We start from the raw sequence: 68544 nt of genomic DNA on the forward strand, positions 1-68544 counted from the left end.
GGTACTGAACTGGCCAGCCTGCAGTCCAGATCTTTCACCCATAGAAAACATTTGGTGCATCATAAAACGGAAGATACGACAAAAAAGACCTAAGACAGTTGAGCAACTAGAATCCTACATTAGACAAGAATGGGTTAACATTCCTATCCCTAAACTTGAGCAACTTGTCTCCTCAGTCCCCAGACGTTTACAGACTGTTGTAAAGAGAAAAGGGGATGTCTCACAGTGGTAAACATGGCCTTGTCCCAACTTTTTTGAGATGTGTTGTTGTCATGAAATTTAAAATCACCTAATTTTTCTCTTTAAATGATACATTTTCTCAGTTTAAACATTTGATATGTCCTCTATGTTCTATTCTGAATAAAATATGGAATTTTGAAACTTCCACATCGTTGCATTCCGTTTTTATTTACAATTTGTACTTTGTCCCAACTTTTTTGGAATCGGGGTTGTATGTTAAATCAACATTCCACTCAGATAATGTTGAAACAACATTGAAATCAAAATAAAAAAATCAGTGGGTTTTCACTGGTATCATAACCAATTTTAAACCATAGTGATTGACTATGATATTGACAGATATTGCAATATATTGTGAAAATCATATCCAGCTTTACTGACAGCCAGGATCTTTTTTTTTTTTTTTTTTTATTAAAGCCCACCTCTGGCTTTATGTTTATTAATTAAAAATTGAAAATGGAAAGTTGATTGATTGTAAACTAAAAATGCTCAATTTCCATATATTGAATGGATCAATTCATACACCTTCTTTTCCTCAAAGATAATAGCATGTCTATAATAGTCTTTTCAAAATATGAGAAATTTTCTCAGAATTATGACTTGGTATCTCCCATTCTCCCCTGGGTTGTGTGCAATATATTTCTCCCAAAGCAGTCTCCAAATCCAATGATCTCCAAAAGGTACGTACCATAGTTTTAAGCTTTGCTGATTTGGTTATATTGCAGTGTATGATAAAGTCTACTCTCACCACATGGCACAAAGAAGCAGGATCAATGATCTGCTTATTTTTGGTATTAAGGGTCAAGGTTACAAGATAAATAAATCAATCTCTGCACCAGGAAGCCTCAGTCCACATCATGGAAGCAATATTCTGTCAAAATGGCACAGAGACACCAGAAGCAATCAGAGCAGAGGTGTCAGGTAAGTGTAAAATAATTCAATTGACCTTTTTTTCAGAGATGTAATTTCAGATAACAAGCAGTGAAAAGCTCTGAGGGTGCATGGGTGCAGATTCACCGTTGTATCTATACTGAGGGTTTTTCATGCAACTCTTTTATTTGTCTCAGATTTCATTGCGCAAAGTGTACAGTACTTACTTTTATGAGTATCAGAGGTAGACTGCTCTATAATTAACCAGAATTACATACAGTTAGGTCCATAAATATTTGGACAGAGACAACATTTTTCTAATTTTGGTTCTGTACATTACCACAAAGAATTTTGAACAAAACAATTCAGATGCAGTTGAAGTTCAGACTTTCAGCTTTAATTCAGTGGGTTGAACAAAATGATTGCATACAAATGTGAGGAACTAAAGCATTTTTTAAACACAATCCCTTCATTTCAGGGGCTCAAAAGTAATTGGACAAATTAAATCATTGTAAATAAAATGTTCATTTCTAATACTTGGTTGAAAACCCTTTGTTGGCAATGACTGCCTGAAGTCTTGAACTCATGGACATCACCAGACGCTGTGTTTCCTCCTTTTTAATGCTCTGCCAGGCCTTTACTTCAGCGGTTTTCAGTTGTTGTTTGTTTGTGGGCCTTTCTGTCTGAAGTTTAGTCTTTAACAAGTGAAATGCATGCTCAATTGGGTTGAGATCAGGTGACTGACTTGGCCATTCAAGAATATTCCACTTCTTTGCTTTAACAAACTCCTGGGTTGCTTTGGCTTTATGTTTTGGGTCATTGTCCATCTGTATTATGAAACGCCAACCAATCAGTTTGGCTGCATTTGGCTGGATTTGAGCACACAGTATGTCTCTGAATACCTCAGAATTCATCCGGCTGCTTCTGTCCTGTGTCACATCATCAATAAACACTAGTGACCCAGTGCCACTGGCAGCCATGCATGCCCAAGCCATCACACTGCCTCTGCCGTGTTTTACAGATGATGTGGTATGCTTTGGATCATGAGCTGTACCATGCCTTCGCCATACTTTTTTCTTTCCATCATTCTGGTAGAGGTTGATCTTGGTTTCATCTGTCCAAAGAATGTTCTTCCAGAACTGTGCTGGCTTTTTTAGATGTTTTTTAGCAAAGTCCAATCTAGCCTTTTTATTCTTGAGGCTTATGAGTGGCTTGCACCGTGCAGTGAACCCTCTGTATTTACTTTCATGCAGTCTTCTCTTTATGGTAGATTTGGATATTGATACGCCTACCTCCTGGAGAGTGTTGTTCACTTGGTTGGCTGTTGTGAAGGGGTTTCTCTTCACCATGGAAATTATTCTGCGATCATCCACCACTGTTGTCGTCTGTGGGTGTCCAGGTCTTTTTGCATTGATGAGTTCACCAGTGCTTTCTTTCTTTCTTTCTTTCTTTCTCAGGATGTACCAAACTGTAGATTTTGCCACTCCTAATATTGTAGCAATTTCTTGGATGGGTTTTTCTGTTTTCGCAGCTTAAGGATGGCTTGTTTCACTTGCATGGAGAGCTCCTTTGACCGCATGTTTTCTTCACAGCAAAATCTTCCAAATGCAAGCACCACACCTCAAATAAACTCCAGGCCTTTTATCTGCTTAATTGAGAATGACATAACGAAGGAATTGCCCACACCTGCCCATGAAATAGCCTTTGAGTCAATTGTCCAATTACTTTTGGTCCCTTTAAAAACAGGGTGGCACATGTTAAGGAGCTGAAACTCCTAAATCTTTCATCCAATTTTAATGTGGATACCCTCAAATGAAAGCTGAAAGTCTGGACTTTATGTCCATGTCCATTATATAACTATAACTTGAATATGTTTCAGTAAACAGGTAAAAAAACAAAATTTGTGTCAGTGTCCAAATATATATGGACCTAACTGTATTTGAGCAAACATAAGATATTGATATACACTCTGAAACATAAGTTTGTTGCATTTCCTCTCAGGGTGTTGTGGATAAGGTGCCATATCATAAATCCAGGGACCTGGGTTCAATTCTGATCTGAAGTCATTTCCTGTCTCTACACTGTCCTATCCAGTGAAAAAATCTTTAAAAAAGAAATGTGTTTCCTCTCATTTTTACTATTTTTGAATAATAATGAAGCCATTGACAAGTTTCAGAAATAAGCAGCTTTTACATTAAAATTAAATAATTTTCCCAAACAAGGAATTGTTTTTTTTTTTTTTGTTAGGAAATGCAGGTGACAGACAGATGGATGTAAAATCAGTCAAGCATTTTAAAGACAAACAAATCCAAAATGACAGGCATAGGAGTCTTGAGTGCAAACAAGTGCCAATGTGACAGTTTTGATGTAGAACTTGTATATGTAGGAGCCTCTTGGGTGAAGTTCCACCATAAAACTGGATGAGAAGATGCAGAGTGTGTGCATCATCAGGAATGTGTTAAGAATTTTATATATAAAATGGTTTTCATTGAATGCTTTTCTTAGTCACTGTAGAATTTCATACGAGTTATTTCATAGTGATAATATCTTCACTATGAGTCTACAATAGTAAAACTATGTGTGAGGAGTTGGTTTTTCAGTCTTATGGACTAGTCCTTTGTATTCATGAAGGTGCAATCCCGCTGTGGCTTCAGGGGACACTTCTACGCAATGGACCTGGCCTTTTCTCCATTGGGAATACGTCCTATAATCACTGGTTTGATGGAATGTCTCTCATTCACAGTTTCACTTTTAAGCATGGTAGGTTAATCCCCAAATAAATTTTTTGTGTTGTGGTATCTAGTACCCAGGGGCGTATCAAGCTTTCCAAAAGTGGGGGTGTTCTGGAATGGGGAAGCCATATCATTAGAAATCGGTTTATGGCTATATACACGCCTGGCGTGTACACTGTGATGTACTGTCAATGACCGATATGGGACTTTTTCATGTCCATGGATGCAAATGAAAGGGAGGACAGCAGAAAGCCTATAAATCCAGTTGACTCCAGCCAAGTTCTGCATTTCATGCAGAGATCTTTCATGTTGGGTTTTGGTGTTGTTACTGCCAGGGCTATGTAATTATTCAGTAAGTGAAGGCAAAAAGTATTGAGTGATCATTCTAGGTAACAGGATAATGTTCTATAACAGAGATGTCAGTATTGCTGCCTACACTGGTATACACTGATATAAACAAAACCAAAAACTTCACATAGCCCAAGAAGTCATACACAGTGTATAGATCATACACCATAATGCATAACAGTTTGGACTGGGATCGCTTTGTGTGAGCAGGAGGCATGGCTAATCAGTTCATGTTGGAGAAGCACAGCATCCTGGAAGGACCTCTTTAGTATAGCATTCAAATAAGATGGGGCAGTTCCTGCTTTTAATGTCTTTAATTATTCAAACTCGTGTACAAAACTTGTTTGCATCATGCATTACATCAGGCTTAATGCATAAAATTTGAAAATGATGCAATAGACTACACATACAGCAAACACTTAACATTACTGTACAACAATTTATTGAACATTCATTCGATTTGAAATGCCTTTAAATCTCAATTGAAAAACTCTTCTAAAAAGCGATAAGCAGTTATAATGCATGAAAAGTAGACTTGGTACAAACACACACACTCGTAATAAAAAACTTGCCTCAACTGACTTTACAACTAGTAACTACTATTAACACAATCTTTTAGGGCATGGCGCCTGGGACAACTGTTTGAACTGTCTGCAGCTCTACAGACAGATACTGTATTACTGAGCGCTTTCGGCACGCTACACAAACTGGCTATTATATTCACGCAACTGCTGATTGGTCGGGTGAGAAAAACTGTTTTGAGTCCGTTGCGTGGCTGTTTTTTGTCTAACGTTATGGCAATAGTTTACTTCCTTGTTACACATTTTATAGTAGCTGTATAATTTTCATAATGATGTCATTTTAATCTGACAAAAGTGCGGGGGATGAAATTGTGTTTCAACAAAAGTGGGGGGGATGAAACGTACGCATCCCCCGCGGGTGATAGAGTACAGTGGAGGAAAAAGCCCCCCTTAAGGAAAATTCAGTTTTTCTCCAAGTTGAAATGAACCATGTGTTTAGTTTTAATCATAGTTTTTGACAACAGTGACATGAACAATAATGCCACCTAAAGTTTGCCTAAAGTTAATACTTAATTTTTTTTTTTAACAAAAACAAACATTGTGCCAAGGGGGCCTTTTACCCCCCCAGTGGGGTAAAAGGCCCCCTGAGGTGGGGCAATAGGCCCCCTCACTCAAAAAAAGCTGTTTGGATAGCAAAAGTGTTTACTTAAGCCTATAATGTGAAAGAAACAAGAAAATATCCCTGAATTAATGAATAGATGCATTATTTTATTATATTTTGCATTTTCATTTCAATTTTTTTAAATTTCAATTATTTTTAATATTAAGTTCAAATTACTTGCTTTACTCAACCAGGTAAGTGAGATGTTATTAAAAACTATGTATCTGCTATTCAGAAATGTATGAAATACAGTAATTATGATAAAAGGAAACGATGCCCCCTGGGGGCCATTTACCCCGCCATTAAGGGGGCGTTTTACCCCACAGACTACACTTTTACAAAAAAGGGTCTTACTTTCAAAATGTGATTCAACTTTTTATACCTAATGTATTTTTTTTTAACGTACTGACTTGTCTACTCATACCACACACACAGCTGTGATATCTGACGAAATAGCAGCTATCTAAATACAGTTTTACTGATATCTGAAAATTATATCACTTACCATGAAATTTGATTTCTCTCCACTGCGTTGCTGATATGCGATCCACAGTGGATATTTGTATATCCCCATTGTCAAGCCAGTCCATAGCAACAATAGAAATGTAACTTTGCGCCATCTGATGGTTATTTTGGGTAAAACAGGCTGGGGGCGTATTACCCCACGGGGGCGTATTACCCCACTCTACTCTACGCCCCTGCTAGTAATACAGTGTGGTTTCATGCTGAAAGAAAGAAACTCATATGGCAACCTATTCTGGACATTCAGACTAGTTATGTGGGTCCTGTTTTTTTTTTTTTTGCCAGGTGATGTATATTACAGAAGCAAATTCCTCAGGAGTGATACTTACAAGAAAAACATTACTGCCAACAGGATCGTGGTGTCAGAATTTGGGACAATGGCCTACCCTGATCCTTGCAAGAATATATTCTCAAAGTAATTAAACCCATACTGAGTCATTTCTTTTTCTTGCCGAAAAAAGAAAAAAAAGGATTTGTCTTAATAATTCTTAACACCTTTTTTCAGAGCCTTCAACTACATGCTCAACATCATTCCAGATTTCACAGATAATAACATTGTGAACATTATAAGATATGGGGATGATTACTACACATCATCAGAAATAAACTACATCAACCAAATCAACCCAGTGACTCTTGACACTATAGGAAGAGTAAGTGCAAATGTTATAATTTCCATCCATCCATCCATTATCTATAGACACTTATCCTACGGGGTCGCAGGCAAGCTGGAGCCTATCCCAGCTGACTACGTATGGGCGAGAGGCGGGGATATTACAATTTCTTGAATTTTTTTTTTGAGCATCAGCTCAAGTTTGGATCTGATTTGTGTTTTAAACTGTTTCAGGTCAATTACAGAAACTATATTGCCTTGAATCTGGCAACAGCACACCCTCATTATGATGATGAGGGAAATACCTATAACATGGGCACTGCTATCATGGCACTGAGTGGACCTAGTTATGTCATTTTCAAGGTGCCTGCGATGACATCAGATATAAAGGACGACAAACGTATGTAATTAATTGGCTCTAATTATTTGACTGACCTAAATGAATTTACAATAATATCCATTTTGTGCCATAGTGCTATTGACCTTGATTCTGATTGGTTGGAAGGTGTTTTATGTAACAGTAGTTCTGGCTGTAAGGCAAATCACAGGTTAAAATTTGTTTAAAGGTATTAAAAGTTTAGAGGTAGGGATTGCAATCATGCCTCTTTTAAATAACTATTTATGTTTAATATTTAAAACTAAAATATCTATTGAATGTTGACTTTATTATGCAAATAATCATGCAGACATACAGTACATAGATATTTATTATAATTATACACAATTATAACTATATTATTATTATTATTATTATTATTAAACCCTGAATCATTTTATTTATAATGAATTAATTTATATATTATCTTAATTTATATATTATAGAAAAAAATCTTGCACTGGAGAACCTGCAAAAGATTTGCTCCATTCCTTTCTCCTCAAAACTCTACCCAAGCTACTTCCACAGCTTTGGGATGACGGAAAATTACTTTATCTTTGTTGAGCAGCCCTTGAAGCTGGACATCATCCGACTGGCCACAGCTTACTTCAGAGGAATCACCTGGGGCAAGTGCCTCAATTATGACCAGCATGGTGTTGTAAGCAAAGTTTTATATATTTCATATAAGTTTTATATAATTCATCAATTTCCTCGTGATTGACATATAGAGATATATGTCACAGTTTTGGTTCTCTATGTCTCCAGCTGCAGCTCGTATGAAAAATACAAGTGGTGTATTTCCCAGTAAAACACTTGTGTCCATTTTTCAAGTTTTCAAGAAACTTTCAAAGTGATATATATATATATATATATATATATATATATATATATATATATATATATATATATATATATATATATACACACACACACACACATTACTAATACTATTTAGAGTTGTTATTATTCAATGATATAGTACCTAGTACCTGAAACAGAAATGGACTTAATTGGGACTATGTGCTGACAGAGGCATATACCAGAAGACTTGCAGCAGACCATTGGTGAACAGCAATTTTCAATTCTTGCCCCAAATTCTTAATCAAGTGGAGGTCTGGCATTTGAATTGGCTCTTCTAGAATATTAAATGTCTTGGTGTCTCTTCAGTGTAGCTTTATCAGTAGCAGTAGCAGATCATCTTTGTAAGGTGAACCTCTCTTGCAGACTATTGAGTTGCATTGTATTTAGATCCATCCATCTTGCTCTCAATTCTGACCAATTTCCTTGTCCCTAATGATGAAAAGCATCCCTATAGCACAATGATACCACCACCATGCTTCACTGTAGGTATAGTGTTCTAAGAATGATGAGCAGGGTTGGGTTTCTTCCAAATGTACAGCAAGGCCAAAATGTATTGACAAAGAAAGGAATGTTTGTCGCAATTAAAAATGGCATCACTAAATGTTAGATATATCGTGTGGTGTAAATGGTAAAAACAATACATGGTAAAAACCCAGATTATATCCACTTCAATTTCACACTGTAACATTACTAAATTTGAAAAGGTTCATGGTGGTGTAGTGGTTCAGTGTTCACGGGTGGCACGGTGGTGTAGTGATTAGCACTGTTGCCTCACAGCAAGAAGGCTCTGGGTTTGAGCCCAGCGGCTGATGATGACCTTGAGCAAGGGCACCTAACCCACAACTACTCCCTGGGTGCTGCAGCATACCCACATGCCCACTGCTCTGGGTGTGTGTGGGTGTGTGTGTGTGTGTGCTCATTCCTCACTTGTGTGTTCACTGCTTCAGATGGATTAAATGCAGAGGTTAAATTTCACTGTGCTTAAGTCTGTGCTTGAGTGTACATGTGACAAATAAAGGCTTCTTGGTTTTTTCTTCTTCACTGGGGATAAATGGGAAAGCTGTGGCCCTCATGGTTAGAGAAGCATGGGACCAAAAGGTCACCAGTTTGATTTCCTAAACCAGCAAGAATGGCTGAAGTGCCCTTGAGCAAGGCACCTAACCCCCAACTGCTCATACTCAGACTGCTCTGAGTATATTATATGTCGCTCTGGATAAGCACGTCTGCTAAATGCCATTAATGTAATGTAAATACTGATACACTTTTTTTTGTTTGCTTCCTTACAGACTCTGTTCCACATAATCAACAGGAAGACAGGGGTTGTGGTGAAAACTAAGTTCTATGGGGATGCATTTGTGGTTTTCCATCACATCAATGCCTACGAGGAGGATGGCCATGTGGTGTTTGACCTGATCACATATAAAGACAGCAGTCTCTATGACCTTTTCTACATTGATAACATGAAGCAGGATGCAGAGACATTCACCAAGATGAGTAAGGATTTTTCTCCACCAGTCTGTCAGAGATTTGTCATCCCTGTCAGTGCTGACCTCAAGGTAATTATCATCCATAATAATATACCCCTGGTCATTTTTTAAGACTTATCTCAAGTGTTCTTGTCTTGGCATTATAGGAAAATCCACTGGACAAGAACATTGTGACACTAGAGGACACATCAGCTACAGCAGTGTTACAGAAAGACGGTTCCTTGTACTGTACTCCAGAAACACTGTTTCATGGTAAGAATCACAGTGTTTGATTTGCTTGATTTATTTTAAGTAGCTTCACTGGTCAAGCAGTTTGAATATCATTGCAATAACGCTGTATTAAAATATGCTGATGTTTGGATATCAGATGTGCAGTGCAGTTTGTCTGGCTTCTCTACAGGTTTAGAGTTACCTGGCATCAACTACCACTACAATGGGAAGAAGTACAGATATTTCTATGGCTCTATGATGGAGTGGTCACCTCAGGCAAATAAGGTAATATGCACATAAATTCTGTACATCTTAAACTTTGTGTAGATATAGTTCACTTGACATAAATTGACATTTATCAATGTATGTTGTAAATCTGGCAGGAATTTTTAGTTCATTTTTGCCTATAAAAACATTTATGCATAATGTTCCTAAGTTGGTAATAAATGAGGCCTCATATCTGGTCAGTGGTTGCCCTATGGCACCTTTCCATTGATGGTGTAGATAGGCACTGACTTGTTATGTACAGGCTACTATCATTAATTGTATGACAGTTAGGTCGATCCAAATGATAAAATGGCCAGTGAAGGTAGGCCACTCACATCCTTGTCATTTTGAGACTGGACTATTGCAAGTTGCTCCTAGCAAGTCAACAACTGAGCACCATTCAACCTCTGCAACTGATCCAAAATCAACTGCAAATGCAACTGATCCAGAATCCAAGCTGCATGACTTGTTTTCAACCTTCCTCCCACATTACCCCATTGGTACATTCCTTCCATTGGTAACTGCCCACATCAGATTTGAAACAATGATGCTTGCCTACAAAGCCAAAAACGGACCAGCATCCACCTACCTTACAGCACTTTTCACGCCTCACACTGCAAACACTCCCTTTAATATCCTCTAGCACTGCTTGACTGGTTCCACCATCTCTGGTACAAGGAAGGCATGGATCAAGACTCTTCTCTGTTCTGGCACCTAGGTGGTGGAATGAATTTCCCCTCAATGTCTGAACAGATGAGTCACTGGTTTGAAACTTTCTTCAAATGACATCTGAAAACCTACCTCTTCCTGAAGTACTTGTATCAGGATGCATTTACTGATACACCTCTGTCAAATGCCATAAATGCAAATTGAGTATAATCAATATAACCTAGAAAAGATGGTCAAAGTCAAAATCCCTCCTGCGTCAAGACCTGGTCTTCCCAGGCAGTCTCCCATGGCAGTACTAACCAGTCTTTTAAGGCGCATTGGGTGGCAGCGATCTTGGTTTCTTTAGCTCTTCGGCCTCTCGCCTGTTACATAGCTAGGGTTACAGTGGGGGGCTTGTCCTCTGGTAACCGTGGGAGTTTGACTTCCTACTTGCATCTGTATTGCAGCATGCCTTGCCAGGTGGCAGTAGGTACCATTTTTATGATGGTCTTTGGTATGACCAGGTCATATCACAATCTCCCAGGCAAGAGGCTGACACACTAACCACTAGGCCAACTCACAGTAGAAAATATTGTACTGAGTGTATTTATTTACTGCTCCAAATATCAGTATCTGTATTCAATTTAAAACTGAAGTTGTGTGTGGTCAGTGATTTCTGGCTTTGACTGTTCCTCAACCTCAGTTCATAATTGGTCTCAACTAGAGATGTGCACTAAACCTCCTTGCTATATTTTCTAAAGAATTTACAGTGGTGCTTGAAAGTTTGTGAACCCTTTAGAATTTTCTATATTTCCGCATAAATATGACCTAAAACATCATCAGATTTTCACACAAGTCCTAAAAGTAGATAAAGAGAACCCAGTTAAACAAATGAGACAAAAATATTATACTTGGTCATTTATTTATTGAGGAAAATGATCCAATATTACATATCTGTGAATGGCAAAAGTATGTGAACCTCTAGGATTAGCAGTTAATTGGAAGGTGAAATTACAGTCAAGTGTTTCCAATCAATGGGATGACAATCAGGTGTGAGTGGGCACCCTGTTTTATTTAAAGAACAGGGATCTATCAAAGTCTGATCTTCACAACACATGTTTGTGGAAGTGTATCATGGCACAAACAAAGGAGATTTCTGAGGACCTCAGAAAAAGCGTTGTTGATGCTCATCAGGCTGGAAAAGGTTACAAAACCATTTCTAAAGAGTTTGGACTCCACCAATCCACAGTCAGACAGATTGTGTACAAATGGAGGAAATTCAAGACCATTGTTACCCTCCCCAGGAGTGGTTGACCAACAAAGATCACTCCAAGAGCAAGGCGTGTAATAGTCGGCGAGGTCACAAAGGACCCCAGGGTAACTTCTAAGCAACTGAAGGCCTCTCCCACATTGGCTAATGTTAATGTTCATGAGTCCACCATCAGGAGAACACTTGGCAACAATGGTGTACATGGCAGGGTTGCAAGGAGAAAGCCACTGCTCTCCAAAAAGAACATTGCTGCTCGTCTGCAGTTTGCTAAAGATCACATGGACAAGCCAGAAGGCAATTGGATACCATTTGGATACAAAATGTTTTGTGGACGGATGAGACCAAAATAGAACTTTTTGGTTTAAATGAGAAGCATTATGTTTGGAGAAAGGAAAACACTGCATTCCAGCATAAGAACCTTATCCCATCTGTGAAACATGGTGGTGGTAGTATCATGGTTTGGGCCTGTTTTGCCGCATCTGGGCCAGGACAGCTTGCCATCATTGATGGACCAATGAATTCTGAATTATACCAGTGAATTCCAAAGGAAAATGTCAGGACATCTGTCCATGAACTGAATCTCAAGAGAAGGTGGGTCATGCAGCAAGACAATGACCCTAAGCACACAAGTTGTTCTACCAAAGAATGGTTAAAGAAGAATAAAGTTAATGTTTTGGAATGGCCAAGTGTTAAGGGTGGCAATATGTGGTGAGTTAGGATCCAATAGCAGAACACAAACCAGAAAATCCAATGAATAAAAAATGATTTAATTAAAGTCCAAAAAAAAGAGTCAACAAACAAAAATTGCAAAAATAATCCAGACAACAATGAGGTAGACAAAAACAAAGTGTTAATATGAAAAAACATGAAAAATAGTTCAGACAACAACCATAGTGCAAAAAACAAGAAAAAAAGACAAACGTGAGCACAAAAAACTGTGGCTAAGGCTAGGCAAAACAGAGAGCAAAAATCAGGAAGCAAAAACTGGCACATAGCCAACATGAGAAACAGACAAGACGTTCTGGCAAAGTCCCCTTCTGAGAACAGCCTATTTATACACAGCAGAGCAGACCAGGAAGTGAATGCCGGCAAGATGGAAGTCCCATCCCGGATCCGGATTGCACTGAACTGGGAAATAGTAAATCTCCAGAGTGGAAGTCCAGGGCGGATCATGACACCAAGTCAGAAGTCCTGACCTTAATCCAATTGAAATGTTGTGGAAGGACCTGAAGTGAGCAGTTCATGTGAGGAAACCCACCAACATCCCAGAGTTGAAGCTGTTCTGTATGGAGGAATGGGCTAAAATTCCTCCAAGCCGGTGTGCAGGACTGATCAACAGTTACCGGAAACGTTTAGTTGCAGTTATTGCTGCACAAGGGGGTCATACCAGATACTGAAAGCAAAGGTTCACATACTTTTGCCACTGACAGATATGTAATATTGGATCATTTTCCTCAATAAATAAATGACCAAGTATAATATTTTTGTCTCATTTGTTTAACTGGTTTCTCTTTATTTACTTTTAGGACTTGTGTCAAAATCTGATGTTTTAGGTCATATTTATGCAGAAATATAGAAAATTCTAAAGGGTTCTGTGGCAGTGGGGGCATGGCCAAGCGTTGGTCTGTGAATGGAGGGCAGAGTCAGGGAAGGTAAGTGGTGGAATCACTGCACTTGATGGGAATTAACCTGTGTTTGTGTGTCTTCCCCAGTGACCGCGCCCTTGTCAGATACTACAGGTTCACAAACTTTCAAGCACCACTGTAGCTGGTTCTAACTTCCAAAATATCAACAAACTAATAGCCAAATTTAAACCACTGCAACCCTGACCAGGCAGTAACTAAGGATGAATGAATGAACACTGTAAATCAAGTAGGACCATCATAACATGTTAATGGTCATGTTAATGAACAGTTCATATTGATATCTGACATCTTGCTCACACCGACAATGTACAAAGCTCTTGCCTGTGTGATGTTTCTGTTCCACTCCAGTCCTAATCTATAACTCTAATTTGAGCCTTTATTAAACACTTTGGTTAAATAAATAAATAAATAAATAAATAAATAAATAAATACCAATAGTGTGCCTCCAATTCATATCTGTATCTGTTTAGAACAGATTATCTGCTCATTCCAAATAATGTATTCGTATTCATTTAAATTCCTAATATTGATAATAGTAATTTAATCTTGATGGTAAATCCTTGAGCAGATCGCAAAAGTGGACACAAGTACCAAAACACACCTAGAATGGACAGAAGAAGATTACTACCCATCAGAACCAAAGTTTGTGGCATCACCAGGTGCTGTGGATGAGGATGACGGTAAACATATGGAATACATTGCAAATTATAACATTATATTATAAAGCAAATATCTATGAATTCCAGTTCCAGTTGGGTAATTAAGGGCAATACTTGGTTTCTTTCTCTTTAGGTGTTATCTTGTCATCCGTGATCTCAGTCAATCCGGAAAAGCCATCCTTCATGTTGGTGCTGGATGCAAAGACCTTCCAGGAGATCGCTCGTGCCTCAATTAACGGTTCTGTTCACCTGGACTTGCATGGACTTTTCATCCCTCAGGAATCTGAACTGAAATAAAATCAAATAACATTTCTGGAAACATGCTTATTTAATCATGCTGTTTACTTTATCAACCTGTGGCATAGATGTCAAAGATCACAGTTCACCACTTTCTTTTGCGCAATAAACACATGGTGTTAAATCTTGCATGCAGCTTTTGATAAACATCTACTTTGACACTGTAATACAGTCCATGCTTGTAAGTGAAAAACATTCTAGAATACTTTTAGTGCATGTTCCCATTTGTTTATGAAACAGAGCAGTTTTAATATCTTTCTTGCAAAATTCATTCTGTGTGTGTGTGTGTGTGTGTATGTGTGTGTGTGTTGACCTAGCCTTGACTTTGATATGAACAAGTACAAAGTACAGAGAAACACCAAAAATGACTGTCTGAGGTACAAGTCAGAACTACTCTAAAGTAAAAGTAACCAGCTGTTAAATATCATAAATAGTTTAAAGATTTTTAGAGATTATCTTTTAATTTGACAGCAGTTTGCCTTAAATCAGATCTCCTACAGAGAAAAAAAAAACATTAAGCACTTTAGCGGCTGACTTTAAGGCACCTCATGCTATCAAAACAGAGCAGAGGAGGAAATAAGAAGATAAAATGCATATACAAGGTTAGTCAAAAGTATGTTCACACTAATGGATTATTTTTCTCCTGCAGATAGACGTACGCCATGGGTGACAGATTAAATGGTACTGTTGCTCGCTGGTTTGTGTGTGTTGAACATGATGGCAAACAGGTTGAGACCATCTTGTAAATCATCTTGTACATATGATGTATGCTTTGTGAATAAATGGTTTCTACCATTTAAGTGTTAACATAATTTTGACTCATCCTGTATTAATGCAAAAAGACGCTGTTGACATACTTTCACCTGATATACCCTCATATTAAATGGATAAAGTACAGGAGCATACACCAGAGAAATTTGCTAGCCATGTTAGCATGCTAAATAAAACAAACCAGAGAATTAAGGGTTCAGGTATTCCCAAACTCGGTGGGGTCATTAGATTTACAAATGGTGTTTGTAAAAGTGTAAAAGAAACACACAATCTCTTCTTTTGTTTCATTCATTTAATTTAAAATTAATATTAGAAATACTTAAAGGTCATAGGCAATGGTTGGAGGTGAAACGTAGAATATCAACTTTATTGTCTAGAAGAACAACTCAAAAAGCGAATTCAGTCTTCCTAGTGTCTAATTTGCACCCTAAAATTGAATAAAATGGTTAAAATATACTGTTTTGCCCAATTTCCGAAGGTTTGTTTACATCTCACTTATGCGCACTTTCACCGCCAGGGGACCGTCGTCGTGATGTCATTCAAGCCAAACAGACCGGGAGCAGCTCTGTGTTTACTTGTGAACTGAGCACACGTGTACGGACTTTGGTCATGAGAGGTTGTGTAAAATGTCTGAAAGCGATAGCGATTTTGAAGTCAGAACTCTCTAAATTGAATATCGAGAGGTGAAACCATATATGTATGAACCTATGGCCGTTGCAAAGCAATCGGTGAATGTGGCTCACTGGTTTGACCGTGCAGCCTCGGAATCGGACAGCGACTCGGCCGACTCTGATCGCAGTGACCCCGGACCTCAACAAGACTCGCGCCCAAATGATTTATCCTGGTAGTTATGATAAATTCCTACTTTCGTCGTAATACTAAATAAGAGCCCTTTTGAAGAATAATTAAATCGCCCTCCCAAGTGGATATAGGTACCGATTACTTGACAGTGCGCCTGTAGGCCACATTAGCCTGCCATCCGTGGCATTATACTATTTATAGCCTACTCTAAGCGAGGAAATATCCCTTTTGTCTCATTTCCACAATGATTGTACAGGATCCCTCAGGATTCTTGACTTGTCAATTGCAAGCAAAAGTAAAAATGTTTACCTCCAATCTTCTCCTTTTTGCTTGAGCGTTGCTGGTCCGTTTCTTCTTTGACTGCTTGATTTTATTTCACAAGCACAATCCACTCTCTCCGCCTCTTCTCCTCTTCCGGAAAAAAACGACCCTCTGGCTTTACGCGCACAGTCCACTCTCTCTGCCTCGTCTCCTCTTCCAGAAAATGCAGAGCAGGAATTTTGCTGTACTTGAGTGTACATGTGACAAATAAAGGCTTCTTCTTCTTCTTTTTAAAAAAGTGACAAAAGTTTCTAAATAGTGTTGTGTCATGAATCACATACTATTGTAGACTGTTATTGTGTACTAATACTAAGTGGTTTCTCTGTTACAATAAAAAACAAACAAACAAACAAAAAAACCTCTCTGTTGTCGCCTTCAAACCAACCAAGAGGTCTGTTTAGGGTACCAGCATTCTGTATTTTCTAGATTAGTAAGTATGTTTTATAAGAAACATCTTGAACATTATCAGAATGTCTGATGTCTTTGACTACTTAGTCCTAATTGCAGAAAATTGCTTTATTCTATTTTTGGAGTTACACAATGCCTTTAATACTGTTGGATATGAATTTATTTTCATTTACTTTCTGCTCTTTAGAGCAGGGACAAGGTTTGCAATGGGAGTGACAAGGTTGGACAGGATAAGGAACGAGCACACCAGGGGGACAGCACATGAATGAATGAACCCTTTATTATCACTGTACCAGTGAAATTGACCATCAACCTGTCCTTACATACATGCATACACATAATTGACAGAGGGGGAGTAGACAGGACAGGAAGACAGGGAAAAAAGAAAATTACAGAGAACAAAAGGAAAGGAGAGGAGAAAAAAAAGCACCCCCACCCTATGCTCCTGTGAGGAGTACAGTGTGGGAGCATTAAAAAAAACCTCAGCACATAAGCACAAAAAAAAACCACAAGTACACTTTACAACATGAAAACCACATAAGCACAAAATAACACAAGGACACATTACAACATGAAAACACGGGACTTGGGGGGGAAGGGGGGGGGAAAAGGGGGGCGATCAGGGGTGGTAAGGGGGGGTAGGGGGGGAGGGGAGGAGGTAGAGGTAACCCAGCGCAAGCAAGCAGCTGTCCGCTCCTGCAGCCATGAGGGTGCTAGTTACGCACCTGCTTGTCACACTGGGGGTGAGAGCAGTGACCACAGGAAGTGGGGGAAGGAATACGAGAGAGTCTAAAAGCAGTGTTCTCCAGGGGAACTATTGTCCCAGCAATGACCTTGGCCAAGGCCAGTGCTGGCTAGGGAGCCAAAATAGATAAGATTGGAATTTGTTTGGTCTTAGCGAGCAGATGCATTCTTCTGCAAGCCTACGCCACATGTCCACTATGTCCATCTTGGTCTCCAAAACGATCTAATTTCCATTGCAAAGCCGAAAGCTTCTCCAAGATATTATCCATGTTGTGGTTCAAGTTCTGAATAGCCACAGTCTGAGTGCCGACAGCTCTGCCCACCACTTCAATCATGTCAGGCAGCTTTATGGGGCTTTGAACAGCTGTCACCATTTTCTGATTTCCTCGATAAACCAGGGCAATGCCTAATCCAATCAGCAAAAGTCCTGTAATCATGGTTCCAAATAGGTAGATGTCTTCAATGTCCTCCACAGAAAGAACCGCCAGGCACACGACCCGCCACTTCTCCCATGCATCCATCATGTAGCCAGCTGCGAACATTCCAGCAGGACAAGCTGGTTCCCCCGAACCCAGGCTTCTCATTGAGAAGATTGTGTCAATTGCGTGAAGAGACCAGTTTATCAATTCCATGGTTTTTAATTCGGAGAGCAATGCGGAGAGAGTCTCTCAGAAATATAGACACTAGACAGACGAGACAGCAGAAGCAGGAAAGATAAGGGAAGGGAGAGGGAGAGAATGTGACCGCCTTCCGCGAGAGCACAGAGAGAAAACATGTGGAGAGCTTGGGAATTAAGCTAAGAGAGATGAGACTGAGATGGTATGGGCACATCCTGAGAAGAGATGCAGAGCATGTTGGAAGGAGAATGTTGAGGATGGAGCTGCCAGGCACACGAAAACAAGGAAGACCAAAGAGGAGATACATGGATGTGGTGAGAGAGGACATGAAAGTGGCAGGTGTGGTAGAGAAGGATGTGGAAGACAGGGAGAAATGGAGACAAAAGATCTGCTATGGTGACCCCTAATCGGGAGCAGGCAAAAGAAGAAGAAGAGGAAGTCAATCAATTGGTAGTCTCTCAGGGACTGAGGACGATGACTCATCGTGCAGTCATTTATGAAGCGTGTGGCTTCACCACCCAAAGGCTGAAGCACAGAGATGGTTGCAGATGGGGCATGGAAAACCAGTAGCTGAAGCAGGGACAAGGGCAGCTCTGTGGTGACAGTCACGGGCCGCTGCAAAGTTGTGACGTGGGTTGTCTTCAAAAGTTGTGGTGGCCTTCCTGGTCAGGGCACGCCAGCCAATCCTATCTGAGGCAGCACACTCGAGCTGTTTGGGGGTCGAGAGCTGTTAGGAGGCCTGTGAACAGAGACAGAGTCTCTCAGCATTGGAAGCCTGGATCCAGTGGCATGAAGAATCATTACACCTGGAGACTTCTTCAGCTGCATTGGATGGCTGTGTTGTCCTTCGTGCTCTGACACATCCTACGCACTCCACAGTGTGCTGTTGCATTGCCTTCACAGCCACTGAATCTAGAAGATTCCCTCCGCCTGATCCACCGAAGCAGTCTTCACATGCTGGGTGAGCAAAGCCCTGTCTCACTGATGATTTGAGACCTGTCTGCTACCTTCACCTGGTTTAGCCAGTCTGTCAAAGTCGTTGCCTGGGGCATGGCCGCTGTGCATGCTACAGCTTCTAGGAGCCATGGGTGAGAGCTGGGTGACAGGTGGGGACCAAAGGTGGATGAGGTACCTTGAAAAGGCACAACATACCCCCCCACCAGAGGTGCTACCCCTCCCTGAACACCCCATACACCCGTTTGCAACTATAATATTGATAAAATTCCACTTAGGTTATCAGCCTTCGATAAACAGGCACTTTTGTCTAGATAACTATTCTAAAAACACAATATCTTTCTTCACACATACATGGATCAATAAAGATATCTTATATCAAGAGATGTCATTGTATATTGGTTGGATGGAGTTGGGAAAAAATGAGATGAAATATCTAGGAGGTGAGGTTAATATCTTTAACCTCCCCTCCGAGAACTGCCACCTTATTGTGGTGGAGGGGTTTGTGTGCTTGAATGATCCTAGGAGCTATGTTGTCAGGGGCATTACGCCCCTGTTAGGGTCTCCCAAGGCAGACAGGCCCTAGGTGACAGGCCAGACCAAGAGCAGTTCACCAAAACCCTTATGGATAAAATAAAATCAAGGACCGTGACGTCGCCCGGTATGGCGCAGCTGGGGCCCCACCCTGGAGCCAGGCCCGGGGTTGGGGCTCATATGCAAGTGCTTGGTGGCTGGGCCTTTGCCCACAGGGCCCGGCTGGGCTCAGCCCGAAGTGGTGATGTGGGCCCGACCTCCTGTGGGTTCACCACCCACAGAGGTAGCCGTAGGGGGCTGGTGCAGTGTGGATTAGGTGGCAGTCGAAGGCAGGGGCCTCGACAACCTGATCCCCAAACACAGAGGCTAGCTGTTGGGACATGGAATGTCACTTCACTGGGGGGGAAAGAGCCTGAGCTTGTACGGGAGGTTGAGAGGTACCGGCTAGAGATAGTCGGGCTCGCCTCCATGCACAGCTTGGGCTCCGGAACCCAGCTCCTTGAGAGGGACTGGACTCTCCACTTCTCTGGAGTCGCCCATGATGAGTGGCGGCGGGCTGGTGTGGGCTTGCTTATAGCTCCCCAGCTCAGCCACCATGTGTTGGAGTTTACCCCAGAGAACAAGAGGGTCGCCTCTCTGTGCCTTCGGTTTGGGGAGAGGGCTCTTGCTGTTGTTTGTGCCTACGGGCCGAATAGCAGTATAGAGTATCCGGCCTTCTTGGAGTCCCTGGGAGAGGTACTGAGAGGTGCTCAGACTGGGGACTCCATTGTTCTACTGGGGGACTTCAACGCTCATGTGGGCGACGACAGTGATACCTGGAGGGGCGTGATTGGGAGGAACGGCCTCCCCGATCTGAACCCGAGTGGTGTTTTGTTATTGGACTTCTGTGCTAGTCACGGTTTGTCCATAACAAACACCATGTTTGAGCATAGGGGTGTCCATAAGTGCACGTGGCACCAGGACACCTTAGGTCGGAGGTCGATGGTCAACTTTGTTGTCGTTTCATCAGATCTCCGGCCCTATGTCTTGGACACTCAGGTGAAGAGAGGGGCTGAGCTGTCAACTGATCACCACCTGGTGGTGAGTTGGATCCGCTGGCGGAGGAGGAAGCCGGACAGACCTGGCAGGCCCAAATGTATGGTGAGGGTCTGCTGGGAACATCTGGCCAAGCACTCTGTCAGGGAGGTCTTTAACTCCCACCTCCGGGAGAGCTTCTCCCAGCTTCCGAGGGAGGCAGGGGACATTGAGTCTGAGTGGACCATGTTCTCTACCTCCATTGTAGACGCAGCTGTTCAGAGCTGTGGCTGCAAGGTCTCTGGTGCCTGTCGTGGCAGCAATCCCCAAACCCGGTGGTGGACACAGGAAGTAAGGGACACCGTCAAGCTGAAGAAGGAGTCCTATGGGGCCATGTTGGCCTCCGGGACTCCGGAGGCAGCTGACGGGTATCAGCAGGCCAGGCGTGCCACAGCTCGGGCAGTTGCAGAGGCAAAATCTCAGAACTGGGAGGAGTTTGGTGAGACCATGGAGAAGGACTATCGGTCGGCCTCGAAGAAATTCTGGCAAACCGTCCGGCACCTCAGGAGGGGGAAGCAGTACTCTGCCAACACTGTTTACAGTGCGGGTGGGGAGCTGTTGACCTCGACTGGGGACATTGTTGGGCAGTGGAAGGAATACTTCGAGGATCTCCTCAATCCCACCGTCACGTCTTCCATTGAGGAAGCAGAGGCTGATGACTCAGAGGTGGACTCGTCCATTACCCAAGCCAAAGTCACTGAGGTAGTTTTCAAGCTCCTTGGTGGCAGGGCACTGGGGGTGGATGAGATCTGCCCTGAGTATCTCAAGTCTCTGGATGTTGTGGAGCTGTCTTGGCTGACACGCCTCTGCAACATCGCGTGGCGGTCGGGGACAGTGCCTTTGGAGTGCCAGACTGGGGTGGTGGTCCCTCTTTTTAAGAAAGGGGACTGGAGAGTGTGCTCCAATTATAGGGGAATCACACTTCTCAGCCTCCCCGGGAAGGTTTACTCCAGGGTACTGGAGAGGAGAATTCGACCGATAGTCGAACCTCGGATCCAGGAGGAACAATGCGGTTTTCATCCTGGTCACAGAACACTGGACCAGCTCTATACCCTTCATAGGGTGCTAGAGGGTTCATGGGAGTTTGCCCAACCAGTCCACATGTGCTTTGTGGATCTGGAGAAGGCATTCGACCGTGTCCCTCGTGGTATTCTGTGGGGGGTGCTTCGGGAGTATGGGGTTTGGGGCTCTTTGCTAAGGGCTGTCCGGTCCCTGTACGAACAGAGCAGGAGTCTGGTTCGCATTGCCGGCAGTAAGTCAGACCTGTTCCCAGTGCATGTTGGACTCCGGCAGGGCTGCCCTTTTTCACCGGTTCTGTTCATCATTTTTATGGACAGAATTTCTAGGCGCAGCCAGGGGCCAGAAGGAATCCTGTTTGGGAACCACAGGATTTCATCTCTGCTTTTTGTGGATGATGTTGTCCTGTTGGCTTCTTCAAACCAGGACCTTCAGCATGCACTGGGGCGGTTTGCAGTCGAGTGTGAAGCGGCTGGGATGAGAATCGGCACCTCCAAGTCCGAGGCCATGGTTCTTGACCGGAAAAGGGTGGCTTGCCCTCTCCAGGTTGGTGGAGAAGTCCTGCCCCGAGTGGAGGAGTTTAAGTATCTCGGGATCTTGTTCATGAGTGAGGGAAGGATGGAGCGTGAGATTGACAGGTGGATCGGTGCAGTCTCTGCAGTGATGCGGTCGCTTTACCGGTCCGTCATGGTGAAGAAGGAGCTGAGCCAAAAGGTGAAGCTCTCAATTTACTGGTCGATCTACGTTCCGACTCTCACCTATGGTCATGAGCTTTGGGTAATGACTGAAAGAACAAGATCGCGGATACAAGCGGCTGAAATGAGTTTCCTTCACAGGGTGGCTGGGCGCTCCCTTAGAGATAGGGCGAGAAGCACAGTCACTCTGGAGGAGCTCGGAGTAGAGCCGCTGCTCCTCCACATCGAGAGGAATCAGCTGAGGTGGCTCGGGCATCTCTTTCGGATGCCTCCTGGACACCTCCCTGGGGAGGTGTTCCAGGCATGTCTCTCCAGGAGGAGGCCCCGGGGAAGACCCAGGACACGCTGGAGGGACTATGTCTCTCGGCTGGCCTGGGAACGCCTCAGTGTTCTTCCCGAGGAGCTGGCCGAGGTGTCTGGGGAAAGGGAAGTTTGGGCTTCCATGCTCAGACTGCTGCCTCCGCGACCCAGCCCCGGATAAAGTGGAAGAAGACGAGACGAGACGAGATATCTTTAACCTAGATGCATGTAAACTTTTGAGGTCAACTGTTTGTGTATGGTGAACTCATTAACATTTATCAGTGGTGAACCATTACTATTAGAGCTGGGACTTGAGTTCAGCTGAAGCTTAGCCAGACAAACCAAAAAAGCAACAGGGCAAAGGATTTTGCAAGGGATTAGTGACAGGGTGCCAGGTAGCTCTGTTGCGTGTTGCTGCCAATGTAAAGGCTCACTCATAACCTGCCGTACGTGCTACTATGGGCGGTCTATGGTAAAAAATTTGGCATAACTGTGCTTGAGACTTGCACGACACTTGTGTGTGTTCAGCACTATAGAAGGTCACAGACTGGCCATGGAGACTTTTGGTCCTGCACATGCAAATTCTACGGGTCTTGCAAAAAAATCAAGAATGCATACACTATGTATGGGACCCGTACTCCTTTTGTACGCCTGAATCAAGTCAGCAACACAGCTAGTAGGGGCTTTGCAATGATAGTAAGATGCATGAGTGACACATGGTCATTGTACGAGTGATGTGCCTCAGAAGTACTACACAAGTACTCCACACTTGCTATTTGTGCGGCCCCCAAGACAGAAGTACATCTCACTTTCTACCCCTATGTGTGGCATGCACGCAGCACATGCGACCCACATGCGACACGAGGGGCAAGACTCTGGGTATATATATTGGGGAGGAACCAAGGAACCGATCATGTAACATGTAGCATTGTAGAAGGGAAGAAGATGGCTGTCGCCATACTGCCGCAACGACTGAGGGAGTTGGACCCTTATAGGCAGATGATAGAAGCTGAGGAGCAACACGAAGCAATATTATTCTTCAGCCGAAAGACAGATGCAGAATGCTGCAGACATGCTGATTGTCACGTGCTAATCACATGTGTCACACATGCTTCACAAGTGCGGCCTGTACTCCTAGCGCAGGAAACTGGTAAAATGCAAGTCACACGCACTCCACACTCACTGAACATGCATTGATCACGTGCGTCAAAAATACGCTTTCCACAGGCTAAGGGCACAATTTTTCCCATGCCTCGAGGAAGTCAGGCGTGCAACCTGTACTTGACAAGTACTTTGCCCGTACTCCTCCCCCAAACTTTACCCCGGGTTCACCGTGACCCTGCGGCATGGCTGCAAACTACCAAACCCTGCGACCCGTGCGTGTCCAAAACACTTACGGCAGGTTGTGAGTGTGGCATAACTTACACAGGGAAATCAATACTTAAGTCTGAGTGAAAAATACTGTAGTGAGTGTGCATGGAAGAAGAGTCTGGAGAAAGAAATCTTAGTTTCTCAGTCGTTAGCCTGTGCTACTTGCTCTCAATCACACTGGCTTGACCGCTTTTTTAGCATTAGCTAAAACTACTGATGAACACTACACCGGCTGGAAGGTGACTTCACTGCTGTGCTGACGGTATCCACTCATGGTTAAGCTCGCATTGGCCTTCGAGAAGGCCTAGGGTGATGAATTCTTGGTCCCTCCCACTATAAATCAAAATCTGATTGGTTAATTCATCTGTCACTTCCTACACTGCCATGGCCTTCTGTCCTGGCAATTAAGTCCTAACCAATGAGTGAGCCAGCTTGAAAGTCTTCTCAGCCTGGAGACAAAAAACAAAAAAAAATCTCACTGGATAACTCGATTTTAATGTTTTCAAGACCCTTTCATTTCTGAAGGAAATGTGATAGAAAATGAGGCCAAATTAAAATTAGAAGAGAATAATTATAATAAATTATGAATTAAATTAAAGAACAAAAGAAATTAAATATAACATTTGAAATGCTGATATGTTTGGGCCTTCTCTGAAGGCCAAGAAGGCCCTGACAGTTCCCCTCTGACATTTATTCCATACTGAATCAAAACAAAAGATTAACTTGATGTCCATAATAATAAAGAGCTGTGGTATGTGATAGAAACCTTGGCCAGATTGTACCTTCACACTGATAATCTCCAGCTAGAACAACTGATAAGTTTGGGTTTGAGATTGTGATATAGACTCTGAATTAGGGCAGAGTGCACTCTGAATCAAAGTATATGCAGAGCACATGTGTGCAGAGCACATATACAATCTGTCAACTGAGTCTCGTCCAAGGAGCAAGAATCCAGTCAGAAGAGGAAGCGATGGAGTATGACTTTGGAAAAAACAAGAAGGAGCATCCTGATCCTGTAAAAGCAGAAGTCAAAGGTAAGTCAAAAGAAACTCATGATAATGTTTGTCTCCTGAAAGTTTATAATATAGATTATTTTGCTTTGTCTGTTATTTTTTTTCTTCAAAGCCTCCAAAGCAGGCATGCATGTTGAGGAAGTACCGATTTTTTTGCAGGCTCTCTTCCTGAATGGCTGCAAGGCACCCTTGTGCGAAATGGCCCAGGTCTCTTCTCAGTCGGAGAGACTTCTTATAGTCACTGGTTTGATGGAATGGCACTCTTGCACAATTTCACAATCAAACATGGTAATTACTTCATCCCTTAATTTTCATTTGAATAAACAGATGGATCCAAGGGTTAGAAATTCCTTTGCATTTTATAAGATTAGACTTATTTTTTACTTTTTGTAAAGTTTTCACCAAACCTGGAGGGCCAATTGAATAGCCTTGATCTTGAGACCAGTTAAAACTTCATCATCATCATCATAAACATATAATTCACTGTCAGCTTGGCAAGATGCCATTTTGGAATAGCATATTATTTTGGATTGGCTTGATAGCCCTGGATTTTTAATTTTGGCTTTCTTTTTGCAGGAGAGGTTACATACAGAAGTAAATATCTCAGAAGTGACACGTACAACAGCAACATGGAAGCCAACAGAATCGTAGTTTCAGAAATGGGGACCATGGCATATCCACATCCATCCAAAAACATGCTCACCAAGTAGGCATTGTAGTCCGTTTTAAAACACCAGTACACCTTGCTAGCCTGGCTTGAGCTGACAGGAGGGCTACATCACTCTTTACAACCATGGTGAGCATAAAAGCATCTCGGAAAGAACAGCATAACAAACAGAAAACTGTTGCCTGCAGTGGCTTCACGGGGTACGAACAACACCAGGTGACACCAAAATGTCTTTTATGCAGTGTTTCCAGTGGCGGCTCCAGAGATTTTTCCTTAGGGTGGCAAAGGAGGGGCATAGGTTCCAGGAGGGGGGCATAGGTTGTCGATGCAGCAGTTTATGCAAATCGTAGAAATCATTTTTACTTACGCTCAAGAAAGACTCACAATCAAGTCATCTTGTCAAATATGTATTGAGCTATTGTACCATCAAGTAAAATGGATTCAACCATCTAAACCATCTTTTCTGAAAGTATATTCACAAACAATGAATGGAACTATTCTGACCTAGCGATGTATCAAAAAATAGACAGATAGTGAACGGTTTAGATTGTGGATCTTTACTGAAGACTTCAAACTTATACAGATGTGTTCATCCTCGATTTCCGGAAAACTAAAAGAAACAAATTCAGTATATCACTAAACTGAATAGCACACAGGCGAAAATGCGAGCTAGGCTGACCTGCTAGTAATGCTAACACACAACACACAAGTTGTTTACTTTCTAAAGCCTATCACTTTACAAAACTATTAGCTTTCATTTTGTTGCCTAGCATACACAGAAAGTAAAACATAACTTACAGGTATAGCTACTACTGGAACCTAGCGAGACAGCACTCCATACGTCCAACCAATGACTGTATAGCCTACTGCATCCAACAAAAAACTAACATTTTAGAAAAACTAACGTCTCTGATTGTAATAAAAATATTGATAATAAAGATAGCTGGGCTAAAAGAATAATTGAGTACCAAAATGCATTTAACATAAAAAGGACAAGACTGTCAAGTCAAGTCAAGTTTGTTTGTATAGCGCTTTTAACAATAAACATTGTCACAAAGCAGCTTTACAGAATTTGAACGACTTAAAACATGAGCTAATTTTGTCCCTAATCTATCCCCAATGAGCAAGCCTGTGGTGACGGTGGCAAGGAAAAACTCCCTCAGATGACATGAGGAAGAAACCTCGAGAGGAACCAGACTCAAAAGGGAACCCATCCTCATTTGGGCAACAACAGACAGCATGACTATAACATTAACAGTTTTAACATGAAGACAGTTTCGTTGATGTTGTAACTCTTCACTGATGGAAACTTGAGTGCAAAACTGTTCACGACAACTGCAGTCCTAAAGTTAGCAAGTCAACTGTAGTCCTCAGCCATAAAAGCATTACTGTAAGAGTCCAGAGCGTCCTCCAGGTGTAACTTTCAACTGTCCTCATGGGGCCGTCCTCCACAGGAGTGATGCGATAAAACTCCAACCAGACACAGGGCATCAGGATGGATCAGGCAGGTCCGAGGGGCAGAAGAGGTCAGCATCTCAATCTCAGGACCAACATGTAACTCAGAGGGACAGATGGGGTGGGGGGGTGGGGAAGAGAAAACAATGTGTTTTATGCAGTACACAGTAGAAGACTGTGTTCTATCAGGTGAAAACAATTTGATCAACGTCTTTGCTCCAGCACGTTGCCTCATCAGAAGTCGAGCATTCAGAAGAATCATAACAGAAGAACGTCTCTCTCTGGGTGAAACCATTTCAAAATTCCGGGGGTGGGGTGTGAAATAACGTAAATAACGGTAGGTAGAGATGAGATGAGGGCTTAGTATCTCTGTAGATAGATAACTGAATTTCAAAAATGTGTTTTAATAAATAATTCTTTTTAAAATAGGGGGGCAACTGTGGTGGCAAGACATATTTTTACAGTGGCAACTGGCACCTTTTACCACCCCTTAAAACCGTGCCTGAGTGTTTCAGCAGAATTATTATTTTTTTTTTAAATAAAAATATCCCTGTAGTTAGTTATAACAACAAAACCATTTTTGTAAGCTCAGCGTAGATGTATCAATATCTCAACAAAGCTAAAACCCAAAGCTAAAATGTTAATTTACTTTTTGAACCCTCTAATGTGCTCCTGTCAGAGCTGTCATCATTACCCATTATTTCGTTGTTGCTGGTATTTAAGCTATATGAATAAGAATTCTGTACATTCTAGTACAGAAGGAAGTCCATGGGAGGGAGGATGACACCATGCATTACCTCACTGAGGTAACCAACCCTAGTGACACCACTGGTTGCCTGTTTTTTTCCAGGCTTCAAAAGTCCAGTTTTGGTGAGTCTGTGTCCACTGTAGCCTCAAATTCCTGCAGGCTGACAGGAATAGAATCCGATGTGGTGTTCTGCTGTAGTAGCCTGTCCACCTCAAGGTTTGATGTGTATTCTGAGATGCTTTTCTACTCAGCACAGTAGTAAAGAGTGATTATTAGCTCATCAGGCCGACAGGTGATGAGCTTATGCCATTGTGTGTTGTCTGTTGTCTGTCTGACATCATCCACATTTCACAAAAATCGCTTCTTCTCTCTCAATTCTTCACCAATTTTTATTCTTTTTGGCAGGAAGGTAGGTCTGCCTGGGGCCCATATAGCTTCTACTCAAATTTGCGTAATTGCAATTAATCATGAAGATATAGAGTAATTAAGTCCTAATGAGCAGTTTCCACATAAATCGGTTCTTCTCCCTCAGTTCTTCACCGATTTTGATTCTTTCTGGCATGAAGGTAGGGGTACCTAGGGTCCATATAACTTCTACCCAGATTTGCTTAATTACAATTATTAATGAAGTTATGGACTAATTAAGCCTTAATGAGCAGTTCAACAAAAATTGCTTCTTCTTGGTCAATTCCTCACCGTTTTGGATTCTTTCTGGCAGATAGGTAGCTATTCCTAGGGTGTATATAGCTTCTATATATAGCTTGTATAAAGTGTATATAGCTTGCAACATTTATTGCGCAAGGTGGCCCACTTTAGATCATTCCTTCTGGACTAGACGGGGACGGAGTGAGCTACGCTGTCATCGATGGTCTCGTTTGAGTTACCATAGCCTTCCTGTCAGTTTAAACCAGATTGGCCATTCTCCTGACCTCTCTCATCAACAAGGCATTTGCGCCTTCAGAACCGAGAGCCGCAATTTTTGAAAAACTCAAACCAGCCTGTCTGGGACCAACAACCATGCCATGTTCCAAGTGACTGAAATCACATTTTTCTTGATTCTTGTGTTTGATGTGAACATTAGCTGAAGCTCTTGACTTGTATCTGAGTGATTATAAGCACTGTGCTGCTGCCACATGGTTGGCTGAATGAACAAACAGGTGTACAGGTGTTCCTAATTGTGGAAAGTGGTCTGTGAATTCAATTGAATCTTTTTAGTTCAATTCAGTATGGTTAAGAACCTATGAGGAAACACTGATAAACCAATGTTTTTTCCCCCCCAGGGTGATCACCTTTCTCAATCACACTGTTCCAGATTTCACAGACAATTGTGCTGGTAACATAATAAAATACGGAAATGATTACTATGCTACATCTGAAACCAATTATATTCGCAAAATTGATCCAGTGACCTTGGAAACTCAAAACAAGGTAAAGCGGTTACTTCTCACCAGGGGTCTCATGGACTTACTTTTTTTTTTCTTTTAGCTCTATGATATTTGATAGCAATTTATTGAAACAAACTTCTGTGAAGTTGGTACCCCATATGATGAGAACATGAATAAAAGTATTTTAGTTTGTCTGGGCATCATTTGTGCATGTTTGTGCATGCAAAAAAAAAAATTTGCTCAAACAGTTTTAGAGAAATTCACTGTTAAATGTTATAATGATGTTTAAATGACCCAGGAACCCATTAACACCCAAATGGCTCCAAACATGTCTGATTCATTTGTACATCACTTGTACATACAGTATTTGTACACACAGACATATGTGCTTCATTATTTCTTAAGTTATTAAACATTATTTTCTTGACGGACATGTGACATCATTCAGGAACCTCTTTAATGAAGAACATATGTTTATTTTGTGTGCATAAATTAATAGAAATACTTTTCTTCACACTCGTTATATGGGGTGCCGAATTCAGAGGTAACAAACATAACAATTTAGTGACTAAAAGCCTGTGGAACAATTGACCATAATCTTGTAATGGACAGAATTAAAATACAGTCAGGTTAGATTATTATTTTCTGCCTGGATTAGAATTTATTTGAGGTTATTTTCAAACAAAGATTGGATGAGTAAAAATATACTTCTTCCAAACACAGATGTTGGGTACCAAGTCAAAAAAAAAAAAAAGACTACTTTTCTTTAAAACCAAGAGCTCCAGTTAAAGACCTTGGTGTAACCCTGGATTCTGGTTTATCATTTGATTCCTATGTAATTAACATCTCTATACTGCTTATTATGAGCTGAGAAACATGGCCCCAAAATAAGAAATGCCCTAACCCTACATGGCACAGTTTTGGAATGCGGCACAGTCTGGTTTTTTTTTTAAATATCTTTGAATTGCATTTTCCATACCAGAGAGGGCAAAATTCCAAAATTGTACATGCAGCAGCTTTAAGTCCTTAAAACGAATGTTAACTCCAAATCCTTCCCTTGCAAAACGTAATGTTGGTTTTCCTGAATGTAATATGTTCTCTACACATTAAAACTCATCTGCTGCTATTATCTAAGACAAAGCAAAAAACTACAATCAAGATAAAGAACTGGTGATCATGCTCAGAGGTGGACAGTAATGAAGTACATTTACTTGAGTACTGCACTTAAAGCATATACACAGAACCATGGCCTCACTTTCGTTTATAAATGCCTTGAGAACTCAAGAATGGCACAGGAATAGTTTTAAGCATTAACAATAAATCTAATATAGTAATTTTTACGATTAAAGTGATTTATATAGGTAGCCGTCTGAGTGAATGAAGAACTGACATCCGTGACGTCACAGCAAGAAGTCTATCGGTCTCATCACCATTTCCGCTATACTAAAACACAGAGCTGACTGCAACTCCGAGCCTCCATTTTGAGCTAATTTATCGTCATGCCACGTAGATGTGTTGCTGCACCTGCCAGCAACATGACAGGAGGTGGATTTATGTTGCATTCATGGCCCAAGAATATTCAAACTGCAAAGATTTGGAAGCGTTTTGCGAGAAGTTTATGGGCACATTGGGCGCCTATGAAGTGGTCTCTCCTCTGCTCTGCACATTTTACTGAGGACTCGTACGAAACCTCTGATCTGTTGAGGAACGTTGGCTATAAGCCCGTATTGAAAGAGGGTGCAGTACCAACAGTTAAAGAAAAAGAAAACTACAAGAAAAGAAAAGTATTTATTTATTTTATTATTTTTTTTAAAAAAGGAAAGTTCAGTGGGACCAGTTCTCCCGGAGTGAGCCGAGAGTTGTTGCTAAAACCCAGGATGGAACGGGATGTGACATATCGCTTGGGCAGTGACCTCCCTGCGGTTGTTGGTAAAACCGGTGACGTCCCGTTCCGTCCCGGGTTTTAGCAATTGCCTGACCAGAGCATTAATGGCGGAGTACTCCGTATGGACAAAATAGAGAATGAGTGGCCCAGCCGTAAAATTTCTAAACTGGATATTGCTGCCATCTCACCCTTACGTGGAAGAAGCAAATGAACGGAGAACTGAACAAGCAACTTAGTCAGATTGTTTCAAAACAATCGGCCACCAGATCGGCCTTCAAGAAGTGAGAACACAGATGGGTAAGCGCCGACTCTCATTTGGATATAAAATAACAAAAACAGCACGTTGTTTACCTGCATTTAGATTAATACATGTAACTTGTATTGTGTGTTTAAGTTAGCGGTATAAGATTATTTAATTTGCTTCAGAATGTGATTGTCTCAATTCATCTGATTATTTAATTAGCCTTTTACATTTTATCAGTGAAAATGCATGCATGTACATGTATGTTGCGTAAGTTATAACACCTATCCTGTTTTAATGAGAGTCAACCCACAATCAATGAAGTCAAATCAGTCTTAGTTGAGCAAGTCGGTAACAGTATTTCTTATTTTTACCATAAATGTTTATTGATATGACTTTGGTCTATAGCTGCAAAAGGCCTCGCCCTTAAAACTGGTTCCTGCTGTGACGTGACGCACTCAGGCATGGCTAGCTCAGCGGGGCAGCTCGAATGCCAACTTTGCGGTCGATTTTAACTCTCAAAAATATATATATTTTTTAATTCCCATTTATGCACCATACAAGAGTCAAGGATGGAGATACTATCCACTCAGAAACTTATTTAAAAATAAAGGTTCTGCGTATCTGCTTTAAGTACACGTTTTGAGTATCTGTACTTTACTTGAGTATTATTTTTTTGGCAACTTATGACTTTAACTTCACTACATTTGAAAGACAAATATCATACTTTTCACTCCACTACATTTCTATCAAGGTCCTCGTTACTCGTTACTATGAAGCAGCTTTGAAAGTGGATGTTTTTTTTCTTTTCTTAAACGTGATTGTTTTTTTCGCAGGTGATACTGAGACAGCCGATCAGTAATCACTAGGTGTTAGGGTTTTGCTGGGATTCGAACCTGGTTCGTTGGTGTGATGATCCAGCAAACCCCCACTAGGCCACCAGGGGAATGACTCAAATGCAGAGGCGTGAGGCGGAAGTAGAAAAAGTAACAAAAGGTTTATTTATACTATGTACACTATATACAATCCAGGGCAAAACAAAAACAAAGAGTATAATTCAAAAAGAAAAAGGCAAAAATGCAAAAGCTCAGAAGATCCACAAAACACAGTACAAAGGAAACTGGAGATAAACATAACAGCACAAAGACTCCGTGACAAGAGGACTGAACTCAGGGGTATAAATACACAAACTAATTAAGGACACAGGTGAAGATAATTAGGACTAACAGGCAATTAACAAAAAAAAAAACACAAAACACAGGAACAGTGGCGGCCTCTAGAGGCCAAAATAAATATGACACGAAAAGGAAATAACAGCGGCCTCTAGAGGCCAAAACAGTCCAAGTCCTAACACTAGGGTCATGTCACATCCATAGACTGTATAAAATCAAGTTCAGTGATTTCTCCGCAGCATTATTTGAACATGATCAGTTGATGGCAGAATGGAAGGAGGCGGTTCTTCTGGGGAATGCACACACTCATGGCCATACCTAGAACCCATGTTTCAGTTTTCTCAAAGGAATAAAGAGTCGTTTTGTTTTAAATGTTTGCTTTGCTTGCCTAAAACGGAGCACATTACGGCCTTCAAAAACTCGCCGTACAACCTGTGGAAGCATATTGAGGTATATAAATGTTTTATTCCAAGAGAAAGCTTGCAATGAAGTTGCCTGTGCTTTTAGAGCTAGCAATAATGTTGCAATAGCTATGCAGTCTGGTTAGTAAAATGACTTTGTATGGATTTGCCTGCCAAGTTGCCATCGCCTTGTCCACGGCTAACATTAACACATAGCTAGTTAACTTGGACACTGTTAGTTAGCATGTAAAAACAGAGTTACGTTAACATGAATAATGTTAACTTATCTGAAGTCCTTTCAGAAATGTTTTAGCATAATCTTGCCAAATAAACAAAATGTAGAAATCTTTCTTTTTTGAGTAATGTTAGCTACCCAATATGATTTTGAGTTTGAAAAGAGTTTGCTTGCACGACAGATGGAGCTTCACTCACTAGCTAGCTTAATATTAAACCACCATGATTCTACAGGCAGATTCATATGTCAATGAATGCATACATATGTGTGCGCATGCATGCGCGCACACACACACACACACACACACACACACACACACACAAGAGAGACCTGTGAGATGGACAGTATTGTACTAGTCAGTCACAACAAATTGTTGGAATGTTTTGCTTTGATGTCAGATGATGGTCTTGCATTTTTTTTGTCTTGCTTAAAGCAGTGTTGCTGTTGGGCAGTTATTAAGCTCGAGGTATGGACCTGGGTTTTAATCAGGTTGGATTGTCATTTTTATTTTCTGACCAAGCTGCATTTACAGCTATTCCACTGTCTTCATGATTTGCATACAGTGGTGCTTGAAAGTTTGTGAACCCTTTAGAATTTTCTATATTTCTGCATAAATATGACCTAAAACATCATCAGATTTTCACACAAGTCCTAAAAGTAGATAAAGAGAACCCAGTTAAACAAATGAGACAAAAATATTATACTTGCTCATTTATTTATTGAGGAAAATGATCCAATATTACATATCTGTGAATGGCAAAAGTATGTGAACCTCGAGGATTAGCAGTTAATTTGAAGCTGAAATTAGAGTCAGGTGTTTTCAATCAATGGGATGACAATCAGGTGCAAGTGGGCACCCTGTTTTATTTAAAGAATAGGGCTCTATCAAAGTCTGATCTTCACAACGCATGTTTGTGGAAGTGTATCATGGCACAAACAAAGGAGATTTCTGAGGACCTCAGAAAAAGCGTTGTTGATGCTCATCAGGCTGGAAAAGGTTACAAATCCATCTCTAAAGAGTTTGGATTCCACCAATCCACAGTCAGACAGGTTGCGTACAAATGGAGGAAATTCAAGACCATCATTACCCTCCCCAGGAGTGGTCGACCAACAATGATCACTCCAAGAGCAAGCTGTGTAATAGTCGGCGAAGTCACAAAGGGCCCCAGAGTAACTTCTAAGCAACTGAAGGCCTCTATCACATTGGCTAATGTTAATGTTCATGAGTCCACCATCAGGAGAACACAGAACAACAATGGTGTGCATGGCAGGGTTGCAAGGAGAAAGCCACTGCTCTCCAAAAAGAACATTGCTGCTCGTCTACAGTTTGCTAAAGATCATGTGGACAAGCCAGAAGGCTATTGGAAAAATGTTTTGTGGATGGATGAGACCAAAATAGAACTTTTTGATTTAAATGAGAAGCGTTATGTTTGGAGAAAGGAAAGCACTGCATTCCAGCATAAGAACCTTATCCCATCTGTGAAACATGGTGGTGGTAGTATCATGGTTTGGGCCTGTTTTGCTGCATTTGGACCAGGACAGCTTGCCATCATTGATGGAACAATGAATTCTGAATTATACCAGCGAATTCTTAAGGAAAATGCCAGGAAATCCATCCATGAACTGAATCTCAAGAGAAGGTGGGTCACACAGCAAGACAACGACCCTAAGCACACAAGTCGTTCTACCAAAGAATGGTTAAAGAAGAATAAAGTTAATGTTTTGGAATGGCCAAGTCAAAGTCCTGACCTTAATCCAATCGAAATGTTGTGGAAGGACCTGAAGCAAGCAGTTCATGTGAGGAAACCCACCAACATCCCAGAGTTGAAGCTGTTCTGTACGGAGGAATGGGCTAAAATTCCTCCAAGCCAGTGTGAAGCACTGATCAACAGTTACCAGAAACATTTAGTTGCAGTTATTGCTGCACAAGGGGGTCACACCAGATACTGAAAGCAAAGGTTCACATACTTTTGCCACTCACAGATATGTAATATTGGATCATTTTCCTCAATAAATAAATGACCAAGTATAATATTTTTGTCCCATTTGTTTAACTGGGTTCTCTTTATCTACTTTTAGTACTTGTGTGAAAATCTGATGATGTTTTAGGTCATATTTAGGCAGAAATATAGAAAATTCTGAAGGGTTCACAAACTTTCAAGCGCCACTGTACATACAGACCCAAGCTGTGTCAGAACACTACCATGCTGCTTTGTGGGGGTGGGGGAGGAGTGTTGCAAAATTTTAAAAATAAAAATAAAAATGACAGCGGCTCTATTTTTTGTCAATTCAGTTGTGTTTCATTTTGTAACATTCTACCAGGCATTTATTCTACAGGTTCTACAAGCTAGTCAGTAAATCCAGTTGGTTGCTTCAGAGACATTAGGTTTTGTAAGTGTTGTGGCAATAATACAAAAATGCGTTGACAGTAAATGTACTTTTAATACTTAAGTATTTTTAAAAGCAAGTACTTCAGTACTTTAACTTCAGTAAAAATTTGACTGTACAACTTTCACTTGTATCAGAGTAACATTTGACCAGTGGGATCAATGCTTTGACTTAAGTAATGAAGTTGGGTACTTTGTCCACCTCTGATCATGCTAGACTTGAGTTAATCTTTACCATTTGTACATGTTAGTCTGCTTCCTCATAAGTGTTTTTGACCATTTAAATAACATGGATATTCTTTTTATGCAGACTCTCAAACATGTTATTATTCCTTTTGTTCAGGTGGACTATAAGAGATACATTGCTGTAAACCTTGTTCTATCTCACCCACACTATGATAAAGAAGGAAACAGCTACAACATGGGAACATCAATTGCAGACAAGGGCAAGACTAAATTTGTGATATTTAAAGTTCCTTCCTTGCAACAAGGCAAAATTCAAGGTGCTCATCGTTATCTGATGTTTATCTGTTTATTGTTTGCCACCTATATAACCCACTGTCCTTGTACTTTTTTTTATCAGGTACTTATTGGACTCCAGCCTTGAAGAATGTTGAGATCATAGCCACAGTTCCTTGCTGCTCCCTCCTCACCCCGAATTATTATCATAGCTTTGGCATGACAGACAACTATTTCGTATTTATTGAACAACCCTTAAAGCTGGACATTGTCAAAATGGCCACTGCTTACATGAGGGGGGTGAGCTGGGCTAGCTGCATGAAATTCCAGACTGAGGAAGTAAGTGTTACTTCAGATGCTTGTTAATGGGTGAATATTTTTGGGCCTTATACAGAGTTGAGTTACATGGACAGCACGGTGGTGCAGTGGTTAGCACTGTTGCCTCACAGCAAGAAAGGTCTGGGTTTGAGCCTAGTGGCTGGCGGGGACCTTTCTATGTGGAGTTTGCATGTTCTCCCTGTGTCTGTGTGGGTTTCCTCCAGGTGCTCTGGTTTCCCCCACAGTTCAAAGACATGCAGGTTAGGCTAATTGGTGACTCTAAATTGACTGTGGGTGTGAATGGTTGTTTGTCTCTATGTGTCGGCCCTGCGATGACCTGGCGACTTGTCCAGGGTGTACCCCACCTCTCGCCCATAGTCAGCTGGGATAGGCTCCAGTTTGCCCGCAACCCTGTACAGGATAAGCGATTACGGATAATGGATGGATGGTTCAGAGTTGAGTTACATGTACAGAGTGATGACTTAATAAGTTGGTATTCAGACCTCAGATGTAAGTACAGACTTAACCTTTTAAGCCCTAAGGTGTAGAGGTGTGGCTCACCTAGACAGACACACCCAAAATTAATCAAAAATAGTGCCACAATTATCAGGTCAATATACATTATTTTGGTCTGTTTGGATATGTAAGAGCTGAGAGAATATATTTCCAGTGTCAGTAACATTGGGACTGTTAGTGTACCTGAGTAAACTGTGATAAACCAAAGGATAACATCATGATAGCAATGGGCCCATGGAGAGAGATGGCACTTTTTTCATTCAGCAACACAGTGACTACAGCTGGACCAAAAAAACCCCCCCCAAAATCCACAAAAAACAAAACAGACAAAAAAAACCATATAAATACCATAAAGTATGTACATACATACAACCAAATTTTTATTGAACTTACGAAAACAGGGTGGCACGGTGGTGTAGTGGTTAGCACTGTCACCTCACAGCAAGAAGGTTCTGGGTTTGAGCCCAGTGGCCGACAGGGGCCTTTCTGTGTGGAGTTTGCATGTTCTCCCCGTATCTGCATGGGTTTCCTCCGGGTGCTCCAGTTTCCCCCTGTGGCAGTTCGTGTAAATGGGTGGAGCACAGAAGGATGGCAGGACAGAACTGAGCATACAAAAACTCTCTTTATTCAGCTTTTCAGCTGTAAATACACACACACAGACACACGCACACACATTAGCTGTCTGGTTATGGAGAGAGTCCCTCTGCTCTCACTCTCTCTCCTTAAGAAGGGCACGGTCACTGGGAAGACACACAAACATCAATTAACAACAGGTGAAATGATTCTGCCACTTAACTTCCCTGACTCCGCCCTCCTGTCACAGACCGATGCTAGACCACGCCCCCGCTGCCACATACCCCCACCGCCCGACTCAGGCCGGGCAGCCGTCCGGCCCGCAGCCGACTCCCCCCCCCCCCTTGACGGGAGAGGAAGTCCGCCACGACCATCTGCGCCCCCGGCCTGTGGATCACCTTGAAGTTAAAGGGTTGGAGTGCCAGATACCAACGGGTGATCCGCGCATTGGCATCCTTCATGCGGTGGAGCCACTGGAGGGGCACGTGGTCCGAACAGAGGGTGAAAGGGCGTCCCAGCAGGTAGTACCGGAGGGCGAGGACCGCCCACCTGATTGCCAGGCACTCCTTTTCGATGGTACTGTAGCGCCCCTCACGCACCGACAGCTTGCGGCTAATGTACAAGACAGGGCGATCCTCCCCCTCCACCTGCTGGGACAAAACGGCCCCCAGCCCTCTGTCCGACGCATCCGTCTGCAACATAAAAGGGAGAGAAAAGTCAGGGGAGTGTAAAAGTGGCCCCCCACACAGTGCAGCCTTAACCTTAGAAAAAGCCCGCTGGCATTGCTCCGTCCACTGGACCGGATCTGGTGCCCCCTTTTTAGTCAGATCAGTCAGCGGGCTGGTAACGTCTGAATAATTAGGTATAAACCTACGATAATAGCCAGCCAGCCCCAGGAACTGTCTCACCCCCTTTTTGGTCTTGGGCCTCGGGCAGGCCGCAATTGCTGCAGTCTTGTTAATTTGGGGACGCACCTGCCCGTTGCCCAAGTGGAAGCCCAGATACCGTACTTCCACCCGCCCAATCGCACACTTCTTCGGGTTGGCCGTGAGACCCGCCCGCCTCAGCGACCTAAGGACGGCCCTCAGGTGTTGTAGGTGCCGCGGCCAGTCATTACTATAAATAATGATATCATCCAAGTACGCGGCCGCATAGGTGGCGTGGGGGCGGAGGACCCTGTCCATCAGCCGCTGAAACGTAGCAGGCGCCCCAAACAGCCCAAAAGGAAGTGTGACGAATTGGTGTAAGCCGAACGGTGTGGAAAAGGCCGTTTTTTCACGGGATAATGGGGTCAAGGGGATCTGCCAATAACCCTTTGTTAAATCCAGTGTCGAGTAAAAACGAGCCGTGCCTAGCCGATCGAGCAACTCATCAATACGAGGCATTGGGTACGCATCGAATTTAGACACCGCGTTGACTTTTCTATAGTCCACACAGAACCGGACCGACCCGTCGGCCTTGGGTACCAAGACCACCGGGCTGCTCCAGTCACTGTGGGACTCCTCGACGATGCCCATTTCGAGCATGGCCTCGAGTTCTTCCCGAACCACCTTTTTCTTGTGTTCGGGTAACCTGTAAGGGCGGCTACGCACTACCACCCCCGGGGGCGTCTCAATGTGGTGCTCTATGAGGTTAGTGCGGCCGGGCAGGGGTGAGAACACGTCCGAAAACTCGGTCTGCAACTGGGCAACCTCCGCGAGTTGGGTCGGGGAGAGGTGGTCTCCACAGGGGACCGGAGAGGGACGTGATGCTAATGTTCCTTTTTGAACCTCCGGCCCCAGCTCCGCCTTCTCTGGAACCACCGACACCAACACCACGGGGACCTCCTCGTTCCAGAGTTTGAGTAGGTTGAGGTAGTAAATCTGTAGCGCCCCACCCCTGTCCGTTCGTTTCACCTCATAGTCGACGTCCCCGACTCGCCGTGTGACCTCAGAGGGTCCTTGCCACTTGGCGACTAATTTAGAGCTCGATGTGGGCAACAGTACGAGTACTTTCTCTCCCGGTGCAAACTCTCTAAGGCGCGTACCCTTGTCGTACAGGCGGGTTTGCCGTTCTTGGGCCTGCCGCAAATTCTCCTGGGTTAGTTGTGTGAGTGTGTGGAGTTTTGCGCGCAGGTCAATAACGTATTGAATTTCATTTTTGCTTGGTGAAATCCCTCCTCCCAATTTTCTCGCAGCACATCTAAAATGCCGCGCGGCTTACGCCCATATAATAATTCAAACGGGGAGAACCCCGTGGAGGCTTGGGGAACTTCTCGCACTGCAAAGAGCAAGGGTTCGAGCCATTTATCCCAGTTACGCGCGTCCTCGCTTACAAATTTCTTAATTATGTTTTTAAGGGTGCGATTAAACCGTTCCACTAAGCCGTCCGTTTGTGGGTGATAAACGCTGGTGCGGATCGGCTTAATACCTAATAACCCATACAGTTCCTTCAGTGTTCGTGACATAAACGAGGTGCCTTGATCAGTCAGAATCTCTTTCTGTTGCGCCAGCACCAGGGCCTCGAACCGTTGTTCTTGCTCCTTTCGGAGGGCGAGCAGCCCCTGGTGCTGGCTCTGTTGGGCCGTGGCGAAGGCGTGGATCAGGTCGGCGAAGGTGGAGGACTCCATGGGGCTGTTGTCTTCTGTGCTCATTCCCGGGTTTCGGCACCACTGTGGCAGTTCGTGTAAATGGGTGGAGCACAGAAGGACGGCAGGACAGAACTGAGCATACAAAAACTCTCTTTATTCAGCTTTTCAGCTGTAAATACACACACACAGACACGCACACACATTAGCTGTCTGGTTATGGAGAGAGTCCCTCTGCTCTCACTCTCTCTCCTTAAGAAGGGCACGGTCACTGGGAAGACACACAAACATCAATTAACAACAGGTGAAATGATTCTGCCACTTAACTTCCCCGACTCCGCCCTCCTGTCACAGACCGATGCTAGACCATGCCCCCGCTGCCACACCCCCATAGTTGAAAGACATGCAGGTTAGGTTAAGTGGTGGCTCCAAATTGACTGTGAGTGTGAATGGTTGTTTGTCTCTATGTGTCAGCCCTGCGATGACCTGGCAACTTGTCCAGGGTGTACCCTGCCTCTCGCCCATAGTCAGCTAGGACTCCAGCTCGCCCGCAACCCTGCACAGGATAAGCGGTTACAGATAATGGAAACAGCATATTTTAAAACTTCTTACCAAAAGTCAATTATAGTAGCATTCTATTGGACCCGGTATCAGGTCCGTTGGGTTGAAAGAAATTTTAAGAGTTATTCAGACAGTTGTACAAGAGTTAAGCACATGGGGTGAATTTGTTTTGCCAAAACCAGATGTGTCCCATTTACTCAAGACTCTAATTTGAACTTAAGCTGAAGTATCCATCCAGCCATCCATTATCTGTAGCTGCTTATCCTGTACAGGGTACAACCAAGCTGGAGCCTATCCCAGCTGACTATGGGCGAGAAGCAGGGTACACTCTTGACAAGTTGCCAGGTCATCGCAGGACTAACACAGAGATAAACAACCATTCACACCTATGGTCAATTTAGAGCCACCAATTAACCTAACCTGCATGTCTTTGGACTGTAGGGGAAACCGGACCACCCGGAGGAAACCCACCCAGACACAGGGAGAACATGCAAACTCCACACAGAAAGGTCCAGCTGGGCTCGAACCCAGGACCTTCTTGCTGTGAGGTGACAGTGCTAACCACTCCACCACCGTGCCACCCCTTAAGCTGAAGTATTTGCATGATAGTGACTCAAGCCAGTAGCAGTATTAAGTCCAGCACCAGTTCCTGACAGTTTGCTGTAACCACAATATTAATCTGAAATGTATGTTTTAGACTGTTAATCCATTCATCCATCCAATAATTTGTACATACAGTGACCAGATTTCAAAAAAATCTCCTGACTGTGTAATGATCTAGATGCTACTGAAAAACCTGTCTCAGATGGTTCTGCTCAGGAAAAATCTGACAACCTCACAGGTGATTGGTAAAATCTGAATGGTGCACCCATTAAAACAAAACAAAAAACATTCAGCTGCATAACCTGTCTCTAAATGCATATATCTTGATGTTGAACTGTTGGACTTAAGTTGCCGACTCTGAATATTATCCTCAGTGCATTTTCATTTCTGCAGCAGGCCCTAATTCACCTCATTGACCGACACACAAAGAAAGAAGTTGACGTGAAATACTACACAGACACAATGGTGGTATACCATCACGTCAACGCTTTTGAAGAGGATGGACATGTGATAGTTGATGTGATTGCTTATGATGATAACAGCCTATATGACACATTCTACCTGGACAAGCTGAAAGAACAACCTGCAAGCAGTACTACTATCATGCCAAAGTACAAACGGTTTGTGCTGCCAATTAATGACAAGGTACTTTAGTTTTGGCACTCCTGTTTTCTTCATCTTGCATATCAATATTCATAATCAAGTCATAGTTATTGACACACTGATGTATTTTTACTTTGGTTAACAGTTTGGATAGTGATATCAGTGTTATTGAGCCTTTGCTTCGTCTCTACAGAGCGCATCTTAAGAAAGCAATGCAGCAGTGCTGCAGCCCTTTAGTTTTAGTCTGTCCAGTTTCTTCCCTCAGTATCTGTATGCTCTGTTAGAACAGATCAACTTCTAAAGCTTTCATGCTAACACTGTACTGTTATTTTACCCTCATCTCATAAAGCACTAACTTAGTCGAGTCACTGCTGTAAGTCGGTGCAATTGCAACATATAGCTGCATTTCATTCTGAATTCAACTTTGAATCCAACATTTGCACAAATATTTATTCTATTTAAAGAGGTACTGAACACTTAAATGTGTTTCTTGAGCTGTAAACTAAATTATATGAATGTGCTGTGATGAAACATCAAAGTTGGTGTTAATAATAACAAAATACAATTTTTACCAAAATCTGCAATTTATGAGTTGAAAATTGCTCAGAACGCCATCTACTAGTTACAATCTTCTTGAATCTTGCAAGGCCAATGCTGACATAGAATCAACTGTTTGGTACTTCTCTATGTCATGAAAAAAAAAAAAAAAAAAAATATATATATATATATATATATATATATATATATATATATATATATATATATATATATATATATACACAGTGGTGCTTGAAAGTTTGTGAACCCTTTAGAATTTTCTATATTTCTGCATAAATATGACCTGAAACATCATCAGATTTTCACACAAGTCGTAAAAATAGATAAAGAGAACCCAGTTAAAAAAATGAGACAAAAATATTATACTTGGTCATTTATTTATTGGGGGCGGCACGGTGGTGTAGTGGTTAGCGCTGCCGCCTCACAGCAAGAAGGTCCGCGTGGGTTTCCTCCGGGTGCTCCAGTTTCCCCCACAGTCCAAAGACATGCAGGTTAGGTTAACTGGTGACTCTAAATTGACCGTAGGTGTGAATGTGAGTGTGAATGGTTGTCTGTGTCTATGTGTCAGCCCTGTGATGACCTGGCGACTTGTCCAGGGTGTACCCCGCCTTTCGCCCGTAGTCAGCTGGGATAGGCTCCAGCTTGCCTGCAACCCTGTCAAATGATAAAGCGGCTAGAGATAATGAGATGAGATGAGATTTATTTATTGAGGAAAATGATCCAATATTACATATCTGTGAATGGCAAAAGTATGTGAACCTTTGCTTTCAGTATCTGGTGTGACCCCCTTGTGCAGCAATAACTGCAACTAATTGTTTCCTGTAACTGTTGATCAGTCCTGCACACCGGCTTGGAGGAATTTTAGCCCATTCCTCCACACAGAACAGCTTCAACTCTGGGATGTTGGTGGGTTTCCTCACATGAACTGCTCACTTCAGGTCCTTCCACAACATTTCGATTGGATTAAGGTCAGGACTTTGTCTTGGCCATTCCAAAACATTAACATTATTCTTCTTTAACCATTCTTTGGTAGAAGGACTTGTGTGCTTAGGGCCGTTGTCTTGCTGCATGACCCACCTTCTCTTGAGATTCAGTTCATGGACAGATGTCCTGACATTTTCCTTTAGAATTTGCTAGTATAATTCAGAATTCATTGTTTCATCAATGATGGCAAGCCGTCCTGGCCAAGATGCAGCAAAACAGGCCCAATCCATGATACTACCACCACCATGTTTCACAGATGGGATAAGGTTCTTATGCTGGAATGCAATGTTTTCCTTTCTCCAAACATAACGCTTTTCATTTAAACCAAAAAGTTCTATTTTGGTCTCATTCGTCCACAAAACATTTTTCCAATAGCCTTCTGGCTTGTCCACGTGATCTTTAGCGAACTGCAGGTGAGCAGCAATGTTCTTTTTGGAGAGCAGTGGCTTTCTCCTTGCAACCCTGCCATGCACGCCATTGTTGTTCAGTGTTCTCCTGATGGTGGACTCATGAACATTAACATTAGCCAATGTGAGTGAGGCCTTCAGTTGCTTAGAAGTTACCCTGGGGTCCTTTGTGACCTTGCCGACTATTACACGCCTTGCTCTTGGAGTGATCTTTGTTGGTCGACCACTCCTGGGGAGGGTAACAATGGTCTTGAATTTCCTCCATTTGTACACAACCTGTCTGACTGTGGATTGGTGGAGTCCAAACTCTTTAGAGATGCTTTTGTAACATTTTCCAGCCCGATGAGCATCAGCAGTGCTTTTTCTGAGGTTCTCAGAAATCTCCTTTGTTTGTGCCATCAGACACTTCCACAAACATGTGTTGTGAAGATCAGACTTTGATAGATCCCTGTTCTTTAAATAAATTTGGGTGCCCACTCACACCTGATTGTCATCCCATTGATTGAAAACACCTGACTCTAATTTCACCTTCAAATTAACTGCTAATCCTAGAGGTTCACATACTTTTGCCACTCACAGATATGTAATATTGGATCTCATCTCATCTCATTATCTCTAGCCGCTTTATCCTTCTACAGGGTCGCAGGCAAGCTGGAGCCTCTCCCAGCTGACTACGGGCGAAAGGCGGGGTACACCCTGGACAAGTCGCCAGGTCATCACAGGGCTGACACATAGACACAGACAACCATTCACACTCACATTCACACCTACGGTCAATTTAGAGTCACCAGTTAACCTAACCTGCATGTCTTTGGACTGTGGGGGAAACCGGAGCACCCGGAGGAAACCCACGCGGACACGGGGAGAACATGCAAACTCCACACAGAAAGGCCCTCGCCGGACCCGGGGTTCGAACCCAGGACCTTCTTGCTGTGAGGCGACAGCGCTAACCACTACACCACCGTGCCGCCTAATATTGGATCATTTTCTTCAATAAATAAATGACCAAGTATCATATTTTTGTCTCATTTGTTTAACTGAGTTCTCTTTATCTACTTTTAGGACTTGTGTGAAAATCTGATTATGTTTTATGTCATATTTATGCAGAAATATAGAAAATTCTAAAGGGTTCACAAACTTTCAAGCACCACTGTATATACTCCCGCCTCTTGATCGGGAGATCGGGAGTTCTACTCACAGTCAGGTCATACCGAAGACCATCAAAAAAAATGGTGCCTACTGCCATCTGGCAAGGCACGCTGCAATACAGATGCAAGTGGGGAGTCAAACTCTCACGGTTACCAGTGGATTAGCCCCCCACTGTAACCTTAGCTATGTAATATATAGGCGAGAGGCCGAGGGCTACGAAACGGAGATCGGCACTGCCAAACGCGCCATCTATGGTGCGGGAAGGACTTTGACTTTTTTATATATATATATATATAAAACACCCCGATTCCAAAAAAGTTGGGACAAAGTACAAATTGTAAATAAAAACTGAATGCAATAATTTACAAATCTCAAAAACTGATATTGTATTCACAATAGAACATAGACAACATATCAAATGTCAAAAGTGAGACATTTTGAAATTTCATGCCAAATATTGGCTAATTTGAAATTTCATGACAACAACACATCTCAAAAAAGTTGGGACAGGGGCAATAAGAGGCTGGAAAAGTTATAGGCACAAAAAAGGAACAGCTGGAGGACCAAATTGCAACTCATTAGGTCAATTGGCAATAGGTCATTAACATGACTGGGTATAAAAAGAGCATCTTGGAGTAGCAGCAGCTCTCAGAAGTAAAGATGGGAAGAGGATCACCAATCCCCCTAATTCTGCGCCGACAAATAGTGGAGCAATATCAGAAAGGAGTTCGACAGTGTAAAATTGCAAAGAGTTTGAACATATCATCATCTATAGTGCATAACATCATCAAAAGATTCAGAGAATCTGGAAGAATCTCTGTGCGTAAGGGTCAAGGCCGGAAAAACATACTGGGTGCCCGTCATCTTCAGGCCCTTAGACGGCACTGCATCACATACAGGCATGCTTCTGTATTGGAAATCACAAAATGGGCTCAGGAATATTTCCAGAGAACATTATCTGTGAACACAATTCACCATGCCATCCGCTGTTGCCAGCTAAAACTCTATAGTTCAAAGAAGAAGCCGTATCTAAACATGATCCAGAAGCGCAGACGTCTTCTCTGGGCCAAGGCTTATTTAAAATGGACTGTGGCAAAGTGGAAAACTGTTCTGTGGTCAGACGAATCAAAATTTGAAGTTCTTTATGGAAATCAGGGACGCCGTGTCATTTGGACTAAAGAGGAGAAGGACGACCCAAGTTGTTATCAGCGCTCAGTTCAGAAGTCTGCATCTCTGATGGTATGGGGTTGCATTAGTGCGTGTGGCATGGGCAGCTTACATATCTGGAAAGACACCATCAATGCTGAAAGGTATATCCAGGTTCTAGAGCAACATACTGTATGCTCCCATCCAGACGACGTCTCTTTCAGGGAAGGCCTTACATTTTCCAACATGACAATGCCAAACCACATACTGCATCAATTACAGCATCATGGCTGCGTAGAAGAAGGGTCCGGGTACTGAACTGGCCAGCCTGCAGTCCAGATCTTTCACCCATAGAAAACATTTGGTGCATCATAAAACGGAAGATACGACAAAAAAGACCTAAGACAGTTGAGCAACTAGAATCCTACATTAGACAAGAATGGGTTAACATTCCTATCCCTAAACTTGCGCAACTTGTCTCCTCAGTCCCCAGACGTTTACAGACTGTTGTAAAGAGAAAAGGGGATGTCTCACAGTGGTAAACATGGCCTTGTCCCAACTTTTTTGAGATGTGTTTTTGTCATGAAATTTAAAATCACCTAATTTTTCTCTTTAAATGATACATTTTCTCAGTTTAAACATTTAATATGTCATCTATGTTCTATTCTGAATAAAATATGGAATTTTGAAACTTCCACATCATTGTATTCCGTTTTTATTTACAATTTGTACTTTGTCCCAACTTTTTTGGAATCGGGGTTGTATATAAACACACACAGTTGTAAGCAGCTACAGACAATGGATGGATATATACAGTTGTGGTCAGAAGTTTACATACAGTGACATGAATGTCATCTTGGATATGAATGTCATGAATGTCAGTGGACACTGGTAGTGAAGGAAGCCGTCAAGCTGAAGAAAGAGGCCTTTTGGGCTTGGTTGGCCTAGGGGTCCCTTGAGGCACCAGGCAGGTACCGAGAGGCCAGAAGGGCTGCAGCTTCAGCAGTTGCTGAAGCAAAAACCCAGGTAGGGGAGGAGTTTGGAGAGGCCATGGAGAAGGATTTTCAGTTGGTCTCAAGGAAGTTTTGGCAAACCTTTCTGCGACTCAGGAAAGGGAAGCAGGGCTTGCCTCAGGCTGTATGCAGCCGGGGAGGAGAACTGCTGACCCGAACTGGGGATATTGTCGGGTGGTGGAAGGAGCACTTTGAGGAACTCCTGAACCTGTCCTACACGTCCTCCATGGAGGAGATGGAGTCTGAGGACTCAGAGGAAGCTTCATCCATATCTCTGACAGAGGTCACTGAGGCAGTCAAGAAGCTCCTCAGTGGCAAGGCGCCAGGGGTGGATGAGATTCGCCCTGAGATGCTGAAGGCTCCGGACATTGTTGAGCTGTCTTGGATGACATGCCTCTTCAATGTTGCATGGAGGTCAGGTCAGGTACAGTGCTTGTGGAGTGGCAGACCAGGGTGGTGGTTCCTCTTTTCAAAAAGGGTGACCGGAGAGTGTGCTCCAATTATAGGGGTATCACACTGCTCAGCCTCCCTGGGAAAGTTTATTCCAGGGTGCTGGAAAGGAAGCTCCAACAATTGTTGAACCTCAAATTCAGGAGAAGCAATGCAGATTCCGTCCTGGCCATGGAACAGTGGACCAGCTCTTTACCCTGGCAGGGTTGTTGGGGGGTTCATGGGAGTATGAGCAGCCAGTCTACATGTGTTTTGTAGATTTGGAAAAGGCTTACAATTATGTACCCTGGGGACTCTTGTGGGGGGCACTGCGGGAGTATGGGGCATCGGGGCCCTACGAGCCATCCGATCCTTGTACAACCAAAGTAAGAGCTGCGTCCGAATTTTCGGCACAAAGTCAAACAAGTTTCCAGTGGGCGTTGGACTCTGCCAAGGCTGTCCCTTGTCACCGATCCTGTTTGTGATATTCATGGATGGGATCTCAAGGCACAGCCGGGGTGAGGAGGGCGTCTGGTTTGGGAACCTCAGAATTGCATCTCTGCTTTTTGCAGATGATGTGGTTCTGTTGGCTTCTTCAAAGCAAGACATTCAGCAAGCACTGGAACAGTTTGCAGCCGAGAGTGAAGCAGCTGGGATGAGAGTCAGCACCTCCAAGTCTGAGGCCATAGTTCTCTGCCGGAAAACAGTGGAGTGCTCCCTCCAGGTTGGGAGTGAGTTGCTGCCCCAAGTGAAGGAGCTCAAGTATCTCAGGGTTTTGTTCATGAGTGATTTTATTTATATAATTCAAAGTTATGCCATGGGTGAAGTTAGACTCAGAGGTGTGGGTGAAGTTACACTTTAAATATTTTTTAGGAGATAAGTGAAGCCACACTGGCAAGTGGCCTAGTGGTTAGTATGTCTGCCTCTCGATTGAGAGATCGTGAGTTCTACTCACAGTCAGGTCATACCAAAGACCATCCAAAAAATGGTGCCTGCTGCCATCTGGCAAGGCACGCTGCAATACAGATGAGATAAGTGAAGCCTGAGAATTTCCTTTACATTTAAAGGAGATACGCAAAACCTTTATTTTTAAATACATTTCCGAGTGGATAGTATCTCCATCCTTGACTCTTGTATGCTGCATAATTGGGAATAAAAAATATATTTTTGAGAGTTAAAATCATCCAAGAAATCTGACAACTGGTCCACTCATTCTCCATTTTCTCCATACTGAGTACTCCGCCATTACTGCTCGGCTCACACTCCGGGAGAACTGGTGCAACTGAACTTTCTTTCCTTTTCTTGTACTTTTCTTTTCCTTTAATTGTTGGTACTGCACCCTCTTTCAATACAGGCTTATAGCCAACACTCCTCAATAGATCAAAGGTTTTGTACGAGTCCTCAGTAAAATGTGCAGAGCAGAGGAGAGACCACTTCGTAGGTGCCCAATCCGTGACTTTCTCACAAAACGCATCCAAATCTTTGCAGTTTGAACATTCTTGGGCCATGAATGCAACATAAATCCACCTTCTGTCATGTTGCTGCACTGGCCAGCAACACATCTACGTGGCATGGCAATAAATTAGCTCAAAATGGAGGATCGGAGTTGCAGTCAACTCTGTGTTTTCGTATAGCGGAAATGGCGATGAGACCGATAGCCTTCCCGCTGTGACGTCACAGATGTCAAAATCATTCACTCAGACCGCTACCTATATGAATCACTTTAATCATAAAAATTACCACATTAGATTAATGCTTAAAACTATTCCTGTGCCATTCTTGAGGTCTTAAGGCATTTATAAACAAAAAGTGAGGCCATGGTTCTGCGTATCTCCTTTAAGATTGTTCACATTTTTGTCTCCTATTAAGCTCCATTGTAATTGTGCTAGCAATGCGCCCCTTTTTATCTTTCAACATAAACATATTTAGTGTTTCAGGGTGGAGTTTTCTTTTAACACTGAAGCTGTAACATTGATCCATTTTATCCAAAGTGTGCTGAAAAAGGAGAAAACCTGATCAAGTTGAAATACACAACAGCGACTGCTGTGAAAGAAAAAGAAGGAAAGCTATTCTGCCAGCCAGAGGTTATTAGTGAAGGTAACTCGCCAGTATTATTACAACAATTCATGCAGCTCTGCACTGTAACATTGACTGATTTTGTTTGGAAACCAGGTATTGAAGTTCCCAGAATCAATTACAACTACAATGGACAGAAGCACAGATATGCATATATGACCAAGGCGAGGACTGTATTCACGACAAAGGTGAATATAGACTTTTAATAATGTAATCAAATTTTCATCTCATCTCATCTCATTATCTCTAGCTGCTTTATCCTGTTCTACAGGGTCGCAGGCAAGCTGGAGCCTATCCCAGCTGACTACGGGTGAAAGGCAAATTTATCATTAAAAAATGTCTTTTTGGATTGTATCACTATAAAATATGGTGAAATTGTTGTTTCAGATTATCAAGTTGGATGTTGAAACAAAGCTGCAGGTTGAATGGAGTGCAGAGAACTGCAGGCTTACTGAGCCTGTGTTTGTTCCCCGACCTAGTGCAAGTGAAGAGGATGATGGTGAGCTGTTTAAGAATCCTGACTTTTCATGTTCTTGTTAGTATTCTATGTAGCAGGCATTGAGTAGTTATCATATTGTAAACTTATTGGTCATGAGTTTTAATGACTTGTCCTTGTCTGCTTGTTATGTTTAGGTGTAGTCCTCATGTCAGTCATAAATGGTAATCCTGGTGAGTCTGACTTCCTTCTAGTACTTGATGGGAAGTCATTCCAAGAAATAGCACGGGCTAGCGTGAACGTAGAGCTACATATAGACATGCATGGCTTCTTTATACCACAACAAGATCTGGAACATCCACCTGCTGATGGCACAGCTAAAGAATCTTCAACTGACTGTTGAACATGTACTTTGGATTAGCATGTGATGGTATAACTTTAAAAATGACTAAAATCCAAAGTGGACATGTTAAAAGCATGACATGTACAGTGGCATGCAAAAGTTTTGGCACCCTTGCTGAAAATGTCTGTTACTGTGAATAGTTAAGTGAGTAGAAGAACTGATCACCAAAAGGCATTAAGGTAAAGATGAGGCATTTATTTTCAGTGTTGTATGCAAGATTTGTGTATTATTTTTGTTTTGTACAATTGGAGAGTGAAAAAAGAAAAGGAACACCATGCGAAAGTTTGGGCACCCCAATACATTTGAGTTCTCAGGTAACTTTTACCAAGGTTCCAGACCTTAATTAGCTTATTGAGTTGTGGATTGTTCAAATTCTTCATTAGGAAAGGTCAGATGATACAGATTTCAAAGCTGTATAAATTCTCTGACTCCTCAAACTTGTCCCTCAAATCAACAGCCATGGGCTCCTCTAAGCAACTCCCTCGCATTCTGAATAATAAAATAATTGATACTCTCAAAGCAGGAGAAGGCTACAAGAACGTAGCAAAGTGTTTTCAGGTAGCTGTTTCCTCAGATTGTAATGTTATTAAGAAATGGCAGTTAACAGAAACAGTGGAGATCAAGGTGAGGTCTGGAAGATGAAGAAAACTTTCTGAAAGAACTGCTCATTGGATTGCTAGAAAGGCAAATAAAAACCCGTTTGACTGCAGAAGGCCTTCAGAAAGATTTAACAGACCCTGGAGTGGTGGTGCACTGTTCTACTATGCAGCGACACCTGAACAAATATGACCTTCATGGGAGAGTCATCAGAAGAAAACCTTTCCTGCATCCTAGCCACAAAATTCAGCGTCTGAAGTTTGCAAATGAACATCTAAGCAAGCCTGATGCATTTTGGAAACAAGTCCTGTGGACTGATCAGTGGCAGCTGCTGGTTTTTAAAACAGGGGAAGCCCATTTTACGCATTCATCGTAAAACCTGTAGGCCGGATATCAAAGCATAGAAAGGTGTGCCCCATTAGCATAGTGAACTAGACAACCCTACCTAGTGGCAGAAAGTATTTTTGCTTGTACATTTCATGTTATAGTCTGGCTTGCCAGGCTAGTGCCTCATATCCTTAATCAAAAATATCAAACATCCAAAAATCACTGGCTATTCAATGAAGAGCCTTGAACATCATACCCTGATATGCAACACAGAGTCTTTAACACAACACCCAGCTGTGCAACACATCCTTGAACATCTTCTGCAACACAGTCTGGAAATTCATAACCAGGTAGGCTATGCAACACACAGAACCTTGAATATTATACCCAGGTATAACCTATAACACAGAGCCCACCATTCTCTTAACATTACTGAACAATATACACACTTCAGATTCATGAACATTATATGATGCACACTATTTATACACAAATTCTGCCCTCCGCTCCTTTTCCAGAAAATGGTCTGTGACCCTGTCATACTAGCTGGTTGTGCTTTCCAGAGACTTCACCAATTTCTGTTAGCAGCTAGTACTGCAGATCCCAATAAGGCTCAAGCTAGCCTACAACCAGATTGAACTACAAATGAAATAAACGAGTGAATTCACGAATGATCAAACTGATAGAATGAATGAAAATTAACGGAACACAACGAGTAATATTTACATTTATTTACAGAGTAATGTACAGAGACATCAATGAGAAGAAACGTTTATATGAAAAGAAATTCGGACAGCACTTTGGCACACGACTACACTTTCTCGACATCCGCTAGGGACTGATCATACTTCCGTGTTCCTTGCCGAAGTACCGCCCTCCTCATGTCTTTCAAACACTACCTCCAATAATCCTTCATCAGCCCGGCTTCTTGTCCCGCCCACTGTCTCGTTTAGTCCCAGAGAAGCCCGGCTTCCCTGGAAGTGACGATTTTGTTGATTTTAACCAATAACAACTAGCCGAAATTGGCTGTTCAGAGCCGTCTCGTAGACTGCAACGGATACCTGGCTGCCAGTCAGTGTTGCCAGAAACTGCTGACGTTTTCCATCCCAAAATATGTTCAAAATCCGCCAAAATGCACTTAAAACCGCCCAATCTGGCAACACTGCTGCCGGTCCATAGAGCGCATTGAAATAAGAAAGGTTACAGCCTGGCAGCAAAGGTGATTCTCGTAGCAAACTGCAAGTTCGTCAGACATCACTCAACTAAGTTACAGGATAGTTATGAACATAAATACAATCTTGGGCATATATTATGTTATGCAAGTTATTGTTTTAATGAGAATTCAACGTCATAGACGCCGCAGTTTGGGGAGAGAATTTTAGGGGAAGCTCGGCTTCCCTTGTTGTCTCTGAGAAATCGCCCCTGGGACTGATGAAATAAAAATAGAACTTTTTGGCCACAATGTGCAAAGGTATGTTTGGAGAAAAAAGGGTGCCAAATTCCAGGAAAAGAACACCTCTCCAACTCTGAAGCATGGGTATGGGTCAATCATGCTTTGGGGTTGTGTTGCAGCCAGTGGCACAGGGCACATTTCATTGGTCGAGGGACGCAGGGATTCGAATAAATACCAGCAAATTCTGGAAGCAAACCATCTGTAAAAAAGTTGAAGTTAAAAAGAGGATGGGTCCTACAATAAGACGATGATCCAAAACACACCTCAAAATCTACAATGGAATACCTCAAGAGGCACAAGCTGAAGGTTTTGCCCTGGCCCTCACAGTCCCCTCACCTAAACATCATTGAAAATCTGTCGATAGATCTCAAAAGAGCAGTGCATGCAAGACAGCCCAAGAAACTTGCAGAACTGGAAGCCTTTTGCAAGGATGAATGCACGAAAATCCCCCAGGTAAGAACTGAAAGATTATTAGCTGGCTACAAAAAGTGTTTACAAACTGTGATACTTGCCAAAGGGGGTGTTACTAAGTACTGACCATGTCAGGTGCCCAAACTTTTGCTTCAGGTCCTTTTCATTTTTGGGTATTTTATGCCTGTAAATGATGGAAATAAAATGTAATCTTGCAGAAAATATTAAAGAAATGTGTCATTTTTACCTTTATGCCTTTTGGTGATCAGTTCATCTTCTGCTCACTTAACGATTCACAGTAACAGACATTTTCAGCAAGGGTGCCCAAACTTTTGCATGCCACTGTATGTATAAATTGTGATGTGTACAGCTTTTTTTTTTTGGCATTATTAAAGGTAGACTGCCTTTCAGATTTTTCAAGTTTAGGTCATAAAAAGAATTTTCCCGACACCCAATTATTTTTGTTTAGTGGACCGAAAGCTACTGAATTTAAATCACAGACTTCCAATTTTATTCGGTTTTTATTTTTTTAAATAGAACAATTAATGAATTTAGGACCATGTGGCCCTAAATTCTCTGCTATTTTTTCCTGCTTCAACATGATCCAATTCAAGATACTACGTCATGCATCATGTGGTGGGCTTTCCCCATTCACACAAGGCATTGTGGGATACAAATTTGAAACAGAAGAGAAAAATGGAGGATGTGTGTGCGCAAATGAAACGTGAAAGACCGACTACAGTAACAAAGCGAGAAGAAAATACGTTACGTTGCGAAGGAAAGGAAACACAGGACCAAACTAATAAATATCGGTGGTCAGCGAGCACCTTGGTGTGATCAGCTATTCGTTTAGCAACAGAATGATGTAACTGTCAGTGCACGGTCAAAAGTAAACCTGTAGATGGCAGTAATGTAACACTGTGGATGCCAGCTGCCGTAAAACCCAAAAGAAGAAGAAGCACGTAAACCTGTGCATGTGCACACGGACTTCCTCTGTCTGCTTGAAGCGAGCGATTTCATGCACATTATTTGCTCGAGAATCCCTTCAAATTAAATAACTTCCCAGCCACAGAATGGACTGATTTTTTTTTTTTTAGATATTACAGAAACATACATGGGCGGCACGGTGGTGTAGTGGTTAGCGCTGTCGCCTCACAGCAAGAAGGTCCTGGGTTCGAGCCCCGGGGCCGGCGAGGGCCTTTCTGTGTGGAGTTTGCATATTCTCCCCGTGTCCGCGTGGGTTTCCTCCGGGTGCTCCGGTTTCCCCCACAGTCCAAAGACATGCAGGTTAGGTTAACTGGTGGCTCTAAATTGACCGTAGGTGTGAATGGTTGTCTGTGTCTATGTGTCGGCCCTGTGATGACCTGGAGACTTGTCCAGGGTGTACCCCGCCTTTCGCCCGTAGTCAGCTGGGATAGGCTCCAGCTTGCCTGCGACCCTGTAGAAGGATGAAGCGGCTAGAGATGATGAGATGAGATGAGAAACGTACATCACAATGACCAAATTTCAGAGGGAACTAAATCTCACCAGTTTAATGAAATCAAAAGGCCGTTTAGGTTTGAAGATTATATATAAGGCCCCTTTGGATACAGGTACCTGCCAATAAATAAATGGAGCAATATATTAATATAATATCAAAATGCAATTTTTTTTTGTACAAAAAACAGAAGTTTTGTGGTTTCTTGCACTGTATATAAACACACTGGAGCAAACAACAGTGTGAAACGCTATCATTTTAACTCCAGTGATGACACTAGTATATGTGCTGCATGTATGTGAATGTGTGATTTGAAGATGCACTCTGTGTGTAGTTGTGTACATTGTCACTCAAAGCATCAAATCCAAGAAAAATTTCCTTGAGGAGACAATAAAGTTCAACCACAAATCAGAAAAAGTTGGGCCAGTATGTTGAAATTAAAACTGAAAACAATGATTTGTAGATAATCTTGAACCTGTATTGCACTCAAAACAATACAACAGCACATTATTTGATGCTTTACCTCTGAGTTTTATTGTCTTTTTTTTCCAAAATAAACATTTCAAAAAAAAAAGTTTTACCACTTTATAATGTTGCCATTCCTTCTCACAACACTTAAAAGATGTGTAGAGACTGAAGACACCAAGTGATGCTGTTTCAGGTGTTATTTTGTCCCATTCTTCCTGCAACAGTACGGGGTCATGATTGTCATATTTTTCATTTAAAAATTTGCCACACATTCTCTATTAGGGACAGAGGGGACTGGCACCATCGGCGTCGCCAGGGGTATTTTACTGGGGCACGTGCCCCAGTATAGATCTGTAGTGCCCCAGTAAAAAAAATCCAGTGACGAAACGCTCTGAATTTTAAACTTGGGAATAGCTGCAATTTAATTAATTCATAACGTGGGGTAGGCTAACCGATGCGCGAAGAAGACCATCTACAATGCTTTTACATTGGTAGTTTTGGCTGGCCTCGCGCACACTAAGCAATGTGAAAAAAGTGTGCGCGTGACATGAGTAACATCTTGGTTGCTATGGGGACCGCAGACTCCAGCAGCCCTCAGATGCAATGAAATTCAGAGCAGGGGAAACCATCTCTCCGTGTTTTTCAACTGTTTACAGGTTAGTAGACAGTAATTCCACTGTCATTTTTGTAACGCTGTAGAATTAATATGTGTTGGGACATTGTTTTCGTGTTGTCTTGATTTTTTGTTTGAAACGAAGGGATATTGAAAAGTTTGCATTCATTCCGTCGTCTGCAACGTGGCAAGCCGCGAGCCCTCAGTTTGCGTGTTGCCAGATCGCGTTGATAGTTTTGTGATGGACTGTGTGAAGATAGCCACCTAACGTAATGACACACAACTGTTGTTTTGGAGGCTACGTCCAGTTGAGTATACAGGCCGTTTCTAAATATAAATATCAATATATAAATATATATTACATAAAATATAATATATATTACATAAAATGTAATATATATTATATAAAAAATATAAATATAAATATAAATATAGTGCAAAATTTTTAGCTCGCGCGCTTCGCGCGCTCGCATACATTTCCTGTGCCCCTTTTGTGCCCCAGTATGGTCTTGGGTCTAGTGACGCCCCTGACTGGCACCCTCTTCTTCCACAGCTGCCTTTGTAATGTGTGCAGAATGTGGTTTTGCACTGTCTTCTTAAAATACAGTTAGGTCTATATATATTTGGACACTGACACAACTTTTGTGGTTTTTTACCTGTTTACTGAAACATATTCAAGTTATAGTTATATAATGGACATGGACATAAAGTCCAGACTTTCAGCTTTCATTTGAGGGTATCCACATTAAAATTGGATGAAGGGTTTAGGAGTTTCAGCTTCTTAACATGGGGCGGCACGGTGGTGTAGTGGTTAGCGCTGTCGCCTCACAGCAAGAAGGTCCTGGGTTCGAGCCCCGGGGCTGGCGAGGGCCTTTCTGTGTGGAGTTTGCATGTTCTCCCCGTGTCCGCGTGGGTTTCCTCCGGGTGCTCCGGTTTCCCCCACAGTCCAAAGACATGCAGGTTAGGTTAACTGGTGACTCTAAATTGACCGTAGGTGTGAATGGTTGTCTGTGTCTATGTGTCAGCCCTGTGATGACCTGGCGACTTGTCCAGGGTGTACCCTGCCTTTCGCCCGTAGTCAGCTGGGATAGGCTCCAGCTTGCCTGCGACCCTGTAGAAGGATAAAGCGGCTAGAGATAATGAGAATGAGCTTCTTAACATGTGCCACCCTGTTTTTAAAGGGACCAAAAGTAATTGGACAATTGACTCAAAGGCTATTTCATGGGCAGGTGTGGGCAATTCCTTCGTTATGTCATTCTCAATTAAGCAGATAAAAGACCTGGAGTTTATTTGAGGTGTGGTGCTTGCATTTGGAAGATTTTGCTGTGAAGAAAACATGTGGTCAAAGGAGCTCTCCATGCAGGTGAAACAAGCCATCCTTAAGCAGAAAAAACCCACCCGAGAAATTGCTACAATATTAGGAGTGGCAAAATCTACAGTTTGGTACATCCTGAGAAAGAAAGAAAGCACTGGTGAACTCATCAATGCAAAAAGACCTGGACGCCCACAGAAGACAACAGTGGTGGATGATCGCAGAATATTTCCATGGTGAAGAGAAACCCCTTCACAACAGCCAACCAAGTGAACAACATTCTCCAGGAGGTCGGCGTATCAATATCCAAATCTACCATAAAGAGAAGACTGCATGAAAGTAAATACAGAGGGTTCACTGCATGGTGCAAGACATTCATAAGCCTCAAGAATAAAAAGGCTAGATTGGACTTTGCTAAAAAAACATCTAAAAAAGCCAGCACAGTTCTGGAAGAACATTCTTTGGACAGATGAAACCAAGATCAACCTCTACCAGAATGATGGAAAGAAAAAAGTATGGCAAAGGCGTGGTACAGCTCATGATCCAAAGCATACCACATCATCTGTAAAACACGGCGGAGGCAGTGTGATGGCTTGGGCATGCATGGCTGCCAGTGGCACTGGGTCACTAGTGTTTATTGATGATGTGACACAGGACAGAAGCAGCCGGATGAATTCTGAGGTATTCAGAGACATACTGTGTGCTCAAATCCAGCCAAATGCAGCCAAACTGATTGGTCGGCGTTTCATAATACAGATGGGCAGTGACCCAAAACATAAAACCAAAGCAACCCAGGAGTTTATTCAAGCAAAGAAGTGGAATGTTCTTGAATGGTCAAGTCAGTCACCTGATCTCAACCCGATTGAGCATGCATTTCACTTGTTAAAGACTAAACTTCAGACAGAAAGGCCCACAAACAGACAGCAACTGAAAACCGCTGCAGTAAAGGCCTGGCAGAGCATTAAAAAGGAGGAAACACAGTGTCTGGTGATGTCCATGAGTTCAAGACTTCAGGCAGTCATTGCCAACAAAGGGTTTTCAACCAAGAATTAGAAATGAACATTTTATTTACAATTATTTAATTTGTCCAATTACTTTTGAGCCCCTAAAATGAAGGGATTGTGTTTAAAAAATGCTTTAGTTCCTCACATTTTTATGCAATCATTTTGTTCAACCCACTGAATTAAAGCGGAAAGTCTGAACTTCAACTTCAACTGCATCTGAATTGTTTTGTTCAAAATTCATTGTGGTAATGTACAGAACCAAAATTAGAAAAATGTTGTCTCTGTCCAAATATTTATGGACCTAACTGTATCCCTGGAAAAGATGTCGGCTTAAAGGCAGCATATACTGCTCCAAAATCTCAATGTACTTTTCTGCATTAATGCTGCTGTCACAGAAGTGTAAGTTACCTTTGCCAAGGGCAATGACACAACCCCATACCATGATGACAGTCCCTAGCTTTTGGACTTGTTGCTTGTAACAGTCTGGATGGTCCTTTTTGTCTTTGGTCCGGATCACAAAGTGTCCATTTCTTACAAAAAAAGACCTGGAATACTGATTTGTCTGACCACAATACACATTTCCACTGTGTGATTGTAAAATAACAGATGTCTCCAAGCCCAGAGATGTTGATGGTGCTTCTGGACACAGTTAACATAAGTCTTCCTTTTTGCGTAGTCAGGTTTTAACTGGTATTTGTGGATGTAACTCTGTATTGTAGTGCTTGACAAAGGTTTGCCAAAGTAATCCTGAGCCCATGTGGTTATATCAGCTATAGATGAATGACGGTTCTTGATGCAGTGCCATCTAAGGGATCAGAGATCACGGGTGTTCAGCTTAGGCTTGGGCCCTTGCCCTTTACACACCAAAATTCCTCCAGATTCCTTGAGTCATTTAATGATATGCACCGTAGAGGGCAAAATATCCAAATCCCTGCATATTTTTCTTTGAGGAACATTCCTTTTAAACATTTCAATAATTTTCTCATGCATTTGTTGACAAAATAGAGATCCTCAGCCCGTCTTTGCTCATCAAATACTAGGCCTTTCCTGGATATTGATTTTGTACCAAATCATGATTACAATCACATCATTGTTTAATTGTTTTACCTCATTACTAGGCCTAAATTGTCCCCGTCCCAACTTTTTTTGGAATGTGTTGCAGGTCTGAAATGCAGGAATGGATCTACATTAACAAATGAAATGAAATTGACCAGACATAACATGAAATATCTTGAGTTTGTACTGTCTGCAATGATTTACAAGTCAGAGTGCATTTAGAAATCACTGCTTTCTTTCTTTATTTGCATTTTTCATGCCATGCCAACCTCTTCTGATTTGGGGTTGTATATCTTATCTTATAATACTTTCATAAATACACTGCAGACTGCTTTGCATGCTGTCCCCATGGGTTTTCTCTGGTTTCTCTCCACCTCCCAAAAACAAGCCAAGAAGACATTGGCTTGTCTTTATGTTAACAAAAGACTGGTAATATAACATGTTTTCTATCTGCAGAAGTAAGTAAGTAAGCAAGCAAGTAAATAAGTAAGTAAGTAAGTGTTCACCCAGATAGCAAAAATCAGTTGAATCAACATTGAAATAGCGTTTGGCAGAAAACATTGAAATAATGTTGAAATGATATTGAAAGTGTCCCCTTGAATTTGGGTTGAATCAATGTTGAATTTTCAACCCTATCAGCATTGAATCAATAGTGATTCAACCATCATCTAAATAGAAACTTACATTTAAATTTCTGTTGATTTCATGTTGAAATAATATACTGAATCAATGGTGATTCAGCCATCATCTAAATGGAAATCGACATGTCATGATACTGAATCGATATCTGTTTGACCGTTATCGAAAAGTTCTTCTGAGAGACGGTTATTTGGACCATTCCAAATAGCGGCCGGTACGGTAGAAAACGGAGATGTTTGTTTTTCTGTTCGTTTTTTCCTTACATGTTGCACACACAAGATTTGCACATAACCATAAATAATAATCTATTCTTCATAGTTCCTTGTGCTCTATTAAAATTCTAAATTAAATAAATGAAATTCAATGAAATATAGGAAACCCCCCTCCCACAAAATGGTCTCACCCAGAGTGCACCCCAGGCTCCCGTCCAGTGGTGCAGTGTATGATGACAACAAAATCAACATATATTCAACATTGATCAAATGTTTCCTTCAACCATTACATTGATTCGAACACATTTTTTCAACTTTTTTATTTTATCAGTGGTTGATTAATGGTTGATCCACCATCAGTGTTCAACTATAACTGTAAATCAACCATCTTGACCAAATATCAACATTGAAATAACATCATTTGCTATCTGGGCATAAGTCTGACTGCATATGGAAAAAAGCTACTCTAGTACGTGGTAGTTTTGGACACACATTGATCTAAAGCAGCTAGAGGGAAGGAATCCTTATACGTGGTAACCTGGATCCAACAGTTCAGCAGTGATTTTTTTTTTGTTACTATTCTGGCTCTGGATCACAAGTCCTTGAGAGAGGACATATTTCTCCCAATCAATTTTTTTTTTTTTGCTGACATGACAATACATTGCAGTTTGTTCAGCTCATTTGTGGTTGCACAGCTGAATTAGAACACCACTGAAGTGGCAAGTATAAAGCTAACTCTTTTATTTCTAAGCTGAAATGTGTGTAAATTCTGTTATTTTGCAATTTATTTTGTATGCTGTTCCCTGTGAAATTCATTATACAACGACTATATACAGTATATGGTAGGTCATAATCCATCGATATTCAGCTATATGAACCTGAAGTATGCTGAATTTACAGCCCATGTGCAATGATGTGGCTGGAAAGCAAATATCTGACCGCTCAAAGTGGGCTGCAGAGGGTTTGTAGCCACATCAACATCAAGGCTACTGTGGGAAATGGAGATGCGAGGGAAGGCTAACTAGCAAGCAGTCAAAAACCTCTCTAGAGCTGCTGAAAAGGGTAGTCAGTGACTCTGGATGAAGAGGATTCAACTTGGGCCATCAAGTGAGTAAATGGCATCTAGGGGGTGAGCTTGGGATGCCAGAATTCACTGCTGAACCCCATGGAGGTGTCATGGACCTATCAGTGAAACATTGAAGGACTGCACCAACTTGATAACCCAGAAGATGCCATCTGCAGAGTCTATATGTAGGAGTGGTTTTACTTAGGAACAACATTAGAAACATTGCTGGTTGGATCACCAAAGGTCACAGAAGAAGACCTTTGCTGAATGGAACATGAATGGCCACAGTAAAAGCAGAACATCCATTGACTTAGACATCTCGCAGTCTCGGCAGCATGTCTCAGGTGTGCAATTTGGGGATATTAACATAGGGTGACCAGATTTCCTGAGTCTGAAACCGGGACACTTTTGCGCGCGACCATGCTCGTGCACGCACACCTTTTTTTTACGTAAATGTGATACTCAGAGAGGTGCTCTTATCATTTTGTTGAAGCTCACATTTATCAACATCTCACATGAAATAAAACAAACAGGCATTTTGTTGTCTAGTAGCATAGTGGTATACAGATCAGTTAAATTATGGTCAGACAACAGATTTTGTAATGGCTGAGAATAGGCCAGGCTATGTCCATAGGCCAAATTTAAACTGATTTATTTCACCTGTTTGCGAGAACACCAAGAAGAATGCATATGCACATGTAGGCTCATCTCATCTCATTATCTCTAGCCGCTTTATCCTTCTACAGGGTCGCAGGCAAGCTGGAGCCTATCCCAGCTGACTACGGGCGAAAGGCGGGGTACACCCTGGACAAGTCGCCAGGTCATCACAGGGCCGACACATAGACAACCATTCACACTCACACCTACGGTCAATTTAGAGTCACCAGTTAACCTAACCTGCATGTCTTTGGACTGTGGGGGAAACCGGAGCACCCCCACGCGGACAACATGCAAACTCCACACAGAAAGGCCCTCGCCGGCCCCGGGGCTCGAACCCAGGACCTTCTTGCTGTGAGGCAACAGCGCTAACCACTACACCACCGTGCCGCCCCACATGTAGGCTATATCTCTAAAATTGTATGCACTATAGCATGAACTTAAAAAGTAGATATGTGACCTCAACGTAGCCTAGGTCAGAATCAACCTTACTAACCATTCCCCACAACTGCATGAATAAAGCAAGAAGATGTGTACAAAAGTGAACACTTTAATGGAAGGTGCAACAAGCTGTTCAACACAGCAATATGCCCAAACTGTCAGAATGGTATGTTAAACAGAAACAAAAAAAGAAACAAGTGATTTGAGAATATACACTCAAACAAAAGAGCAGTAAAGGAGGAGAGGGGCGACAGCCCGAGGAAAGCCCCCACAGGAGCGCACATCATTTGCAACATAGGCTACCCAACTCAGTACAGGAACAAAGCTAAGGCGACTGTCAATCCACCCACCCTAAACAAAATGCATTAGCCTACGTATATAAGAAGAGTGAATCTTTTCCAGTTTTAATGTGATCCTGTATATCGGCGTTACCACCGTGGACTACGGAGAAGGAACACTTACAGTGTGTGCAGTAGGCTTCGTGCGCATTGTTCTGCACCTCTCGGAGGAAGGGGTAGGTGCCCTGTAAATCTTTGGAAAAGGTACATTTTCTTTTCGGCATAATTGCTGCGGCATTACTGCTGCTAGCTGCTACACAAAGAACATTCATGCCAGTTAATGTTTATTTTATTGTTGCATGGTAACACGTTCTGTTGTCTGGAATAATGTGGCTAAATAAACACCCATGCTACAGGGCCAGAGGGCAGTAACCAGGAAAGTTTGCGATTCCTGTCAATTCATCAAAATAGTAAATGCAGGGCCCTATGAAAGATTACAATTTAGGGCCCCCCCCTGGTAAAATTTTCAAGCTCAAGCAACTGAATTTGAAGTCTGTTTTTGGCTGGCACTTCTACTTTACTATGCATGTGATCAGCTACCTAGCAAGTTTAGGTGATACAATTATTTGGTATATGAACATTTTAAATGCAGAACTGTCAGAACTAGACTGAATAGACTGTTGCCTTAAAATGAAAATTCCATGATATATATTATGGAAGATATATATTTCTTTTATTAGCAACTATTATTAGGCCACTCAGTAGCCTATGGAGTTCATTCAATCCAAATGTTTGTGTTGAGAGAAATTGCATGCATCACTGTATCAGTATGGATTTATAGCATTCTGTATGCACATTATGGATACTCCAGAGCCCTCCAGCAAACATCATCAATAATCAGGATTACAAAATGTATTCCTTTATCTCCTCCATTTATTGACTTATTGTATGCGATCAAATGTATGCCTTGATGAATAACTACACTAGTTTTTTTGATACAATTACATAGTGCACTGCAAGAAATCCACTAGGTGTTTTTGGTTTCTTTTAGGCATCACACATTTATTAGAAAACACAGCAAATGTTCAAATATTCAAGTTAAATACTTAGCAACAGTATCAATAAATCCACACATGAACAATAGCAATGATATCTATGACCACAGCTAATGTGCAAAATATTAAAGTTAAATACTTAACAATATCAACAAATCCACACATGAACAATGGCAAAACATCTAGACTTAATTATACAATAAAGATACCTATGAAAAAAGGTGATTTTTTTTTTCACACACAGTGTGATATCTGGACTTCATAACTCATCACACCTGCTCCTGCTTAGCAACTTCTAGAATGTTCACCTCTGTTGCGCATAGGTGGCACGGTGGTGTAGTGGTTAGCGCTGTCGCCTCACAGCAAGAAGGTCCTGGGTTCGAGCCCCGGGGCCGGCGAGGGCCTTTCTGTGCGGAGTTTGCATGTTCTCCCCGTGTCCGCGTGGGTTTCCTCCGGGTGCTCCGGTTTCCCCCACAGTCCAAAGACATGCAGGTTAGGTTAACTGGTGACTCTAAATTGACCGTAGGTGTGAATAAGAATGGTTGTCTGTGTCTATGTGTCAGCCCTGTGATGACCTGGCGACTTGTCCAGGGTGTACCCCGCCTTTCGCCCGTAGTCAGCTGGGATGGGCTCCGGCTTGCCTGCGACCCTGTAGAAGGATAAAGCGGCTAGAGATAATGAGATGAGATGAAACCTCTGTTGCGCACATAGCGCGCCCAGAATCAGACTGTACCATTAGTAAAAAGGGTAGAGGGGTGAAATGACAATATCATAAATAATTCAAGAAAAATGTTATAGCAAATCATAACCATGTATAATTTGCATATTTTAACAGATGAAATGAAATATTTTATTTCAAAAACTTACACAAGGCAATACTATTAAAATAATATTAATATCCCTCACAGGCCCCCCTGTCAGTGCCAGGCCCTTAGAATCGTCCTAACTTTCCCCCCCTAGCGGCGCCCCTGACATCGCGAGTGGCGAAAACCGGGACATATCCGTGTCCCGACAGACTTTTGTCGGGACTGTCCCGGTAAAACCGGGACGTCTGGTCACCCTATATTAACATCTAGTCCTACATAATAGACTTATGTACGCAAGTGTAGGAAGGTTATATACTTTCTGGGGCACTACTAGAGGTTTGTGGTGTGGTGAGGTGAGTTCAGTTGAAACAAGACAAGAAGCCTTTATTTATCACACATACACTCAAGCACAGACTTAAGCACGCAGTGAAATTCCTCCTCTGCATTTAACCCATCTGAAGCAGTGAACACACACACATGCACGCACAAGTGAGCAATGAGCACACACATACCCAGAACAGTGGGCAGCTACAGCACCCAGGGAGCAGTTGGGGTTTAGGTGCCTTGCTCAAGGGCACTTCAGTCCAACCTTCAGGCCATGGCTGCCCCACGTTAACCTAACCTTTTTACTGTGGGGGAAACCAAAGCACCCAGAGGAAACCCATGCAGACACAGGGAGAACATGCAAACTCCACACAGCAGGCCTTGCGCCAGGAACAGTTTACTAAGGGGGCAATTAGAAATCGTAAGGGGGCAAATATTTTTTCATATAGTGTGTAGTAGTGATGGTGGTCTGACAACGTGTTTCAAACAATTAACTGCGCCAACCACAAAACCACGGCCCCGAAGGTTGCTTTAGTCCGGGAAAATCATGTGACATGTTACCAGGGCAGTTGCGCTTTATCAACACCCGTGCCCACCTGTTACCCCTCCCCTCCGATTTTCTCACAGACACGCGTTACAACCGGAAAGATGCCAAACATACAACAACACACACAAACCTACAGGCAAGTCCTCATCTCTCATTCTCATCTCATTATCTCTAGCCGCTTTATCCTTCTACAGGGTCGCAGGCAAGCTGGAGCCTATCCCAGCTGACTACGGGCGAAAGGCGGGGTACACCCTGGACAAGTCGCCAGGTCATCACAGGGCTGATACATAGACACAGACAACCATTCACACTCACATTCACACCTACGGTCAATTTAGAGTCACCAGTTAACCTAACCTGCATGTCTTTGGACTGTGGGGGAAACCGGAGCACCCGGAGGAAACCCACACGGACACGGGGAGAACATGCAAACTCCACACAGAAAGGCCCTCGCCGGCCCCGGGGCTCGAACCCAGGACCTTCTTGCTGTGAGGCGACAGCGCTAACCACTACACCACCGTGCTGCCACAGGCAAGTCCTTTAAATTTAAAATACATACAAATAGCTCCGCGGCATGAAAACAAAACGTCAATGCAAGTCTAAGGTACTTGGCTCGGCAGCCAAAATCATAATTTAAAAAAATCAACAGACCCCGCAGCTGCACCAGTAATAGCCTTCCTGACTCGCACCGAGTCAACGCTAACCACTTAATCCGTGATCCCAGTTTAGGCGTGTAGGGGACTAAACACTCTGAAGTGATGAATTTTCACCCCTGCTGCATGGGGGTGACGTCAACGACACATATTCTTACGCTATTTGCGCACAAAGCGGACCATATATGAACACATACACCAACATAAACGGAGATAAACTTAGCCTACAAAGAAAGAAAATGGATTCACAATATTGTGATTGAATTCATTTAATTCGGTGGGGGAAAGACTACTCCCGTAAACTGACTGCATATTACAGGATATTGCAGAGACAGTGCACTTGTAAGTGTACATGTAAAACCCCTGCCCGCACGACCCCGCCCCTTGTCCTTATCACAAGTCTGTGTGTGCGCGGCTGTGTCAGCATTACATATCTATGTCTAAAACAGGTGATTTATGTGAAATGTATTTTTGTGCAATGCGCAACCACTTAATATTTCGTATTTGAAAATGCAAATTATTAATACGTCTATAATACATTATATTTTCATAAGAAAACAATTAAGTGATCTGAGTCTCTGTTGAGGGGGCGGGGCTGTAGCCACGAGGGGGCGACGCCCCCTTTTGCCCCCCCATGGCGCCGGGCCTGCCACACAGAAAGGCCCCCATCGGCCACTGTGCTTGAACCCAGAACCTTCTTGTTGTGAGGCGACAGTGCTAACCACTGTACCACCATGCCACCCATACAGATTGCTTCTACTGTAAGAGGATTCTAAATAAATTCTGAGCTTAACTGCCAATGTGAAAAGCTGAAGCTCCTCTCAGCACCATGTTCTTTTGTTTATAATAAACTTTTGTCATAATGATCAGTTTATGCTGTTACAGAGCTGGTTTACAAATCAAAATCTGACAATGAGTAGTGCTTTATTTTATATATGTACAAATATTACAAAATATTTACATCACCCGCAAAATTCATAAATGTATTAATTTGCCCATATAGCTCTTTTGGACTGGTCCTTTCCAAAATGGCGGACGTATCTTTTTTTTTTTTAATTTAGACAACACATATCAGACTAGACAAGTACGTACGTGTGTCGGGATACAATATAGACATATCACAAGGCATATGTAAGCCACAGGTATAGGCAAGAGGACAAGAAATAATAATAAAAATAAATAAATAAATAAAAAGTCACAAGTGAGTTATACAATAGTTCCATACAAAAGTACAGTTCTCTGGGCTTTAGCATTATTGGAGTGTCTTATTGTTTCAATGTAGTTATTCACATCGATTATGAAGGCTGGAAAATAAGGTTTTCCACCACTAAACTTGCATTTGTGGATGTGGTACTTGGCAAACAAAAATAACAAGTTTATAATGAAGTATTTGCTCTCATAGTCTTTTTCATAGTCAAATATACCAAAGAATACATCTTTAAAATAAAATGAAAGATTGATAATTAGGTCAGTGTAGATAAATTCTTGGACCTCTGACCAAAATTTCACAGTGTGAGGACAGTTCCAAAACAGATGTGAAGTGTTTTCTAGCAGTACATTCCAAAAGGGGGCGGCACGGTGGTGTAGTGGTTAGCGCTGTTGCCTCACAGCAAGAAGGTCCGGGTTCGAGTCCCGTGGCCGGCGAGGGCCTTTCTGTGCGGAGTTTGCATGTTCTCCCCGTGTCTGCATGGGTTTCCTCCGGGTGCTCCGGTTTCCCCCACAGTCCAAAGACATGCAGGTTAGGTTAACTGGTGACTCTAAATTGACCGTACCCGTAGGTGTGAATGTGAGTGTGAATGGTTGTGTGTCTATGTGTCAGCCCTGTGATGACCTGGTGACTTGTCCAGGGTGTACCCCGCCTTTCGCCCGTAGTCAGCTGGGATAGGCTCCAGCTTGCCTGCGACCCTGTAGAAGGATAAAGCGGCTAGAGATAATGAGATGATATGAGATGATGAGATGAGATGAGACATTACAAAAGGAGCAATTAGCATCAATGTCTTGTTTATAACATTTAAGGAAGGATTTCACAGGGTAAAATCTATGAATTAACTTAAAGGTGACTTGTAACAAAGTACTTGAATGGTAAAGTCCATACGAGAAAAAAAAAGAGAAACATTTATTATTCATCACATGCACACTTCAAGCACAGTGAAATTCATCCTCTGCATTTAACCCATCTGAAGCAGTGAACACACGCACACACCCAGAGCAGTGGGCAGCCCAGAGCACCTGGGGAGCAGTCAGGGGTTCAGTACCTTGCTCAAGGGCACCTCAGCCCAAGGCCACCCCACATCAACCTAACTGCATGTCTTTGGGTTGTGGGGGAAACCAGGGCACCCGGAGGAAACCCACGCAGAGAACATGCAAACTCCACACAGAAAGGCCCTTGCTGGCCGCTGGGTTCGAACCCGGAACCTTCTTGCTGTGAGGCGACCGTGCTAACCACTACACCACCGTGCCGCCCGTACCTTCATGAAGGTATGTATGAGAAGGTATGTTCTCTACATACCATACAATGGTATTTAGAGAACATACTTTCCTCCAATGTATGTTCTCTACAATACCATTCCAGAAATGGACAACATATGGGAGAGAAACAACATCACTTTGAAATACAGCTCTGATTTTTCTATTGATGTTGTGATGTTTTGAGGATAAGCACAGATTGCCTATAACCGTGTCAGATAAAGAGGTCAAGAGAGCAAAGTGTGATGGCAAGTTGCCCTTTAACAGCATAATGATCCCTGCAGGAATTGCATCGAAAACAATCGCATATTCCTTAACAGTAATAGGTATACCCAGAGCCGGCCCGTGGAATAGGCAATATAGGCAAATTCTAAGGGCGCTGCGTCCACCCAGGGGCGCAGAAACGGGGGGAGAAAAATTATGACTTCCACTATTCTGAAAACGAGTCAGCATTATAA

At 42.3% G+C, this 68544-nt stretch overlaps 2 protein-coding genes across 2 annotated transcripts; both read left to right on the forward strand.

Annotated features, from left to right (window-relative positions):
• The first annotated feature begins 1097 nt into the window (after positions 1–1097).
• bco1l (beta-carotene oxygenase 1, like) lies at positions 1098–14228 on the forward strand. The gene is made up of 11 exons (XM_060940434.1): positions 1098–1161; positions 3742–3870; positions 6180–6309; positions 6400–6547; positions 6742–6907; positions 7330–7541; positions 9031–9300; positions 9378–9483; positions 9632–9726; positions 13841–13952; positions 14065–14228. The coding sequence occupies exons 1-11, from the start codon at positions 1098–1100 to the stop codon at positions 14226–14228; spliced, it is 1596 nt and encodes a 531-aa protein (XP_060796417.1).
• Positions 14229–24805: 10577 nt separating this feature from the next.
• Positions 24806–50224, forward strand: bco1 (beta-carotene oxygenase 1). Its single transcript, XM_060940435.1, has 11 exons — positions 24806–24869; positions 25008–25136; positions 25425–25554; positions 28999–29146; positions 35768–35927; positions 36008–36222; positions 41414–41665; positions 49301–49406; positions 49482–49573; positions 49773–49884; positions 50019–50224. The coding sequence occupies exons 1-11, from the start codon at positions 24806–24808 to the stop codon at positions 50222–50224; spliced, it is 1614 nt and encodes a 537-aa protein (XP_060796418.1).
• The last annotated feature ends 18320 nt before the right edge of the window (positions 50225–68544 follow it).

Source organism: Neoarius graeffei, chromosome 15, assembly GCF_027579695.1.
Source record: "Neoarius graeffei isolate fNeoGra1 chromosome 15, fNeoGra1.pri, whole genome shotgun sequence".
In the NCBI taxonomy this organism is placed as follows: domain Eukaryota; kingdom Metazoa; phylum Chordata; class Actinopteri; order Siluriformes; family Ariidae; genus Neoarius; species Neoarius graeffei.

Bases quoted from the DNA above. Each gene is read 5' to 3' on its own strand.
- bco1l (XM_060940434.1), top strand. From the start codon at position 1,098: ATGGAAGCAATATTCTGTCAAAATGGCACAGAGACACCAGAAGCAATC. The intron at 9,727-13,840 runs GTAATATGCACA...ATCCTTGAGCAG, and splicing joins GGTCACCTCAGGCAAATAAG to ATCGCAAAAGTGGACACAAG. The intron at 13,953-14,064 runs GTAAACATATGG...CTTTCTCTTTAG, and splicing joins TGCTGTGGATGAGGATGACG to GTGTTATCTTGTCATCCGTG.
- bco1 (XM_060940435.1), top strand. From the start codon at position 24,806: ATGGAGTATGACTTTGGAAAAAACAAGAAGGAGCATCCTGATCCTGTA. The intron at 35,928-36,007 runs GTGCTCATCGTT...TTTTTTTATCAG, and splicing joins GCAACAAGGCAAAATTCAAG to GTACTTATTGGACTCCAGCC. The intron at 41,666-49,300 runs GTACTTTAGTTT...TTTTATCCAAAG, and splicing joins TGCTGCCAATTAATGACAAG to TGTGCTGAAAAAGGAGAAAA.